This window comes from Silene latifolia, chromosome 11 (assembly GCF_048544455.1).
Source record: "Silene latifolia isolate original U9 population chromosome 11, ASM4854445v1, whole genome shotgun sequence".
Classification (NCBI taxonomy): Eukaryota; Viridiplantae; Streptophyta; class Magnoliopsida; order Caryophyllales; family Caryophyllaceae; genus Silene; species Silene latifolia.
The window spans coordinates 17,172,006-17,244,094 of NC_133536.1; the positions used below are offsets into that span (position 1 = coordinate 17,172,006).

At 40.1% G+C, this 72,089-nt stretch overlaps 4 protein-coding genes and 1 pseudogene across 4 annotated transcripts; all 5 read left to right on the top strand.

The window, feature by feature from the left end:
- The first annotated feature begins 37,767 nt into the window (after nt 1-37,767).
- On the top strand, nt 37,768-39,156 carry LOC141611253 (protein LATERAL BRANCHING OXIDOREDUCTASE 1-like; annotated as a pseudogene).
- Nucleotides 39,157-40,564: 1,408 nt separating this feature from the next.
- LOC141611252 (protein LATERAL BRANCHING OXIDOREDUCTASE 1-like) lies at nt 40,565-42,441 on the top strand. The gene is made up of 2 exons (XM_074429753.1): nt 40,565-41,291; nt 41,637-42,441. Exons 1-2 carry the CDS (start codon nt 40,816-40,818, stop codon nt 42,223-42,225), a joined length of 1,065 nt encoding a protein of 354 aa, XP_074285854.1. The 5' UTR covers nt 40,565-40,815; the 3' UTR covers nt 42,226-42,441.
- A 2,522-nt stretch (nt 42,442-44,963) lies between these two features.
- LOC141611254 (pentatricopeptide repeat-containing protein At2g15820, chloroplastic) lies at nt 44,964-50,136 on the top strand. The gene is made up of 4 exons (XM_074429754.1): nt 44,964-45,548; nt 46,934-48,919; nt 49,466-49,571; nt 49,663-50,136. Exons 1-2 carry the CDS (start codon nt 45,174-45,176, stop codon nt 48,803-48,805), a joined length of 2,247 nt encoding a protein of 748 aa, XP_074285855.1. The 5' UTR covers nt 44,964-45,173; the 3' UTR covers nt 48,806-48,919; nt 49,466-49,571; nt 49,663-50,136.
- A 2,046-nt stretch (nt 50,137-52,182) lies between these two features.
- LOC141613001 (transcription factor HHO3-like) lies at nt 52,183-53,356 on the top strand. Its single transcript, XM_074431744.1, has 4 exons — nt 52,183-52,384; nt 52,503-52,940; nt 53,050-53,126; nt 53,219-53,356. Exons 1-4 carry the CDS (start codon nt 52,183-52,185, stop codon nt 53,354-53,356), a joined length of 855 nt encoding a protein of 284 aa, XP_074287845.1.
- On the top strand, nt 53,357-60,434 carry LOC141613002 (la-related protein 6C). Its single transcript, XM_074431745.1, has 14 exons — nt 53,357-54,916; nt 55,165-55,259; nt 55,348-55,419; nt 55,492-55,571; nt 55,643-55,721; nt 55,802-55,849; nt 55,939-56,007; nt 56,090-56,206; nt 56,298-56,554; nt 58,147-58,205; nt 58,357-58,967; nt 59,815-59,853; nt 59,936-60,052; nt 60,144-60,434. The coding sequence occupies exons 1-14, from the start codon at nt 54,529-54,531 to the stop codon at nt 60,399-60,401; spliced, it is 2,289 nt and encodes a 762-aa protein (XP_074287846.1). The 5' UTR covers nt 53,357-54,528; the 3' UTR covers nt 60,402-60,434.
- The last annotated feature ends 11,655 nt before the right edge of the window (nt 60,435-72,089 follow it).

A 72,089-nucleotide genomic window follows, 5' to 3' on the forward strand; every position in this document is an offset into this window, starting at 1 on the left:
GAGGTGTGGAATGGAATACAAGCACATTCAGCAAATGAATGTCCAACTCAGCTTATGCTACATCAACAATTAACGTTAACACTTGACGGATTAAAGAGTAAAGGTCACGCCAAAAGGTAATTAATAGAGTTTAAGGTTTACAAGCAATAAATTGAAAAACGCAAGGGTACATATTAGAAAAGCCAATAGTTAAGGGGTACCCCATAGAAAAACCCTTTATTATTTAGAGATAATTATCATTAAAGATTGTGATAATATCTTAGGATAATAGAGAATATTTCCGTCTTGCCCTATAAGCTAACTAGAACTATAAATACAGCTGTTGTGTTTTAGGGTTTGGAGAGAGCACATGGAATGGAATAAGTCTCAAACGACCCCGTCTTCCTACTACCAAATTGTAGGTAGATGGAATAAGTCACAAAACGACCCCATCATCTCCCTACGGGATTAAGTCGATAAGACCCCCGTAGTACTATCAAAACCCTAAATCCCTTAGAGATGGAATCAAGAGAGTTACGGAAATTGTAACCCTTAATCTTTCAATAATAAAACTCTTGTTTTATTTTTGTGCCTCTTTATTTATTATTGTCAGTTTCAATTTTTATGGTTTACAAGAAGATAAGGAAATTGTAGGTAGATGGACTCATTATTATGATTTTTTGACCCGAACCATAATAATGAGTCCATTAGTCGGGGTCCCTTGTTGATGCAAGTTCTTTTGCGTTTGATTCAGGCCATACGGGGTAACTTCAATCACTTGCCCTAATGGAGTTGGATTTTCAAAATCATATCCTGATTTCGACATGAGCTTGTAAGCATTTGGATCGAATCTTCCCTTGGTTGACTCTTCAACAGGTGCTTGATCCTCTTTCATTAAACCTTTCGTGAATCCGGGCAACGGTTGTTTACTCGCCACAAGGCAATCTGTTCGTGTAACCGGAACAATGACCCTCTCCTTCAAAGTTTGAAGATTGTCTTCATTGATTGTTCTAGTTGACGTAGATGCCTCTTCTCGCGGTGTATACTCTGCGAAAGGTGCCTCTCCATTTTTACGTTTTGATTTCGGCACGTACTTAAAGATTGGCGTTGCTTTCGGCATGGTTGGAGTAACTTTCTTCGTAGACGAATTCACATTTGTTTGATTGGTCTTTATCAAGACGCTTTCACGATGTTCGACCACCATCAATTCTTTTGCGGCTGAAATTTTGATGTCGTCAACCTTTTTCGGAACTTTGGTCCCTGTTGAAAGGATCGTTGAAGGCAATATCTCGCTTGGCGTCACCTCTTCGTAGAATCGAGCATCAGCAAAATAAGACTCCACCGTTGAAAACGGCTTCACATCACCATTTATCTTCCTTTCGCCATCTCTATAATATTTCAGGCATTGATGTAGAGTGGACGCCACGGCATCGTTTTCGTGAAGCCAAGGTCGACCAAGCAACAACTTATACGACGTTTTGGCGTCGATCACATGAAAAAGCGTGGTGGATGACATGTCTCCCATCGCGAGTTCGACGCGAATCATGCCAATTGCTCTTTGCCCATAAGAGTATAAACTATGTACGGCAAAACAAAATGAATATACGAGATTGCGATATAAAAAAAAAACTCAACTTATTATTATTCATCCTTCAGAAAAAAAAAACGCACACTCTTAAGTGTCAAAAAGAAAATTGTATCTAAAACAAAGACAAAAAAAAAAAGATACAACAAATGACATCATAGAAGCCACTGCAAGTTCTTCAAAGTTTCAGAGGCTTCAGTGAAAGCTTTCTCAGCTTGTTCGATCTTCCCGACTTCTTCTTTTGCAGCCGTCATACGTGCTTCCAAGGAGGACTTATCGTGAGTCAAAGTCATGACAATTGAGGCTCGATCAAGTTTCTTCTTTTTTGCAGCAGCAGTAGACGCAACCGACTGTTGTTTCCTCGCCTGTACTTCCTCCAATTCCTTCTTCAACCGCTCTTCCTTTGACACATCTTCCTCGAAATTCCTTTGAAAAGTCTCGAGTTCTTTTGTTGCTTGATCTTCCAAAGATGCAGCACTCGAAATACGATCGTCGATATCCTTAATCTGTTCCTCAAGCTCCAAAGGATGAGGTTGATTCATCGTGTATTCTCCTCCCACAGTTTGAAGTTGCAAAGTAGCCTTAACATAATTCTCCACATGGGCACGAAGAGTGGAGACATCAACACTCTTTGACCCGAAATACTCAAAGACGGCTTCACAGTCCTTTTCAAGTGCTCGAATCTCGGCAATGGGAGATGGCAACAACTTTGCCCGCAACTTGTTCGCCATAGACAAATACGCCTGTCGCTCAGTTTCAAGGATCATGTTTTCTGCGAAGGAAACTTCTTTGGTTGGACTCATAATGGCATCAAACATCGCTTTCTCTATAGGACTATCGGGATTTAATACAACATGAAGGTCTGAAAAATCATCAACATGAAGGACTTTAAAGACGCTCGCTCGTATGTGGCCTAGATCACGAACAGGGAGAACAAATGCGCAGAGCCAACAAGAAAGGAAGGCTGCAAGATATGTCTGTCGTCTCTCTGCCTCCGGAACACCTAAAATAAGAAAGAAGTCATGAGTGGTCTCATTCCATTGCGAAGGTTCTCCGTATGAAGAAAAATCTTGTCGTAGAATCGGAAAATGTGCCTTCCCCGCGGCATTAGATGAAGGAAAATACTTGGAGGCGCTTTTAAACCAAAAACGACACCAGTTTTCAAATGGTACTTTGCCATTTTTGTTCGCCGAAAGAGAAATCTGGTGGAACGCAGAAAATAAATACTTGCAACTTGGGGGCAAGTACGGTTGATCGTTCTCATCAAAGCCTTGGAGTTCTTCGACTGAGAGCACTACTTCATCATAAAATGAGCCCGTTAGAGGTAGTCCGGTGTTAGAGCGGATATCCCAAAGGCTGATTGAAATTTCTCCCGCCGTTGTCAATAAAGTGTTAGTCTGTGGACACCAAAAATCGCAGAATGACTCCACTAGCTGACTACTCCGGCGGTAGGGGAAAAGTGAGGCGTAAACTGCTTCATAAATGTAGACGGATCTCAAACTGTTGCGGCACTCGCAAAGAATGTCTTCTAACCATTCCCAGTAGCGCGGAATATAAGAAAATTCATATCCAAAGTGAAAACTGCCGTTTCGTTGAACTTCACCTCTGGAGCATCGAGAGTGTAAGAGCTTCGAGAAGGATGGCGTGTCGGCACTTTCTCGATGATGTGATGAAAGGAGCACCAGCAATGGTTTTTCAAGTTTCTGCCACCAGCAATCCAGACTTGATGGATATGTCAACGGCAACCACGACTCAGCAAAGGGACCCGTCATCGAAGGAAAGATGGTGTGTTTAACTCCATTATTTGCTTCGTCATCAGCACCGTCAATCGTCACCAAATACTTCTTGCCAGACGTCTTAGATTCGCTCGTCTTGAAGTGCACCATATCGTCTCCTAAAGCAAAAAGACAAACCAAATTACTACTCATATTTCCTTTTCAAAAAAAAGGGAAAAGAAATATAAAGTGAGGTAATGTAGTGTGGACCACGTCGTCACATGTTACCAACAAGCAAACAACAAAGAAAGAAACCAAACTACCCTCTGTAATCACATTCAAGATTTTCACAAAAAAAAACAGGAAAAAGAAAATCAAGTGTGGTGTAGCGGCTGTAGCCCACATGTTTCCAAAAAGCAGAGAAAGAAAAGTCAAAGAAAAAAAAATCAAGAAGATAATTAAGGACACAAGAAAACAAAAAAATACTTCATAATAATCAAGTACTCCTCCAAACTACGAGTACGGAAAATAAATACCAAAAGCAAAGATTTTCTAATCAATTAATAACTCCTGAATTCCCAAACCAAATTCAGTAGGCTTCAAAAAATCATAATAATGAGTCAAAGAAAAAAAAATCAAGAAGATAAGGACACAAGAAAACAAAAAATACTTCATAATAATCAAGTACTCCTCCAAACTACGAGTACGGAAAATCAATACCAAAAGCAAAGATTTTCTAATCAATTAATAACTCCTGAATTCCCAAACCAAATTCAAAAGAGGGCTTCAAAAAATCATAATAATGAGTCAAAGAAAAAAAAATCAAGAAGATAAGGACACAAGAAAACAAAAAATACTTCATAATAATCAAGTACTCCTCCAAACTACGAGTACGAAAAATCAATACCAAAAGCAAAGATTTTCTTATCAATTAATAACTCTTGAATTCCCAAACAAAATTCAGTAGGCTTCAAAAAAAAAAAAAAAGATTTAAATTTGAGTCCAGTGCAGTTCTTGTGGGTTTTCACGGTGTACGTCGAGCCCGACAATGCACATCAAGTGAAGCTTCTTTTCAGGAGTCGTCGAAGTCGAAGTCGAAGTCGTAGTCGCAGGCCTGGCCACACACCATCGAATTCCGATTGCAAATGAGTCCATTAGTCGGTGGTCACATCACGAGAACGATGAAAATATCACGACTAGGTAGTTCGATACATGTGTAGAGAGGGTTGACATGTGGTGCTGATCTTTTGCCGCACTCGCTACGAAGCCCAGTCTAAGCTGCCGACGTCGATTTCAGTTTCACGTAAGACGAGTTCAGCAGCACGCCTTCTTTATTGACGGTTCAACGAGTCCACGAGGTATGCTCAATGTAAATCTCACCGCCAAGCTCAACGACCGCCTCGATTTCGCAGTTCACACGCCAAAAGAGGGGTGAATTTTGAACTTTGAGAATCGCGGTCCGCATCGAGTTAACGATAAGCACTGAGCACGCGTCGAGGATAAATCAGTTTGAAGACGGATCGCCGGTAAAAAATAGGTATCATCAGTGCTGTTTTGGCGTAGGTCAGTCCGTGTGACAAAGAAAATTGCTCATGATGTCGGAGTGCCATACTGCATAAATGCATAAAAAAAAAATTGGTTAGTAATCACAAAAAATTTCTCACCTATAAATCCAAAAGTCTTGGTTCGGTGCAGTGTGGGAAAGGCTTCTTAGGCGCATCTCGGAATTGAGCAAAGACGTCAACTGAGGAGGGGATTCACGATCAGAGGACTCGGCTTCTCGCTGTCGGCAGTTGAGGCAAACTTGAGCTCTTCCGTTATCAATGGTGTAAAATTATAGAGGCCTTCCCTTCCTTTTATACTCGAGCAACAAAAAGAATTATGGAAACAAGATTTCGCGGAGACGGTAATATGGAAATTCCTTGCGAGACAGGACAAACAATCAATTGATCTCAGCAAGAATACCATATTTTCGACCTTTAGCAAAAGGAAAAGTTTCCAAAAAGAAAAAGAAGCAATGGAAAAAGGGATAATAAGTAAAATAATGGGAATTTTATTACTCCTTTCTTAATTTCCAATTTTTGAGTTGGTACAAGAAGAGCTGGAACCACGTAGTCAAATGGGCAGAGGTTAAAGACAAGCTCCTTAATTTGGCGTAAGACAAACTAACTACGACGTGAAGTATTGATCAATAGAAAAATCAAGAAGCAGACAAGAGCAAGTTCGGACAGAGCTGTAGTAGTGAAATATGATAAGTCGAGACCCGATCATGCTTAAACACTCAAGTCGTGTACATGACCAAGTCTCGAGGGGGCAATTTGTAGGCACGAAAATTTTGTATAAGTGCCACGTTGGAAGTCAAAGGTCAAAATATTGACCCGTCAAAGGAAATACAAAATAATGTAATTAATTTGGACGAAATTTAAATAAAGTAGTCCATTTATAATTATTTTAGACGGGTTCGACTCTCTAAAGTGATAAAATCCGACAAACGGGTCAAACTCACTAAATGGTTCAAATACATTCAAATGGGCCAAAATGACTACCAAGATCATTATAGAAATGCCAAGACTACCAAGTCCACCTAAGGTGTAAACCAAACCCTTTATGTTTTTCTATAAATACAAGCATTAGCTCTCATTTTGAGGCTAATCAGAAAATTACAAAGAAATCACACTACAAACAAAACCTCTCTACAAAAACCTTCTCTACAAAAAATCCTCTTCCAAGAGAAAGCTAGAGAAAAAGAAATCTACTCTTCGATCCGACATCAAGCGTTCACCGCCGTCAACTGAAGAGAAGCAAATCAAATTCATCCAGGGAGAATCAAGTCTTCAAATCAAGGCCCTCCTATTCATCCAAGTGCGGAAATCGAATCAGTAGAACAACTAGCAGATTGTACCCGAAATCTTTAAATTAATAAAATTATTATTTTGTCGTATTCTTTTGTGTTTTCTCTACTTGTTTGCAGATTTACACAAATTTGTTGCTACAAATTTGGCACGCTCGGTGGGACCATTTTCGCTCTTCATCTCCATCTTAAAGGATCAAATTTAGTAAAAGAGATTCGAGACCAAGTTGCAACCGATATCAAAGTCTCTACAACAAGTCTCGAGGGGGCATCTGTAGACACCGAAATTTTATATTTTGGTAGATATTTATTAGATGGTATATTTATTATTTAGAGATAATTATCATTAAAGATTGTGATAATATCTTAGGATAATCTATATATATATATATATATATATATATATATATATATATATATATATAAGAGTTTTTTCGAGCGATTTTAGAGCGTCCACAACTCCACATCATCAAAAATTAATTTAGGAAAGTTTCATAAATAATATTTTCCACATAAAAACTAAAGTGGAGAATCTTTTAATTATTATAATATCTATATTTTCTATTTTATATTCATGAGAAGTTTCTAATTTTTATATAAAAACTTTGACATTTCATTTGGCAAAAAAATGTTGTTATAAAAAATATGAAGATAATATAATTAGATTCGTGGTAAAAAAATGCTTTCATTAGAGTATAGATTTCATATGATTTGCACATACGAGTATTAAAGATGGTGTACTTCTTTTAATATGTTATATGTCCCACATTGAAAAACAATGTTAGTGTGGTGATTATAATACGTAAGGTGAGTGATCCTATGATTATAAATAGGAGTCACCACCAACCAAAAACCTTTTGAGTCTCTTAATTATTGTTTTGGAGAGCTCTTAAGAGTGAATATCATTATCTTCACAGTATGATATATACATATTTTTTCTATATTATGTATTATATTCAAGTGATTTTATAATCTTTATATAAACACTTATACATCTCATTTGCCAAAAAAAGTATTATAAAAAAAACGTACGAATATTAATAAATAGTACTCCTTCCATTCAAGATCAAATACAACATTTTAATTTACACACTTGCCAAGCCACAAATTACAACGTAAATATCTTTAAGTTTACATTATAAAAAAATTTAAAATTTGATATTCTCATTGTACTTTAAAGGTGAATCAAATAAGATCCCACATGACCATGTTTTGTCTTACATATTGCAAGGAATTGTAAAGATTCTATTCGTTCATGAATAGTGTAAAAAAAAGAATGTTGTATTTGGTCTTGAATCGAGAGAGTATAGTATTTGCTCATGGGTTAGATGTCGAATTATGTGCGAAAAAGATGGTGTATTTCTAAGTATGTTGTTTGTCCCACATTGAAAAATATGTTGGTGTGGTGAATATATTACGTATAAATAATAGAATTGTCCCACATCGAAAGTTTAGCATAAGGTGGGTGATCATATGATTATAAATAGAAGGCATCCTTAGAACCTAAATACCAACTCAAAACCTTCTGAGTCTCTCAAGCATTGTTTTGGAGAGCTGTTAAGAGTTTATATCATTATCTCCACGATATGATATATATATTTTTTTATATTATGTCCAAGTTATGTTTATAATTTTTATATAAAAACTTATACATCTCATTTAGCAAAAAAGTAATATAATATTTTTATTTGAAAAATTATATAATTAGATTCGTGGTAAATAAATGCTAGCATTAGAATATAGTATCATATTATTTGCACATATTTTAATTACGATAAGAAGATAAAAAAAATGTACTATAAGAATATTAATAAATAGTATAGTATTTGCTTATTATTATTAAACTGGGTTAGATGTCGAATTAGATACGAAAAAGATGGTGTATTTCTAAGTATATTATTTGTTCCACATTGAAAAATAATGTAGGTGTGGTAAATATACTACATATAAATAGTTGAATTGTCTCACATTGTAAGAGTATCATGAGGTGAGGGAGGTATCACATGATTATAAATATGAGTCATATTTGAAACTTAGGGGTTACAACCCAAAATGTTTTGAATCGCTTAAAAATTATTATAGAGAGTTCTTATAAGAGTTTGTATTAACGACAAACCTTAGTTATAACAATACCATACAAATATTAATCACGTAGATATTTATAAAAGCGATTATATATTACTATATTAGTGATATTATAATGTTTATTTTAAGACAATCAATAGTATAATAACTTTATTTAAGACAAAATCATAATTAAAAAATAAAATGGGTGCTAAATATACATAAATTTGTTTGTGTCATATAATGATAATCTCTATACTAAAATAGAAAATTTATTGTTCCGGGTGTAATTCCAGAGCAGTTACTTGTTACCACCCGTGCTTGTAGAATGACGTCCTTGATTGAATCCTCCTTTCGGTCTCCTGAAACAATGAACAAACCGAGGGCTCGGCTTTGGCCGAGCGTACTCACTCCGACGCTCAAGTCAGTGGACTTAAAGAGATAAGTTGTTGTTACTTGGCGAAGTATATTTTGTAGAGAGATAAGGACGATATTACCAGATGAATAGTGATTCTTAGGTTAAATTGTGGATCCTTTCCTCAATAAGGGTTGAGGAGTATTTATAGACTTTCATCTTTTGTCACGTAGTGGCCAAGTGGCCAAGTGGCTAGCAGGTGGAAAGACTGATCTACCCTCGGCCGAGGGACCCATGGCAGGCCGGCGGGCCCTGTTGACTCCATGCCGAGGGGTCTTGGATATGAGTACGCGGATATGTGCCCCGGCTGGCTAGTTGTCCTAGCCGAGGCACGAGAGACAGCCGACAGTGCGTCTTGTTAGGTTGTCTAAGTCGTTGACTTGCTGTGGATATCTTTGACCTTGCTCAATATGTTGACTTGGTCAGCGGGTGCAGAATATGCCCCATCAATTTGCCCCCAGCGTAGTCTATGCCGTGGTATGGACCTTCGATGAGTGTTGAGCGTATTCTACGCAAGTTGAAATTTTCTGCCCCGGCTTCTTCTACCTCGGCTTGGTTCTGCTTAGGCCGTACCATATCCCCCCTCCACATGGATGTGTAATGGACATCAGATGTGGAAAAGAAAGTGGCGCTGGCCGAGACCGAGGTTGTGAGTGCCGTGTGCTTTTGATTGCCCCCAGCCGGTGCTGCCAAGCTTGGTTGAATCAGCGGGCCGTTTGGCAAGTGGATACCAAGAGGTGTGTTGAATAAGATACGTCGATTGGCATTCTGTCAAGGACCGTGTTGAAGAAGTTTTGTAACTGTTTGTCGATTGACATTTCATGGCTGCATGCTTGACAAGTGTCTCGTTGTTGATTGGCTGATGCTTCATGGGCTTTGCCCTGATTGGTCGGATTGAGTGGGCCTTGCCCTATAAATAAGATGGTTAACCCCTCATTTTGGCTTTCCAATTCCGTTTTCTTCAAAAAAATTTCTCTTGCTTAATTTTCTTCAACTTTCTTCGAAGCAACCTCTCTCTAGTTTCCAAGTTACTCGGCGTAACACTCTTCCCAAGGTAAACAAACCAATTTTCAATCTTTTCTTTGTTAAGTTTTCGTTGTGAATCATGTCTTCTGCTGATGCCGGTCCTAGTAACCGTGCGCCGGGGGGTTCCCCGTCGCGTCTTGATGAGGAGGAGATACTAGACGCCATCCCGATAAGGTCTGGGGCCCTAGGTCTCCTTCTCCCGAAGTTGATCCAAAAGCTTTGGAGGATTGGGAGGATGATGATGATGTTGATGATGACGGTGATGATGTTGGAAGGACTCGTCCTAATGAGGGGAGGCAGTACATCATGGATCACGGCGACGCCTGTAAGGTCTGCCCTGACCGTGCTTGGACCCATAAGTTCGCCAGCTGTTCCGGCGAAACACTTTTCGAGGGCCATTTCTACTTCGGCAGGGGATACAAATTTGTTATCCCTGAGGAGGGTCAGGCCATCTGCTGCCCACCCCCGGGTTGCACCGGCGTATACATCCGACACCTGGAGTACGGGCTCCGGTTTCCGCTGAATGAATACGTTATGGCCATCATTAGAGCCATGAACGTCGCCGTGGCCCAGCTGCACCCGTTGGCTATTAGGACCATAGTCTGCTTTGTCTGGGCTCTGTCTCTTCAAGGGGGGAGGTCCCAACGGTTAATTTATTCCGTCGGCTTCACCACCTTCGGCCGTCGTTTCCTGGTCGCGTCGGATGGTACAACGTGCAAATGGAGCCGGGTTACGTCTCCGTTGATAAGCTTTCCTCCTGCAAGGACTGGAAAGATCGGTGGGTGTACGTTGAGGTGCCGGATGACTATCCGCTGCCCCGGTCCTTCCAAAGACTAAGTTAATTTGCGGTGCGAGAGTAAAGGCGAGCATGACAAATGGGTCACCCGTAGTAAGCTTAAGATGGACGCCAGCAAGGTCCCTCTTAATGCGGATGAGAAGTCAGCGATGAGGCTTTTGAGGCGGAGAAGAATGGGGTGCCGAAGAGATGGATTCCCCGACGCGAGATCATTCTTCAGGATGAGCTGCTCTGCCATGTCGGCCTCATACCGGCCCTAGCACAGGGTGAGTGGGGTCGGTGTGAGGCCTATCTCTGCTCTCAATGTTTGTGCTTTTTGAATTTTGATTTATTTATTTCACTTAACTCTTGCTTCGTTTCCTTTGCAGACCATTTTGGCTCGGATCTGTCTGAAGATATCCTCCGGAGAATAGGGCTTGCCAAGGACAAGACAGTTGTTGATATGCACCCTAAGGCTCAGACCCGTGATCGCAGAACGTCGCCGAATGACCTCATGGATCAGCAGCTGAAGGGCTTGAATGTGGAGGCGGCCCAGGCGAAGGTTGCTGGTAACATGCCGTGCCGAACGCGGGAAACAAAGTCTTCGGCGGCGACGGCGTCGACATCAGTTCCACCTCCCATCCCTTCAGTCCAGATAGAGACGGTGGAGGTCGTTGATATTACCGCCGAGGAGGTGGTCACCTTGGCAGTGGAAACCCCTCTCCTCCGTAAGAGGAAAGAGCCCACCGCTGCCGCTGATGCTTCTGCTTCTACTGCTGCTACTACTTCTACTGCTGCTGGCAAGGAAATGCGTCCTCCGCCCAAGAAGGCCAAGCATGGTACAGATCTATCATGTGGCTCAGACTTAGCCGGTTCATTAGGCGTCCCTGATGACAGGCTCTCTGGTATGTCCATGTATGTTGACACGGATGCTTTGATTGAATTTTTTGTAGATCAACCGCTACCGTCTACCGGACACAATGTTGAGCGGCGTCCTGAGAAGCGGTCTGCGCAGGCAGGGGGTAATAATGACACCGTCGTCACCTCCTTCCCGAAGCCTACCCCCCTTCAGATTAAGTCGGAGGGCCTAAGCTTGGCCAGGTTGCTGTCGAAGTGGGCTGATACGGCCGGTGCTCTTATTGTGGAGCAAGAGAAGGCCATTGCTAAAGCTGCCCCACAGCTCGAGCGGCTCAGGCTTGAACTTGACGCTACGAACAAGGAAGCTGAGAGGGCCAAGGCTGAGGCTGAAGAGGCAGTCCGTGCTGAGAGAAAACTCAGGGAGGACGCTGAAAAGGAAGTCCTCGCTGAGAGAGCCAAGGCCGAGGCTGCGGCGGCTGAGACTGCTAAGCTGCTGGAGGGGCGTGACCACCTTCAGAAAGTCGCCGACTTTCATGCTAAGCAGAGAGACGAATGGAGGGGCATGTTTCAGTCCCAGGGGAAGGTGGTTCGGAATAAGGATGCTATCATCGCCCAAAGGGAGGAGGACATTGAGACGCTCCAAACCGTTATCCTCCCTAACATGTGCGCCCAAAATCGGGACCTGGCCGAAGAAGCTGCCAGGGAAGTGATTGGGGAGCTCTTTCCTCTTGATGGCTCCTTTCCGTGGGACAAATTTGACGAGCTGTTTGATGACAAGCTCGAAGCCAAGGAGAAGGCCGCGGAGGAGAAGGCCAAGGAGGAGGCAAGGGTGAAGAAGGAGGAAGAGGTGGCCGCGGAGAAGGCGGCCCGTGCTGAAATTGCGAAGGCGGCCAAGGAGGAGGCTGAGAGACTGGAGGCAGTTGAGGCTGCTGAGGCTGAAGCTCCCAAGACGGCTTCTGGGTCGCCTACCAAGGATGATGCTGCTAACGTCGCTGATGGCGAGCAACAGCAGCAACAGGCATAGGGAGACGGGCGGTTGTCACCAGGCTCCCCCGGCATCTCGGATAGCTTCAGCTGTTCGGGGGCCAATTATTAAGCCTTTCCTCCCTGCCATCTTTTGGCGCTTAAATGATATGTCTGTAACCTTTTGCTCTTCTTTTCCTTGTTTTTTGTAAAACTTTGGTAGGTTGTGTTTTGGCTTATCCCTATGGGGACGGCCGTCGTATGTATTCTCCTCACTTGTAATCATTTTTAATAAGACTTGTTATCTTTTTGGGCCCTCGGCTTTGGCCGGTGCTTTGATCACAATCCTTCACTTGCCTTCTTGCGTTATTAATTGAGCGCTTTTTCGTTTTTACCTTCGGCCTGGCCGAGGCAGTTAGAATGCGTAACTCAACTGTGTTTAACGTCTTTTTAAACATGTTGGCATGTTGGTCGCTTCCTCTTTCACTCTCGGTCTAGCCGAGGCGTCGGAATTGCGCTTCCCAACCGCCGCTGTGAACATGTTAGTGTATCGACCGTTGTGTCCTCTGCCAGGCCTTCGGTTGGCCGAGGCGGCTAGAGGTTACGGCGCGACAACGTATGTATCTGTAGACATATTGATCGCTTCCTCTGCCAGGCCTTCGGTTGGCCGAGGCGGCTAGATTTGCGTCTCAACTGTACTTATACGTTCCTAAGGCATGTTGGTCGCTTTCGCGAGTATCAATCTATGCGGCTGGTAGTGATCGCCGCGCGTCTACTTCTTGGGGTGACTGCCCGGCTTGGGCCGTGGCGTCCACCTCGATATGACTGCGGAGGGGATAAACACTTTGATGGAAAAATTGGGTGATTCATTAGATATAAACATGCGTTGGGGTGCCAACAATTGTTTTGGACACCTCCACCGCTACACAAAGTATTTCCTGAGATTGTCAGTATTCCAATGGCTCATCAAAGGCACACCCTCCATGTCGGTCAGCCGGTATGTACCCGGCGTCATTTCTTCAACCACTTTGTAGGGACCCTCCCAGTTGGCCGTTAGTTTACCATGAATGTTTCCTTTGTTGGTGGCGGCCGACTTTCTTAGGACTAGATCCCCTACTTTCAAATCCCTCTTGTGGACTCTCCTATTGTAGGCTCTTCTCATTCGCCTTTGGTATACTTTGCCAAGTTGAGGCGTCTTTGTATCTCGGCTTTCTTCGACCAGGTCTATGGAGGTTCTTAAACCTTCCTCATTTTCAACCGGGTTAAAGGTGGTCGTTCAATGCTCGGCACCGTTGCTTCAATTGCGGGGACTCGCTTCGGACCCGTAGACTAAGTGGAATGGATCGTACCCCGTTGCTTCTTTCTCCGTGGTTCGCAGGGGACCACAGGGACGTCGGGTAGTTCATCGGCCCATCTTCCCTTTAGGTCTTCAACTGTCTTCTTCAAACCGTTGAGGATTGTTTTATTGGTCGCCTCCTCGCTTTGTCCGTTGCTTTGTGGGTGGCGGACGGAGGAGTATGCAAATTTGATACCAAGTTCCTCCACCACTCATTATTGTGTCACTCCAAAACTCTCGGCCGTGGTCGAATACCATGACTTGGGGTAACCCAAAACGAGTTATGACATTTTCCCAGTTACCTTTCTTACGGCGCCGTCGTCTTCGTAGGGTACTGCTACGCTTCAACCCATTTAGTGAAGTAGTCAACGGCGACAATCAAGAACTTTCTTTCGCTGGATGCCGTTGGAAATGGCCCTAGTAGATCCATCCCCCACTGTGCAAAAGGAAGGGGACTAAGTACCTACTGCAGTCTCGGGATGGCGCATGTATCACCGAAGCATGCATTTGACAGTTGTTGCACTTTTTGGTTTTGGCTCTTGAATCCGCAAGCATGGTGGGCCAGAAGTAGCCGGCTCGGAGAGCTTTGTGGGCTAGTGTTCTTGCCCCCATGTGATGGCCGCAGATGCCTTCGTGAATTTCTGTCAGTATTAGCTCCGCGTCGGCTGGGCCGACACATTTCAAGAGTGGCCTTGTCACGGACCTCCTGTATAATTCTCCTTCAAACACCGAGTACCTTGCTGCGATCCTCTTTATCTTCTGTGAGAGACTGCGGTCCTCCGGTAATTCATTTGTCAATTTGTATTTCATTATCGGAGTCATCCACGTCGTCTCGGTCTCTGTCTTACCCACCATGCCGACGGCCTCAGTAATGCTCTTGGCATTCCTGATGTCCACCAAAGACAGTTTGGCTGACATTCTTGATGGTTGAACTGGCAAGCTTTGAGAGAGCGTCGGCTCGGTTGTTCTCAGACCTGGGAATGCATTGTATCTGAAAAGATTTCAACTTTGAGGTGTCAGCTTTTACCCTTTCCAGGTATCTTACCATTCCGTCGTCTCGAGTCTCGTACTCTCCCCTGATTTGATTAGCCACTAAAAGTGAATCTGTTTTCAAAATGATGTGTTCTGCACCGGCGGCTCTAGCTAACTCGACTCCAGTTATCACCGCCTCGTACTCGGACTCGTTGTTTGAGGCCGAGAAGGTAAATTTCAACGCATACTCAAACTCGTCCCCGTTTGGGCTGATGATAAGGATGCCGGCTCCCGAGCTGTTCGCCGTGGAGGACCCGTCGGTGTATACTTCCCATACCCCGGGGTGTGATTCTTCTTGGTAAGTGCACTCGGCAAGGAAGTCTGCAAGTGCCTGCCCCTTTATCGAGGGCCTCGGCTTGTATTGAATGCCGAAGCCGGATAGCTCTACTGCCCATTTGATGAGCCTGCCGGATTGCTCAAATTTTTCCAATGCTTTCTCCAATGGTTGGTCGGTTAAGACCGTCACGGGATGTGCGTCGAAGTAGGGTTTCAGTTTCCTTGCGGCGACGACGACAGTAAAGGCTGCTTTTTCAATCAGCGGGTAATTTCTCTCGGCGGACAACAACGTATGGCTGACAAAGTACATTGGGTGTTGCTGTTTGTCTTCTTCCCTGATGATCATGGCACTGACCGTGGCCGAGGTAACTGCTATGTACAGATATAGCGTCTCCCCCAGCATCGGCCTGGACGGGGTTGGGAGAGTCGAAGATGAGCTTTCGATTGCTTGAAAGCCGTGCTCGCTCCTCCCCCCCACCAAAGTCCTTATTCCCCTTCAACACTTTGAAGAATGGGGTGCTCTTGTCGGCTGACCGAGAGATGAAACGGGCTAGAGCCGCCATCCTCCCGGTCAGCATCATAACCTCTTTTCGATTCCTCGGCTCCGGCAGGTCCAGGATTGCTTGGACTTTGTCTGGATTGGCATCAATTCCCCTGGCGCTGACAAGTACGCCGAGGAACTTACCTGCCCGGACACCGAAGTTGTATTTCATTGGGTTGAGCTTCATCTTGTATTTCCTTAGTGAACAAAATGTCTCGTGTAAATCGGCCAAGTGCTCGCTGTCAGACTTGCTTTTTACAATAGCATCGTCGACGTAAGCCTCAATGTTTCGCCCTTTTTTATTTTGGAACACTTTGTCCACTAGTCTTGTGTAAGTTGCGCTGACGTTCTTCAAACCAAACGGCATCATTTTATACATGTACGTGCCGTTAGCAGTGATGAATGCGCATTTAGGCATGTCTTCCTCGGCCATGAATACCTGATGATACCCTGAGAAGGCGTCCAGCAGGCTCAGCATAGTGTAGCCTGCCGTCGCGTCGATTAAACTATCTATTCGAGGCAAGGGATAACAATCTTTGGGGCACGCTTTATTAAGATTGGTAAAATCTACACACATCCTCCACGCCCCCGATGACTTCCTCACCATTATAACATTAGCTAACCACTCAGGATAAGTACAAGGCATGATAAAGCCCGCCGCTAGTAATTTATCTACCTCGGCTTTGATGGCCTCATCCTTCTCGGCTGAGGAGTTCCTCATCCTTTGCTTGACAGGCGGCGGGTGGAGAGCACGTTCAACTTGTGAACAATTACCTCCCGGCTCACGCCTGGCATCTCGGCCGCCGAGTAGGCGAAGACGTCTTTGTTCCTCTTCAAAGGTCTAGGAGAGCGGCCACGAATTTTGACTCCCGGTTGACACCGATAGTTACGGTGCGCCCTGGGTCAATTTCCACCTCTTCAGTCTCGGCTCCCTCGACCATGCCGACAGTTGCATCCATGTGGTCGCCCTCCTGTTGTAAGGATGGGCTCTTTCCCTTCTCGGACTTCTTTGCCACTTTGAGAGATTGCATGTTGCACCCTCTGGCAGATATCTGGACGTTGACCACCTCGTCCTTCTCGTCCTTTGAGACGAGCTTATGCGCTTCCCCCCGGTCCGAGACATACATCAGTGTCAGGGCCCGGATGGACATTACTGCATCGGCCTCGCTCAGAGTAACTCGGCCTATGAGAACATTGTAGGCGGACGAGCCGTCAATGACCACGAACTCAGCTTGGACATTCTTAGCCGCATTCCCCTCGCCGAACATCACCGGCAGCCTGATTGACCCCAGGGGTACCAGGTCGGCCCCGGAAAAACTGTACAACGGACTGGTGCAGGGGCTCAAGTCCTCAACCTTCAAACCGAGGTTGAGAAAGCACTCTCTGAACATGATGTTCGTGTAGGAGCCTGTGTCAATCAGGCACCTCTTGACCAGGTGGTTGGCTATGTCCAAGTGGACTACGAGTGGGTCGCTGTGAGGGGCGATGACTCCCTTGTAGTCCTTCTTCCCAATAGTCATATCGGGGATGTTGGAAGCGGGGATCGCTGTTTTGGGCACAAAGTTGATGGCCTGATACAGCTCGTTCAGGTGCCGTTTGTGCCCATGAGCGGACCCACCGTTCTCGTTGCCCCCGATGACAACATGGATTACTCCTATCCGTTCAAAGACGGATTTCTTATTTGAACCGCCGGCATCCGTCTTTTGGCCTTTGGCAACATATTTGCCAAGGCTCCCCTTCCGGATCAGCTCTTCAATGGCATTATTCAGATGCCGGCAGTTGTCAGTTAGGTGACCGGTGTGGCCGTGGTACTCACAGTACTGGCTCGTGTCACCGTCCCCCCTCGGCCTGGGGGGACTTTCCCACTTCTGACCCTCGTTCTTGCTCAGGGCGAAGACCTCGGCGGCAGATACGACCAAGGGGGTGTGATCATTGTACCGTTTTTGGTAGTACGGTCCCGAACTCCCCCCGGCGTCCGCCGAGTTCTGTTTCCTGGCGGACCTGTCAGACCGTGACCTATTGTTGTCACGGCGTCTTTCATCCGGGTTGTCCTCCCGGCGGCTCTTACTCTCTCGAGTGCCCGCCTCGCTGGGGCCTACCCAGGTTTTGTGGTAATCCTCCACCTTAATGGCTTGGTCGGCCATCTTCCCGGCGGAGTCTAAGTTCAGGCCTCCGCACTTGATGAGCTCGTTTTTAAATCCCCTCTTGGGAGGCCTTTCATCAGTGCGAAGGCCGCCAACTCGCTGTTCAGCTCACGAATCTGCTGAACCTTGGCGTCGAACCTCTTCACATAGCTTCGGAGAGACTCGCCTCCCTCCTGTTTGATAGTCAGGAGATCCGATGTCTCGACGGCCCTCCTCTTATTGCAGGAATACTGGGCCAAAAATATGTCCCTTAGGTCGCCGTAGCAGTATATCGACCCATTGGGCAACCCCTTGTACCAGCTTTGTGCCATCCCATGCAGGGTCGTTGGGAAGACTCGGCACCAAACCTCATCAGGCTGCTCCCATACCGACATGTAAGACTCGAAAGCCTCGGCGTGGTCGGTTGGGTCGCTTTCTCCTTTTTACGATATGGGTTGCAACTTTAGCTTAGTCGGCACCGGGACCTCTAGGACGTAGGGGTTGAGGGGCTGTCTGACCACGTGTCGAATGACACGCGGCGATCGGCTCCTCGCATCCCTAGTCCGGCTCCTCTCCCCGTGGCGGGAAGGGCTTCTTCCCCGACTCTGGTGAGTCGGGCTTCTTCTCCGACTCTGGTGAGTCGGACTCCTTCTTCGACTCTGGTGAGTCGGACTTCTTTCACTCCTCTGGGGCATGCCTCGTCGGTCTTTGCGGCGACGCGTCCTCCCGCGAGTGCGGGAAGGACTCAGTCTACCACTAGCACTCTGGGCTCCCCCGGCGTCTTGACAGGGCCAGCTTCTTCCAGTGCTCCGTTCAAGTCTCTCGGAGTCACATTCTGGGCCCTGGTCTCCTGGACGGGTGCCGCCGCTCTTGTCGGAGTGACAGTGTGAGCCGGCGTGCTACCTATTAGGTCCAGGAGTAGTTTCAGTTTAGCTGCATCAACCACATGTCCCATGATGGTGACTTGGTCGGCGGGCAGCGGCGTGTCTGGTATTATTGGCGTCCCGTACTCCGGTTGAATTACTCGGCCGGTGGAGGGCTGCGCAACCCCAGAATTGTGGACGGTATCATCTTGGCAGAATTCGGTTTCGTCGGTCACGAATACTTCTTGTTGTTTCGACATCTTCTTAGCTTTTTGGGTGGGTTTTTGTTTTGTGTTTTTTTTTGTTTGGGAATGAATGTGACTAGATTCTAGTATCTTTCCCCACAGACGGCGCCAATTGTTCCGGGTGTAATTCCAGAGCAGTTACTTGTTACCACCCGTGCTTGTAGAATGACGTCCTTGATTGAATCCTCCTTTCGGTCTCCTGAAACAATGAACAAACTGAGGGCTCGGCTTTGGCCGAGCGTACTCACTCCGACACTCAAGTTAGTGGACTTAAAGAGATAAGTTGTTGTTACTTGGTGTAGACACCTCGTTTCTGCACCTCACGCAAACCACCCGGTGATGATTGGGCCGCATGTTTGCTACGCGGAACGATTTGTGACAGTTCGTAAGTTTATCGTCAAGTGATTGCTCAAACATTAATGTCGACCTCTTAGTTGTCATCTACGTCCCGATACGGTCGTTTTGGCAGTAATTAGAGTACATTTGGAGTCCGGGTCAAAAACCGTCTTCATTTCCTAAAACCGTCCAAACCCGAGTCAAAGGCAATGTGCTTGTCTACCTAAGGTTAGTATGTCATAAAATGTTGAGATTATATCTCATTTTGAGTCCTATGTCACTTCATTAGGCTAAACTAAAAGTTTACATTACAAAATGTGCATTTCATTTAGCTAAAACGACAACCCGACCTTTAGGCCCATTTTACGAGGTCATAACGACTTTTTTGGGTCGGGCCTATTTGACAGAAAGTTCTAGATCTCTTTCTTAGCTTTCCAACGCCACCAAAATCACCTTAATCCGAGTCTTGTAGAGAAAGTTATGCCTAAAATACAACAGGCTGTCAAACGCGTTTTCTACGCGCAGAGGAACCTACCCGGGAAAGGACGCGAAGCAAGTCTGCGCTCTTCCAAGGGACGCAGCACCTGCTGCGCCTTTTCCCAGGGCTTTCTTTTTGTCCAAGTTTCCGCGTTTAACCTAAGTCGGTTATTTCCGGATCTTTCCTTCCGTATCCTAGTCTTACCATAATTCCTTCGCGTGATTAGTATAAATAGGAGCCTTCGTTCCTCATATTTCTCACGCGAGTGTCCGCCCTTCTCTTCTCCCTTTGCATTCTAGACTTTGTTCTTACTTATTGGCGCCTACGTGCATGAACTTTCGACCACGTAAGCTCGGATCTTTCCGGGTACCAGCCTCTCCGTTGCATGACCGACCAATTTGACCAACTACACTCAATCAACTTAATTAATTAATCGTTTTCCTCTTACGAGGGCACTCTCTTTGCATTCGCGTCGAGCATCACTAATCGATATCTTAGTCCTTCTCATTTCGTCAACATGTAAGTCTGAGGGTGTAAATCTCTCTTTTATTTATTGTATTTTAATTATTGGATCACAATTGTAAGGTTTGCGTCGAAAATACCATTAAAACTGATTTCTAAAACCGTGCTTTAAAACTCTTTTTTTACGGATTTCCAGTAGACAGACGTCGAGAAAAGACGCAGCAACTGCTGCGCCTATTCGAAGGAGCGCAGTTCCTGCTGCGCCTCTTCGTGAGGCTGCCGCAGTTCCTGCTTCTTTTCTTCTTCCTTCGTCCTCTGTAATTCGTGTTTGTTTCTTTTCTTTTGCTTATTTCGTTAATTCTTCATCATGATAGTTTAATAATCATATGTATATAATCCATCATTCATCCACATGTTTAAATCGTCATAAATCCGACTTAAATCCCAAGTAATTCATATTTGCGGGTTTTCGTCATTCAATTCAAACCCGGGTTGTAGAGGTTCGATTCATTCATATTGAATCTCTGGAATTCGTCATTGGTACATTCTAACCCGTTGATTATTCGTCATATATCATCATGTTTAGACTAGTTAATTAATTTCAATAGAGGACTCATTAATATTTTCATCGTTCATTCATGTAAATTAATCCGTTTGCATCCGTCTCATCCATGTTTTACTGTTTTTACGACCCGTTCATATGTTAAATAACCTGTTAATCACTTCTATCCGAGTCAAATAATCTAATCAATCATTAAATTCACCGACGAATACTAACAAATTGCGTTCCGGCTTCACGGCCTGAACTCGCCCTTGAATGACGCAGCGTCTGCGCGCCTCTTCCGAGGGCGCGATCTCTCGCTTTGTTCGGTTGAATTCGTCCCTGAACTCCGTTTCTGCCTTGACCTAGTTTGTTTAGTTTACATATTAATTAACTATTATCCGTAATATCACGCTAATTCCTGTTCGTTTAATTTTATTCTTTTATTCCTTTTTATCGAATTATCCGTTTTAAAGGTATTTTCGACATAAATCGCCTATCCGTTGTAATTATTGTAATTTCCATTATTGCAATTTATAATTATTGTATTTCTTTTATTGTTTGTATGTTTCCACATGTAAATGAGCATTAAATCCAACTTCGACCCAATTGTATGCTAATTACGTGTCAACCGACTTAGTTAATTCTTCACATGCTAGGATTAAAACTTGGATGTTGCATTGCATGCATATAGCCGACGATATATCGAGTATAAATGATATCCCTAATCATTAGTAGAGGCCGCTATCGAGGCGGGCGGGATTAGGTGTTCGATCAAAAGAGCTTCCTAATACGTACCCTCACCCCTTACTCCAGATCTCCGTGAGTACCCGTGTTCATTGGCATCCACGAGAGTCATTCTAGACATAGAATGCTAAGGGTAACGATTACTTAGTGTTCATGTCTCTACTTTGTGTCTTGACATGACACGAGGTATTCGAACGGTTCCAATTTCCCATAAAAATTGGTGGCGACTCCATACAAAATGCAAACGCTTGTTTTCCCTCCTCACCAAGCGCCCCCGTGGGCGGCCCGCTGTCCACAGTTTGGCGACTCCGCTGGGGATAATACACTTACGTGTAGCCAAGGGTGAAACTTGAACAAGGTTAGGGAATAAGTTTGTACAAGACAATTGTCGGTTTTCATAACTCGATCTTCCTAGACCGTTTAATTCGGCCTTCCTAGGCCCAACCCAACCCATTCGACCAATCGTCCCGTCTAAACGGTCCTAATTCTTATTTGGGCCTAAGGATGGATAACAATTGACGTCATCCATACCATGATGCTTACTCTTGTTTGTATCAAGGACTTTCACTACTTGAGGAAATGGACTAGGAATCGGCCTTACTCTTGTTTGGCACGAGCCTCTCCACAGATTTCGGGTTTGATGGTTCGGTATGGCAACCCACCCTTTAAACCAAAACCCTTCTAAATGCACTCAGCATCCCGTTATAATGCTTGTATAAATGTGTAAACCTTACGTGATCACCATTTCTAAACAAAACCATGACGAATTTTCAAAAATTAAAACCTCTTTTAAAATGTAAATTTTTGAAAAGGCAAAACCAGTCAAAACTCTGTCCAAATGTCGAGTCAAACTTCGGGCCTAAAACCCATTTCAAAATTAAATCCAAAACAACAAAAAAAAAAAAAAAAAAAAAAAAAAAAAAACAAAAAAAAAAAAACGTAAAAAAAAAACCAAAAACGTTTTATTCAAAGTATTTTCAAACAATGTAAATGTAAATATGTAAATTCAATTGGGCTAAGTTAGAGTCAAAGTTCAAACGGACTATGTCCTAGTCGGAACTCCGTCGAGTCATGAACCCGTCTTCCTTTACATTTTGGGTCTTTTCAACGTTCAAGTCAAGTCCTAAGGCGTCACGCCGTCATTTTGGACCCCCTACCCCAATTCAGTTAGGATCTAAATACTCGAGTCACAAGTTCCGAGGCTCAACACACGAGTCTCAATGGGCCTCATATTTAAGTCTAAACTACAACAGTCTTCTTAACACCTATACCCGAACCTCGAGTCAAGTCTGTCTTAAACACACAAATTAGAATCAACACGTGTCGCCAATCCTGTCAATAAAGTCAACCACATAAATGTCACTCTGTCAAAAGTCAACACTCGAGTCTAAAGGTCAAAGTCAAGCATCGTGAACTCAAACACGAGAAGTCGCTCACGACATTTCTTGAATTCACAAGTCAAGTCTAGATGTGTCATCTTGTCCCTTCCTTTGTTTGTTGCCTTAGTATGCGTAATCCCATGTCGAATCAAGTCGTAATGCGCATCATTTTCTTCTCGGTAGGAATTCTGCAATTTCCGGTGGAAGTATTCAAGAACGTTTATCTATCGTCGTCGAGGGACTAAGTACTGCAGTTATTAAGCTCCAGGCCACCGTCGAAGACTTGAGCGCTCGTGTCATTAATATGGAAGACAAGATAGGCATGATGAAACCTTTACCATCTTCTCATACCCTAAGACCAGGGCATAGCTTCAACATGATTCACCCATCTAAAAAGGCCAATGAAGACAAGGGAGTTAACCTCTTGCAAACTCCACCCAGAAGGCCGGGACGAGCTTATAGGGAATTCGTTGACCTCGGAACCACATATGAAGTAGCTCTACGAAGACTTGTTTCCCAGGGAAAACTTCATCCAATCGGTCCAACCCCAGACCCTGAAAAGATATTACCTAGATGGAAGGGCGATTCATATTGTCAGTACCATAGAGGTAGGGGACACGATACGGAGGAATGCTTTTGTTTAAAGCATATTATCCAAGACATGATTGAAGAGGGCAAGCTTCATGTGCCACCTTCCGCCAAGAAATCCAAGAAGACCGACCCTCTTGGGTCTAATATCATTAAACATGATGAAGAATCATCTCTAGATTGTTCTCATCTCCTTGATCCTTACGACAACAAAGAAATCAATGTCCTCGAAGGCGAAGATATCCAAAATGGAATGCTCATGCTTTCCATGGCCTTTGACAATAAATTCTCTAAAATAGAGGGAGCTATTGATAGCCTAAACTCTCGACTTTCCAACATAGAAAACCTGCTCGCCGAAACGGGTAAGAAGCTTGATGCCCAACCCCTCAAGATGAAAAATGTCCAGACAAACCTTCAACTTGACAGTCCTAAGGAGAAAGCAACAAGTGGACAATCTATTCTTAGTTCTTCTCATACGGGAATCAAAATCAACAAAGGCAACCTCATGGACCCTTCGTCAAAGAAACCTAACAACTCTCCAAGGTCATTTACAAAGGCTTCCGAAAATAAGGGCACACCTCCTAGGAAATTTACCAACATTGGTATTACATACACCGATGCCCTTCAGAGACTCATGGAGCGACGAATGTTAAAGCCTATAGGACCTACTCCCGAACCCGAAAGGAAGTCCAAGTTCTGGGATGAGAATGCCTACTGCAAATACCATAGAGGCAAAGGGCATGATACAGAGAAATGTTACAAATTAAAACATGTCATTCAGGATATGTTTGAAAGTGGGAGGTTGTCCCTCTCAACCTTTGACCCACAACGTAGCTTAGGCAATCCTCATGGATATACCAAATATCAAGAAACTCTTCTTGACTATTATCCTTCCAATGTTCCCAATGATGAGGATGAGGTGCTCAAATGGGTGAATGCTCAAAGTCAGATGCCGAAGCCAGTTGCTGGAAGAGAAAATGTTCAATCATGGGCCGATGATTACGAGTCTAGATCTAAGATCGAGTCAAAGTCTGGGTCCGAGTCCGAGTCTTAGGCCTTCTATCTCATATTTTGTTCTAGCGCCTTTCTTCATTTCTAGTGACAATCTGGGGGCTGTCCCATGAGTCACGTGTCTTCTCGAGTCTATGTTAAATACATTCATTATTCATTTCAATAAAAGCACGCTATTTCATCCATATACTCTATCCTGTCTCTTATCCTTTACCATTTCCTGTGACAACAAGAATTGATTTGAGACATTTTAAAATGAACAACAACAACAATGCATTCCAAGTCGATGTGAGTACACTTAGATGATGTTCCATTCTAAGTTGTAGAGGACCTGAAACTCCGTGTTCTTTTCTTACCTATTCCATGCCTGGCAATAGAAACCACAATATAACCCTAGTCTAGGACGAGCATATCTCAAGAGATTCTAGGACGAATCCAGACCATCTCCCTTGTTAACGACCCATGACGGAAGGCAAGCCCATTTCCCACAATAAAAAAACCCGTGTTACTAAAAAACCAACCCATTTCACACCAAAGGTGCTAGTCTGACCCAAATCCATGGTAACAAGAAAATCCAAGACAATACGAGCCATGATCAAAGACAAAGGCTCAATCAAGCATGTCCATGTAAATATCCAAAGTCAAAGCTATCTTCAAAAACATGAATCAAGAATCTGAGCAAAAGCCAAGATAAGTTCTAGACCAAGAATCCAAATCTGAATCAAGAACAAGCCTGAAAATAGAATACTGCCTGAAGTCTATATAGAATCAAGACATCAATGAAGATGGTTAGCTAGCATCCTCACTTAGCCTTTCACACATCACACCCTAAGTCCTTCTTGAGACCGTTACCAGGGAGATAGTTAGGAATTTTGAGAATCTTCTCAAGCTCGTCAAGTATACCCATCCTTTAGGGCCAAGACATGGAAACTTGAACCCACGTCATTTTAACCTACCTTTATGTGCTCAGGCTACGTCAAGCCAAGAGACTCCATTTCCAAGCCACATTACAAGCCATAACCCCATCAAGCCTTAACTCCACAAACTCAAGCTCCAGAGGTTTGTTTCATCAAAACCTCTTATTACCGAGCTCCACATTCCAAACATCCAATCCAGTTTCACCTTGACCCATACACGGAGTCTTCAAATACTTTGCTACCCAGAACGGTACATACCCAATACATCCTTAGGGTCCACTAAGTGTGCTCACACGACAAGGAAATTTTTTACAAAATTAATTATACCTCTTTGGTCTATGATCAGAGGGAGTTATCTCAAATCGATTCTTCGAGTCACCAAAGGAATATTACCCTTGTGACCCCTGCACTTTAAGGTCCTAACAACATAGCTTAGGCACACACATGAACTACGAGCATGGTTTGATTTCACCTTTTCAGGTGGATACGTAGGCAGTCCTTTCTTACACAAGAAGGATACAACCACAATACCCAAATAAAATTAACCAAACCTCAGAACTACGATCTGGTTTGATTTCACTTCACGTGAATACGTAGGCAGTCCTCAAGGACACAACCATCCCCACTTCCAACTTTTAACCACCTCAATTAACAACTTTCAATCGCCTCAATTATCAACCATCCCAATTTTCAAACTTCCAACCTCAAATTAACATCCCTTCTACAATCAACACCTCTATACTGGGGGCTCCTTATTATCGCCCAGCCTTTTTTTACCAAATTCCAGAGTCATCTTCTCATCCTGGGGGCTTCTCTTCCAAGATGTCACCCTTCCTTTATTCCTCTAAGTCTAGCTAGTACTCGGTCCGGACCATAACAAAGATCTTAGAACGATTCTCGAAGTTATCACGCCTCAGAGAGGGGTCTCTTTTTACAGCAAACGGTGGTGAAAGAAGTCCTAGTAAACAGATGATCCATGGCTCATGCCTTGCCTTTATATGCCTTCATCATCCTTGCAATTATTCTACCTTTGGAATCAATACGCATGGTCACCCACACTTGGCTAGGGGTTGCGCATACTTAAACAAAGTCTGTCAAAGTCATCCCTGTGTCGCGTCAGTCAAACCTAAGTCTACATTTCGTGTCGTGTCCTAGTAGGTCTGCGTCATGTCAAGTCCTATGTCTAAAGCCCATTGAATATGCGTAACGCATTACAAACGACAAATTTCCTTTACACAAGTTTTAAACAACTTTTATAAAGAAACGCCTTTTGCAAAACCTATGTGTTTCCTCATTTGAGGTCCATGTGATAATTGCTTACGTGCATATGTGTTTATGTTCTATTTGCATATTAGATTGCATTCTTGTGTGGCTAATGTCCATGCAGGTAAATATCAGAAGCAGTGCTCGCTCCGACTAGGGGCTTCACCCAAGTCTTCATTCTCCCCAGCGCAGCAGTATTTTGCAGTATTGCTCACTCAAGATTTCTTCCATGACGATCAAGATGTTCCTAGTCGTCAAAATATTTGTCCCCAGCGCAGCAGTATTTTGCAGTATTGCTCACTCAAGATTTCTTCCATGGCGATCAAGATGTTCCTAATCGTCAATATATTCCCCAACAAGAGTTCGCTTGAGACCGACGCAAGCAGATTCAACCTCAAGTTTTTGCCAGAGTTCGCTTGAGACCGACGCAAGCAGATTCCCCAGCAGTTTCTACCGACGTCCTGCTACCCTCAATATTATTGTTTCCTCATAGAGTTCGACAAAGGTGTCGTTCTCCGGAAGTTCCCAAAACCAGAGCCTCCTTCCTTAAGTTCGTAAACCCAAAGTTAGGATTCTTACCCCTAGATTCTTAGATCCAAAAATGGCTTCTTTAGGTTCATAAACCTTTAAGCCCCCACACCAACGACCTTAGGTTCATAAACCCATAAATCCTTTTGGAGTTATCATACCTCAGAAAGCTTAGACGCACGCGTTTAAAACAAGAATTAGTAACCCAGTAGTTCCTAAACTTAACCTTAGGATCCCATTCCTTTTAGGTTCATAAGCCTTTAAGTTCTCATACCAGCCGTCCTTTTAGGTTCATATACCCAGGTTCACACACCTAGCTTCTTTTAGGTTCCCAAACTCCCTAGAGTTCATACACTTTTCCCCTTAGGATCATATTCCTTTAGGATCACCTTTTCCTTTTAGGATCATATTCCTTTAGGATCACCTTTTAGAGTTCTTACACCCAAACCTTGGTTACCCTTTAAGTTGAACTTATATTTGACCTCCTTCCCGTCGATGCTTTCCTTAGGGCCCCACACCCTAGCACAATCTTTATATATCTTTTAGGTCTTACCCTTAGCTCTTACGCTTAACCTTAGCTCCTATGCACCTCTGGAAGCATCTCGAGAAAGAAGTCTCAGGTATGGTCTCTTCTTATGGCTGGCGAGCTTCCTTACGTAGTCTAATGGACTTTAAACGACCCTCCCCGATAGTCGACAGACTCTAAAATGTTCCCGACGACAGGTCCTTGGTTCACACCTCTTGAGCCGCCTCGCGTCGCCATAGTCGTCAGGTTGTAATCTTCGATTGACCTGATGGCTATACTTTGACTTTCGCCTTGTCCAAGCCTCAGTCAAAGTGGGGGCTCTGTAGACACCTCGTTTCTGCACCTCCCGCAAACCACCCGGTGATGATTGAGCCGCATGTTTGCTACGCGGAACGATTTGTGACAGTTCGTAAGTTTATCGTCAAGTGATTGCTCAAACATTAATGTCGACCTCTTAGTTGTCATCTACGTCCCGATACGGTCGTTTTGGCAGTAATTAGAGTACATTTGGAGTCCGGGTCAAAAACCGTCTTCATTTCCTAAAACCGTCCAAACCCGAGTCAAAGGCAATGTGCTTGTCTACCTAAGGTTAGTATGTCATAAAATGTTGAGATTATATCTCATTTTGAGTCCTATGTCACTTCATTAGGCTAAACTAAAAGTTTACATTACAAAATGTGCATTTCATTTAGCTAAAACGACAACCCGACCTTTAGGCCCATTTTACGAGGTCATAACGACTTTTTTGGGTCGGGCCTATTTGACAGAAAGTTCTATATCTCTTTCTTAGCTTTCCAACGCCACCAAAATCACCTTAATCCGAGTCTTGTAGAGAAAGTTACGCCTAAAATACGACAGGCTGTCAAACGCGTTTTCTACGCGCAGAGGAACCTACCCAGGGAAAGGACGCAGCAAGTGCTGCGCCTCTTCCAAGGGACGCAGCACCTGCTGCGCCTTTTCCCAGGGCTTTCTTTTTGTCCAAGTTTCCGCGTTTAACCTAAGTCGGTTATTTCCGGATCTTTCCTTCCGTATCCTAGTCTTACCATAATTCCTTCGCGTGATTAGTATAAATAGGAGCCTTCGTTCCTCATATTTCTCACGCGAGTGTCCGCCCTTCTCTTCTCCCTTTGCATTCTAGACTTTGTTCTTACTTATTGGCGCCTACGTGCTTGAACTTTCGACCACGTAAGCTCGGATCTTTCCGGTACCAAAGATCTCCGTTGCATGACCGACCAATTTGACCAACTACACTCAATCAACTTAATTAATTAATCGTTTTCCTCTTACGAGGGCACTCTCTTTGCATTCGCGTCGAGCATCACTAATCGATATCTTAGTCCTTCTCGTTTCGTCAACATGTAAGTCTGAGGGTGTAAATCTCTCTTTTATTTATTGTATTTTAATTATTGCATCACAATTGTAAGGTTTGCGTCGAAAATACCATTAAAACTGATTTCTAAAACCGTGCTTTAAAACTCTTTTTTTACGGATTTCCAGTAGACAAACGTCGAGAAAAGACGCAGCAACTGCTGCGCCTATTCGAAGGAGCGCAGTTCCTGCTGCGCCTCTTCGTGAGGCTGCCGCAGTTCCTGCTTCTTTTCTTCTTCCCCCGTCCTCTGTAATTCGTGTTTGTTTCTTTTCTTTTGCTTATTTCGTTAATTCTTCATCATGATAGTTTAATAATCATATGTATATAATCCATCATTCATCCACATGTTTAAATCGTCATAAATCCGACTTAAATCCCAAGTAATTCATATTTACGGGTTTTCGTCATTCAATTCAAACCCGGGTTGTAGAGGTTCGATTCATTCATATTGAATCTCTGGAATTCGTCATTGGTACATTCTAACCCGTTGATTATTCGTCATATATCATCATGTTTAGACTAGTTAATTAATTTCAATAGAGGACTCATTAATATTTTCATCGTTCATTCATGTAAATTAATCCGTTTGCATCCGTCTCATCCATGTTTTACTGTTTTTACGACCCGTTCATATGTTAAATAACCTGTTAATCACTTCTATCCGAGTCAAATAATCTAATCAATCATTAAATTCACCGACGAATACTAACAAATTGCAGTTCCGGCTTCACAGCCAGAACTCGCCCTTGGAACAGACGCAGCGTCTGCTGCGCCTCTTCCAGAGGGCGCAGTCCTGCTGCACCTGTTCCGGGTTGAATTCTGTCCCTGAACTCCGTTTCTGCCTTGACCTAGTTTGTTTAGTTTACATATTAATTAACTATTATCCGTAATATCACGCTAATTCATGTTCGTTTAATTTTATTCTTTTATTCCTTTTTATCGAATTATCCGTTTTAAAGGTATTTTCGACATAAATCGCCTATCCGTTGTAATTATTGTAATTTCCATTATTGCAATTTATAATTATTGTATTTCTTTTATTGTTTGTATGTTTCCACATGTAAATGAGCATTAAATCCAACTTCGACCCAATTGTATGCTAATTACGTGTCAACCGACTTAGTTAATTCTTCACATGCTAGGATTAAAACTTGGATGTTGCATTGCATGCATATAGCCGACGATATATCGAGTATAAATGATATCCCTAATCATTAGTAGAGGCCGCTATCGAGGCGGGCGGGATTAGGTGTTCGATCAAAAGAGCTTCCTAATACGTACCCTCACCCCTTACTCCAGATCTCCGTGAGCACCCGTGTTCATTGGCATCCACGAGAGTCATTCTAGACATAGAATGCTAAGGGTAACGATTACTTAGTGTTCATGTCTCTACTTTGTGTCTTGACATGACACGAGGTATTCGAACGGTTCCAATTTCCCATAAAAATTGGTGGCGACTCCATACAAAATGCAAACGCTTGTTTTCGCTCCTCACCAAGCGCCCCCGTGGGCGGCCCGCTGTCCATACTTGGCGAAGTATATTTTGTAGAGAGATAAGGAAGATATTAACAGATGAATAGTGATTCTTAGGTTAAATTGTGGATCCTTTCCTCAATAAGGGTTGAGGAGTATTTATAGACTTTCACCTTTTGTCACGTAGTGGCCAAGTGGCCAAGTGGCTAGCAGGTGGAAAGACTGATCTACCCTCGGCCGAGGGACCCATGGCAGGCCGGCGGGCCCTGTTGACTCCATGCCGAGGGGTCTTGGATATGAGTACGCGGATATGTGCCCCGGCTGGCTAGTTGTCCTAGCCGAGGCACGAGAGACAGCCGACAGTGCGTCGTTAGGGTCAAATTCATCTAAGTCGTTGACTTGCTGTGGATATCTTTGACCTTGCTCAATATGTTGACTTGGTCAGCGGGTGCAGAATATGCCCCATCATTTATGAATTATAATACAATCAAGTGTTGCATAAAAAGATCTTAGCTTGAATCCATAAACAAATCAATAATATGAACTTTTTTACTTTGATAAATAGTAGAATTAAATCTTTTTAACTTTCAAATATAGGTAATTATTATGCCTCGATCATTACATTTGAGTAACTAAAATACATCATAATTTTTAACCATTAATCAAAATCGCACCAGAAAAACGAAATAAAACATTTGTTTATACATTTTATTGCTCCCTCAATTATATCTTAAAAGTCGTGTTAGGAAAAAAAAATGTAATTTAAATCATATCATTTGTATTTAGTTATGACAAAAAATGGAAAAAAAAACGTACGAATATAAATAGATAGTATAATATTTTCTCATTATTAAATCGGTTGGATATCGAAATAGGTGCAAAAAAGATGGTGTACTTTTTCGTGTGTTATTTGTCCCACATTGAAAAATAATGTAGGTGTGGTAAATATACTACATATAAATGATATAATTAGTTGAATTGTCCCACATCATAAAATTATCATAAGGGTGGGTCATCTTAAAAATTAATTTAAGAAAGTATCATAAATAATATTTTTTGATGTAAAAAATAAAGTGGAGAATCTTTTAATTATTATAATATTTATTTCCTATATTATATTCAAATGCTTTTTCTAATTTTTATATAAAAAAATTTACATTTCATTTGGCAAAACAATATCATTAAGAAAATTATGAAAATAACATAATTTGATTCGTGGTAAAAATGATATTATTAGCGTATAGATTTCATATTATTTGTACATATATAAAATTGTGTACTTCTTAGTATGTTATATGTTCAACGTTGAAAAATAATGTAGGATTATATAAAAATAATAGAATTGTCCACATCGAAAGATTTACATAAGATGCAGTGGTCTTAGATTATGGCCCTGTTTGGTAAACAACGGATTAATATTAGCAGAAGCAGATTTAGAAAGCAGATTTGACTAGCATAACGATTAGCGGGTTTGACTAGCAGATTTATTTAGCAGAATTGGTTTAGAGGTGTTTGGTAATTGACAGTTTTAGATTAACAGATTGTTTAGATTCTTTGTAAAATAACAAATAAGGATATGAATAAATTCTTTATTTAATATATAAAAGGAAGGTTAGTATTTTTTAAGGGGGTAAATAAGACAATATTTTTTCTTTCTAATCCGCTAACCTAATATGCTAGTAGGAGCAGCATATTGCAAAATAGCATATTGGACCCCAATATGCTATTTCCATATGTCATTAACCAAACGCTCTAAATAGCATATTCGTAAGTCAAACATGCTAAACCCCTCCAATATGCTGAAATTTGGCCAATATGCCATTTACCAAACAAAGCCTATAAATATGAGGCATCCTTGGAACTTAGGTATCAACCTAACATCTTTTGCGTCTCTTAAATAAGATGTTTTGACTTTTGATCATATATAAATAACTGATTAGACATAAGATGTAAATATTAAGACCTTATAACCAATTTTTTTTTTTACTAAGTTAATTACCCCGTTGCAACGCACGGGCATCCAAACTAGTAGAGAATATTTCCGTCTTGCCCTATAAGCTAACTAGAACTATAAATACAGCTGTTGTGTTTTAGGGTTTGGAGAGAGCACATGTAATAAGTCTCAAACGACCCCGTCTTCCTACTACCAAATTGTAGGTAGATGGAATAAAGCCCTGTTCTTTTGGACTGAATCCGTCTCAATCGAATCGAATCGAATCGAATCAACTTAATGGACTGAATCAATCAATCGAATCGAATCGAACTTAATGGACTGAATCAATCGAATCAATCGAATCGAATGGACTGAATCGAATCAATTGAATTTTTATAATAATAATAATAAACCCTACCATGAACCCTACGACTGACTATTTTTGACAATAAAAACGTTATGTTCCTCAACCCTTCGCCATAGAACTTGTTCATCAAAGAAACTCCTACCTCGACGCAACACGCCCGATCGCTCCAAGGTACTCACCTGTTTCTAATTTTGCTGACATGATTCTATCATATTCATTATATTGTTAAATTTATCTTTTTAAGTTTGAATGTTGATATTTCACAAATCTTGGCTTTGTATCATTTGATTTATCTTTTTTATAATAATAATAATAATAATAAACCCTACCATGAACCCTACGACTGAGCTGGTTTGTGGAGCTCAGATTTAGAGATGTTGCTGTGCGATGTTAACACGAGTGCCAAGCTTAAATTTTGATTCTTTATGATGTTTAGAAATGGATAAGAGTTGTTTTGCAGTGTTTGGGAGATTTGTCGATGTTTAGAACCTCGGATAGTAGCATTACTCTTTGTTTTTAGCGTGAGGCTAGGATCTGGTTGTTCTTGTTGCAAGTTGATTGATGTTATTGGATATTTACTAGTATCGGTTTGTAAGGAGCTCAAATTGCTGTAAAAATTGATGGTAAGTGCTATTCCATCAATTATTAGTTAGGGATTGTTTTAGCATAGTGTGGAAAGAAAGGAGCTAGAAACTTCGTGCTTTCTTGTTTACATTTGGGCGATATATGTGCCGTTCGTATACTCTGTATCATTATTGAGTTCTTTGTAAATGCTCAAATAATCTGGCTATAAAGCAAGCTCAATTTCTCTGATTCTCTCTGCAAAGTTGTGAGATCAATTGACAGAGTGTTTAGTATGTCGCATCGGTATTCATGATAATATTAAGTCGGTGCCAACATGATGTGTACAGATATCATAAGAATGTTGCTTTAATGTAAAAATCCTGATTCCTAACTAATGTTGAGCTTGCAGTTTTGACTTTTTTTTGGGAAACTTATGTAGTGTTGATATCTATGTTACGGTCATCCTTAAAAGTAGATTGCTGAATATGTTTGTCTTTCTTTGATTTTTCTTTTTGATTTTTGATTTTTCTTTTGGATAGTAGCATTACTGCTGTTTTTAGCGTGAGGCTAGGATCTGGTTGTTCTTGTTGCAAGTTGATTGATGTTATTGGATATTTACTAGTATCAGTTTGTAAGGAGCTCAAATTGCTGTAAAAATTGATGGTAAGTGATATTCCATCAATTATTAGTTAGGGATTGTTTTAGCATAGTGTGGAAAGAGAGGAGCTAGAAACTTCGAATAATTCTGAATTCTGTGATTCTAAGTGAGCCTCAATGATACAAAGCCAACTATTCAAATAATCAATTACCTGTCAACATAATGATCAATTGAAATTCACAATCACTTCCGGCCTTAATTAATAATCAACCACGGCAACGGCACTGAAGGCAGCTCAATCACCGGCCTACAATATGCAAATAAATTCAACATAATGATCAATTGAATTTCACGCTAACTCCGCAATTGCCAAAGTGTGTTGTGTTGTTTTTTTTTTTTTTTTTTTATCTTAAACATGTTTGTCATATGTGTTTTACCAAAGTAGTTGTTACTTTTGATCATTCTTAACCATGCCTTTTATATATAATCTTCGTATCGATAATATTTTAATGAATTTGTGTCGATTTATTTGAAAGTAACGCGATGGGAAGAACTTCTTGGCCCGATGAAAATTCAAGAATTTTGCTCAACATTCTAAATGAGGAGAAAAACAGAGGAGTTAGCAAATTTAATTGGGGAAACATTGCCAAGAAATTTAATGCACAAAAAGAATGTAATGTTACTGGAAAACAAGTGCAAAATCATTATTCAGATTTGAAAGAAAGATACAAGGGTTGGGAGGAATTGCAAGGTTTATCTGGCATATCATTCAATCCTATTACTAAAAAAGTTGTTGTAGATGAGAAGTCTTTGGAGAGATATAACGCATTCATAGAGGTAAAATTATTATTAACTCATCTTAAAATTACCTCCAATTTGCTATATTATTAGTTAAATCTAAATTTAAGTTATAATTTGTTTTATACAGCGGAATGCAAAGTATGGGCTAAAAATAATCAGAGGAGAATTGGCTAACATTGATGAAATGAGCAAACTATTTGATGGAAAATTTGCGCATGGGGTGGGTGGTTGTTTTTCTCCCAAATGGCAAAAGGGCCATCTTACTTGAGTAGGCAAATTGAGGATCTTACTAATGATGAAACATCTCAAAACAATGAAGTTTCAGGTGATGATGAATTTAAAGAAACCATGTTTGATGATGAGCATAAAGCTCCACCAACTTTAGTTGACCAAAAAGTTTTTGTGGGAACCTCACGTAAACGAAAGGTTGAAGAACCCATTAGTCCAGAAGAACGTAAGAGAAAGGAAACTAGTTTTGATAGAGTTATCGCACTATTGTCCGGAACTGGTGTTGGTTCTTCAAGTAAGCAGCCTTCTACAGCTGAGATGGTTAGTGATGAATTGACTAGAATGAAAGTTGCAGAAGAATCGGGTGACACGTACTTTGTCTCCGCTGTCAGATATTTAAGTGATGAAACACGTGCCAAGATATTCCTATCCCTTAAAAATGATAATCAAAAGTGGATCTATCTAAGAGTGATGGACGTAGATCCCTTGTTCACTCGCCTTTACTAGTTTGTTTTAGAAGCACTTTGTAGTTTCAAGTTTGTGTGTTTGAACCTTTCATTTTCAGGTGTTTGAACTTTTCATTTTCATATGTTTGAACTTTGTGGTTAAGATATTTGAACTTTAATATCAAAATAATTGAACTTGATATAATTGTGTTTTAATTGTTCTAGTGTAGAATGGATAATGTTAGACGTGCATCTATAATTATTGCATTAGAAGAATTGCGAAGATCACTTGTACCAAGTGATGCTAGTATACAACGAACATCATCAAGTAGGCGGCCTAGAAGAGAAAGAGGGGAAAGTGGAGCTGAATACATTCACAAGTTGTTGAATGAAAACGCTACATCATGTTTTGAACAACTACGACTTGATAGGGTAATGTTTCTACAACTTGTAGATTTGATGATTGAAAGGAATTTGTTAGTTGATGGTAAGTATATAAAAGTGGACGAACAAATAGGAATTTGTTTATACATATTGGCCAAAGGCTCTTCCTATCGTGATGTTACTGATAGATTCAAGCATTCCATATCTACAATATGTGTGTATTTTAAAAAAGTGTTGGATGCCTTGGTTATATTGTCACATGATATCATTAGACCACACCGCGATCTACTTGAGGTGCCTCCGGAGGTAGAAAATAACTCACTTTATTGGCCTTATTTCAAGGTAATATTGTAACTCGTGCATTTAGCTATTTTTTATATTTTTTTACTACCTTATGTCTTTGAGTTTTAACATCTCTATTACTACTATTATTTAGGATGCTATTGGTGCCATAGATGGAACACATATAGAAGCAGTTATTAGTGATCGTACTGGTACACCATTTCGAAATCGCAATGGTCGTAAAACCTGGAATGTGTTGAGTTGTTGTTCATTTGATAGGATTTTTACATTTATCAACGTGGGTTGGGAAGGGAGTGCCCATGATCTTACAGTATGGCGAGATTCTCTAACTGCCTCAAAATATGTTTTTCCTCATCCACCTGAAGGTAAGTATTAACTAATTTTCTTTATTTGTTTATAGCTCATTATTTTGCGATTTTCACGCAATTTTTATTTTACTTTGTAGGTAAGTACTATTTGGTGGACTCCGGATATCTTAATACTATTGGATATCTGTCTCCTATTTGCGATCCCAACGTCGGATCCCATTTGCTTTAATTTAAGCACGGACCACCTATAGGAATGTTAGAACATTTCAATTACCGACATTCTTCATTAAGAATGAAAGTTGAATGTGCGTTTGGTCAATTGAAGAAAAGGTGGAAGGTGCTGAAAACAATGCCCCAGATGTTACCAAAGTATCAGATGTCAATTATCGTTTCATGTTTCACACTTCATAATTTCATACGAATGCATAAGCTTGGTATCCCAATTGTACAACATGATGCAGTTATTGGGAGAACAGATACAAATTTGGATGATAAAGATCGAATGAGCCTTATGTCTAAAGTGAGAATGGATATAGCTAAAGCTATTTGGAAAGATAACAATCCCGAAGAGCATGAAGATGGAGTGTCGCAAAATGACAACGAAGAAGAACATATGGAAGTAGATGATCCGAATAACTAAATTTTGTAATTTGCATTGAATCTAAACATTTTTCACAATTGCAAGCATTTGATGTATTGACATTAATAATTTTTATTTTTATTTTATCATGATTCCTATTTATGAACTAAAAATATCGTTATTACACACTGCTGTCTATTTATTCAAAAGAACCAGACGACGGCGATGATAATAATAATAATAATAATAATAATAATAATAATAATAACAACAACAACAACAATAATAATAATAATAACGATAGTAATAATAATTACAATACTAATAATAATTACAATAATATAGTTGAACTGAATCAATCAATCAATCAATCAATCAATCAATCAATCAATCAATCAATCAATCAATCAATCAATCAACTAAATCAATCGAATAATCAATCAAATGAATCGAATCAACTAAATCAAATTAAGTCCAAAAAGAATGCAGGCCTAAGTCACAAAACGACCCCATCATCTCCCTACGGGATTAAGTCGATAAGACCCCCGTAGTACTATCAAAACCCTAAATACCTTAGATATGGAATCAAGAGAGTTACGGAAATTGTAACCCTTAATCTTTCAATAATAAAACTCTTGTTTTCCGTATTATTTTTGTGCCTCTTTATTTATTATTGCAGGTTTCAATTTTTATGGTTTACCATGCTTCAGTATGAATTTTGAAGGAAATGTTCATACAATATATTGCAGAACCCTGGGCTATATTGTAGCTATGCTTTTTTGAGAATGTATCTCTTACGTCTCGGTAGTCGGGACTCTCGAGTCTCGACCCTGAGCTTAAGATAATGGTAACTAATTTTTTTACTCCCTCTGTCTCCGTCATTTGTTTACTTTTTTTTTTTCATACAGTAATGAATGACTGGGAGTTTGAGACGTAGTAAGTCGTTCGGTAGTCATTTGAACGGATGCTGTAACTTTAGTGGTCTATTTGCACTGTACTTCAGATACGTAATCACTGATCTCAGTTCTCAAACTATTGTCCATGTTCAATGAATCTGCAATACTAACTTTGCATTTCTTACCAACATAAATAAAGCATTCCCTTGTCAGTCACCTATACAGTTGATCTTTGTTTCGGAACAACAATGGGAGAAGTTGATGCTGCCTTCATTCAGGCCATTGAGCACAGGCCTAAACCGATCATAACCGAAGCCGACTCTATCCCAACCATTGATCTTTCTAGTGTTAGCTCCCTTGATCACATATCTGACGTCCCTGCGCTTGGGGACGTAGCTAGTCTCATAGCCGAGATAGGCGACGCCTGTCAGAAATGGGGATTCTTCCAAGTGGTACATCACGGTGTTCCTTTGGACAAACTGGAGAAACTCGAGCTAGCTGCTCGTGAATTCTTTGGTTTGTCCATAGAAGAGAAGAGAAAGGTGAGTCGAGATGAAGTTAGTCCAATGGGTTATTATGATACTGAGCATACTAAGAATGTTAGAGACTGGAAAGAAGTTTTCGACTTTACAGTTAGAGATCCTACTGTCTTTTCTGTTTCACCTGATGAATCTGAACCAAAGGAAGTCGTAAGTCGTTGGCCGGAACATCCCTCTGAATTAAGGTATAGCTCTTATGGCCTAAACAGTTTAGATGTTTAAGATATTGGAGCTGATAGCACTGAGCTTAGGACTCGCTGGAGATAGCTTGGACGAATATTTCAAGGACCATACAAACTTTATCCGGTTGAACCACTACCCACCGTGTCCAAGCCCTCATCTGGCTCTGGGTGTTGGACGACACAAGGACGCAGGAGCCTTGACCATCCTTCACCAAGATGCTGTCGGGGGCCTTCAAGTCAGGCGGAAGTCAGATGATGAATGGGTCAGTGTCAAGCCCACTCCAGGCGCCTACATTATCAATGTCGGTGACATTATTCAGGTTTGGAGCAATGATAAGTACGAGAGTGTAGAGCACCGAGTCATGGTTAATTCCAACAAGGATAGATTATCTATCCCGTATTTTTTAAATCCTGCACACTATGTCACGGTGAAGCCATTGCAAGGCCTGATCAGCGACCTTAGTCCCGCTAAATACAAAGAATACAACTGGGGGGAGTTTTTCGCTACCAGGAAGAAAAGCAATTTCAAGAAGCTTCATGTTGAAAACATTCAGATTTCTCACTTCAAGATTACTGATTAATGCTGGGCACTAGTACTGTCTCTGTATGCTTGTGGTTGAATGCAACAACCAACCATCCCCGCGCCTGTAAATAGTTCTTGTTTTATATCACCAGTGTAGTAATCTAAGTACTATTAGTCTCTATGAGAATGAGATAGTCAAATAATTAAATGGTCAAACTGTTCCGTTACATAGTTGCTTACATCTTCATACAGATTTGCAATTGCATTAGGCTCAGCCGAAAACAACTGCAGAAGTCACAACCAGGAGATTATAGACGAGTAGGCATATTAATATACCAACAAAAAAGATCAGTAAGGCGTAGGCGTGTTGGAAACCGAAGAATCAACATTGTGAAGCTCATGAACTGTACAGAGTAAATTGAACATTACCTTTATCTGTTTAGGCTTGGTTTACCTGCACTTTCTGAAACCTTTGAAACTAGTTTTTTTGTAGGCAGGGTAGTATTTAGCAAGTATTCCCCCATCACGATCATTTGTTTACCAAATGCGAGTTTAGCCCTGCAACTAAGCCTGGCCGCCATAGAGAAAAGCGCCTGAGTAACAACCGTGTTTGCTTTCCCTAGAAAAACACGAGGGGCAAGCCAAAGAGCCAAAAAACCAGCATGCTCTATCTGATCACCACATCCTACACTAAAATGGTCTTGCCACCTTGAATGAGACAAATTATGGTCAGTTTTTATTAATTCCCTATATGTTTCAACCAGCTTGTTCTCGACAAATTCGACATTTTCCCCAAGAGAAGACTTACACAAAACGGAAACACCCAAAACAAAAAACATCCTCTAAAGTAACAGTAGCTTCACCCCACGGAAAAACAAAAGTGTTAAAGTCTCCGGACACCATCTTTCAACCAAGCTAAAAATAAGATTACTAACTTTGTCAATTTGGTATGTAGAACCCTTGATAGCCTGAATGAAGGCAGCATCCACTTTAAATCTCCTCATATTTAAATTGAGACATTCAAAAGGAAGACCACAAATGCGAACCCATACCTCAGCATATGGGAAACGAACCGTCCTTGGTACTGTGTCAGGATACCAGCGTGCCAATACCATCAGAGCGCCATCAATGGTCACTGTGCTTCTAGTCAGCAGGCCCTCCAAATCATCAACATCTTCACAATGCAGGACATAGATTTCACCCATTCTAAATACTGTAATGATTCCATTCGTATCCCATTTACGCCTAATCACATCATTTATTAAATCATCCTCAAATAGCCGGTAGTCCACCAAGAAACCCAGATAGCAATTACCCCAGAACTCCCTAGACCTCCCCAGTTCTGCCGGATCCACATTAATTACCCCACCTGACCTTGGAACTTCTTCAGAACATAAATCAATATTTTTAGTCAATATACGCTTCAGTATGAATTTTGAAGGAAATGTTCATACAAGATATTGCAGAACCCTGGGCTATATTGTAGCTATGCTTTTTTGAGAATGTATCTCTTACGTCTCGGTAGTCGGGACTCTCGAGTCTCGACCCTGAGCTTAAGATAATGGTAACTAATTTTCCTTTTCATTCTTATTTGATATAATGAATTACTCCCTCTGTCTCAGTCATTTGTTTACTTTTTTTTTTTTTTTTTTTTCATACGGTAAATGAATGACTGGGAGTTTGAGACGTAGTAAGTCGTTCGGTAGTCATTTGAACGGATGTTGTAACTTGAGTGGTCTATTTGCACTGTACTTCAGTTACGTAATCACTGATCTCAGTTCTCAAACTATTGTCCATGTTCAATGAATCTGCAATACTAACTTTGCATTTCTTACCAACATAAATAAAGCATTCCCTTGTCAGTCACCTATACAGTTGATCTTTGTTTCGGAACAACAATGGGAGAAGTGGATGTTGCCTTCATTCAGGCTATTGAGCACAGGCCTAAACCGACTATAACCGAAGCCGACTCTATCCCAACCATTGATCTGTCTACTGTTAGCTCCCTTGATCACATATCTGACGTCCCTGCGCTTGGGGACGTAGCTAGTCTTATAGCCGAGATAGGCGATGCCTGTCAGAAATGGGGATTCTTCCAAGTGGTACATCACGGTGTCCCTTTGGACAAACTAGAGAAACTCGAGCTAGCTGCTCGTGAATTCTTCGGTTTGTCCATAGAAGAGAAGAGAAAGGTGAGTCGAGACGAAGTTAGTCCAATGGGTTATTATGATACTGAGCATACTAAGAATGTTAGAGACTGGAAAGAAGTTTTCGACTTTACAGTAAGAGATCCTACTGTCTTTTCTGTTTCGCCTGATGAACCTGAACCAAAGCAAGTCGTAAGTCGTTGGCCAGAACACCCTTCTGAATTAAGGTATAGCTCTTATGGCCTAAACAGTTTAGATGTTTATGCCGATTCATTGCCAGGAAGATAAATTTTAAGGGATATTCTCTCGTGTACCCCTGAACTTTTTCGTTTTCTAAGGTGTGTCCCTCGTTTTTCACCAAAAACTTTGACCGACAATAATTCTTTGTTACAAGTTCAGAAAACGATAATTTTTTTTTTCAAACCAATTATCTCGGCAAGGCCTTGAATTTGAAAAAAAAAATTCACCGCCTTCTACAAGAAAAGAGGGGTACATCTTAGAAAACGAAAAAGTTTAAGGGCACACGAGAGCCCTAAATTTAAAGAATTTAACGGAAACATTGAAATAAGCAGGGAGGTAGCACAGGATTACGCAAGAGCAGTGGAGAAACTCGGGTTTAAGATACTGGAGCTGATAGCACTGAGCTTAGGACTCGCAGCAGATAGCTTGGACGAATATTTCAAGGATCATGGAAGCTTTATCCGGCTGAACCACTACCCACCGTGTCCTAGTCCTCATCTGGCTCTGGGTGTTGGACGACACAAGGACGCAGGAGCATTGACCATCCTTCACCAAGATGCTGTCGGAGGGCTTCAAGTCAGGCGAAAGTCGGATGACGAATGGGTCAGTGTCAAGCCCACTCCAGGCGCCTATATTATTAATGTCGGTGACATTATTCAGGTCTGGAGCAATGATAAGTATGAGAGTGTAGAGCACCGGGTCATGGTTAATTCCAACAAGGATAGATTATCTATCCCTTACTTTTTCAACCCTGCACACTATGTCACGGTGAAGCCTCTGCAAGGCCTGATCAGCGACCTTAGTCCCGCTAAATACAAAGAATATAACTGGGGGGAGTTTTTCGCTACCAGGAAGAAAAGCAACTTCAAGAAGCTTCATGTTGAAAACATTCAGATTTCTCACTTCAAGATTACAGACTGATCAATCACATTACACCTTCTCCATATTGTCCAAATACGCTCAATATGATCGGTTTCCTAGTGAAACATAATGTAGGATAGCTCTTGCTGGGCACTAGTATTGTCTCTGCGCCTGTAAATAGTTCTTGTTATACATCACCAGTGTAGTAATCTAAGAACTATTCTTCTCTATGAGAATGAGATAATCAAATAATTAAACAGTCAAACTGTTCCGTTACATAGTTGCTTACATCTTCATACAGCTAGAGCGTACTGCAGATTTGAAATTGCATTAGGCTCAGCCGAAAACAACTACAGAAGTCACAACCAGGAGAGTATAGATTATAGACGAGTAGGCATATACCAACAAAAAAGATCAGTAAGGCGTAGGCGTGTCAGAAACCCAAGAATCAACATTGTGAAGCTCATGAACTGTACACAGTAAATTGAACATTACCTTTAGGCTTTATCTGTTTAGGCTTGGTTTACCTGCACTTTCTGAAACCTTTGAAACTAGTTTTTTTGTTGGCAGGTTAGTATTTAGCAAGTATCCCCCCATCACGATCATTTGTTTACTAAATGCGAGTTTAGCCCCGCAACTAAGCCTGGCCGCCATAGATAAAACCGCCTGAGTAACAACCGTGTTTGCTTTGCCTGGAAAAACATGACGGGCAAGCCAAAGAGCCAAAAAACCAGCATGCTCTATCTGATCACCACATCCCACATGAAAATGGTCTTGCCACCTTAAATGCTCTATGTTTCAACTAGCTTGTTATCGACAAATTCGACATTTTCCCCAAGAGGACTTACACAAAACCGAAACACCCAAAGGAGAACAACCACCCGACATTTTCCCCAAGAGGACTTACACAAAACCGAAACACCCAAAGGAGAACAACCACCCAAAACAAAAACATCCTCTAAAGTAACAGTAGCTTCACCCCACGAAAAAACAAAAGTGTTAGTCTCCAGACACCATCTTTCAACCAAGCTAAAAATAAGATTACTAACTTTGTCAATTTGGTATGTAGAACCCTTGATAGCATCAAAGGTACCGGCTTTTCGCCAAACTGGTTCATGAATTACCCTCAATTTCTCCACCCATGTTTCCCATCCTTTAAGAGGAATTGAACTAGAAATAAAGAGAACATTGGGTCTCCACGACGATGAAAAAGATTGAATCTTTGGAAGCGGGGTAGTAATGCATTGAGATTTAATTATTTAAAGACGGTTTAAGAAAACGGGCAGTTCTTTTAGTTGGATTTTGGATAACATTAGAGCTAGTTTATGATAAACCAAGAACTCTACTCTTTCCTGTATAATTATAGCTTCAGATGATTCTTCTTTTGCCATTTTTTTGATCAAATAAAATTGGGGTTTAAACAAAGCTACACAACAATGTTTAGAACTCGACTACAAATCGACATCAATGTTCATCAAACTCAAATGCAACACAACAAACATGACCCAAATCAATAAATCACATACAAAATACACATCAGTTAGTCTTGCTGAAGACGGGTCGGAGCATTGGAGCAAGTGACGGGTAATGCCACTCACAAAACGGATAGGGGGACAAGGTGGGGCACCCCCATGTGCTTCCCTCTCTCCTCTATTTGGGTCATTTGTGACGGATACGTGTCGTCTTCAATGAGATTTTGTGAATACATATAAACTACAAAGTATCAAAATTCTGTATTACCTTACTTGAGTAAGAGATTAATCTTCCTGAATTATGCAGAAATTACCAACGATATGTTGATCAGTTGAGCTTGATAAATGTAGTTGAGGAAATGGGGAACCTATAAAATAAGCAACTAACCTTAAAAAGATGGGTTATTTCATAACAATAATCCATCTTATTGGTGGTCTGCAATAATCACTCCATCCCATCAATAATCCCAATTAAATCCAACATAAGCACCATACCTTCTAATAACGAACCAGCTGATATTTTTTTAAGTTTATGTTTGAATATTTGATAGTTTTTTGACAACCTAGCTGGTATATGTGATGTTTATGTGTAATATTTTCAAGTAATGAATCATGTACTTAGTTTATTTGATACACATAAACATAAAAAAATATCAGCTGGTTCGTTATTAAAAGGTATGATGCTTATGTTGGATTTAATTGAGATTATTGATAGGATGGAGTGATTATTGCAGACCATCAATAGGACGGATTATTGTTATGAAATAACCCTAAAAAGATTGATTATTACTTCTAGGAAGCTAAGAATTGAGCACATTCACATTTCTCAGGGGTGGGTTCGGTTTAAAGTACATTTGACAAAGCTAGCCCGTCTCGAATTAACCCGATTCATACTCGACATGCACCCAAGCGGAGGTTTCGAATTTGACCCGGCCAAATGTTTTATGTATTGCATAGTCACCGGTTTCCCCAAATAACTAGTAACAACCCACCTGATCATAAGCGGAACCTAAAATGAATCAACCTGACCTGAATTCCTGCAAACCGAAATGACTCAAAGACGGGCAGTCCCGGTTGACCCGATGACGACCCTTAACCTGACACGGTCCGATGATCAGTGATCCGAACCCGATCCGATATTGACCCGATTAAATTGATTACCCGACAGTTATTAAGCTTAATATTGGTCGAAATGAAAGCGATTTATTGTTTAGTTTGATTACTTTGATATGTTTGACTTAATAATAAAGTAACTAAACCAAATAAGAGTTGAAAACTAATTTTAACGATCGAAATTTAAAGTAATGCGATAAAATTAGTAGACCTAATAATGGCCTAATCCAAACTTGATCCGATAACGACTCGACTAAAAAAGTATGCTAACCCGATATAACCTGGTCCGACCCCACCCAAACCCGACCCGATTGTCCCCTCTTGTGAAGATAGAGAAAGTGAGAAACCCCCTTTAAATCCTTAATCATCCACCCCTCAACGGCAATACCCACCCCTCCAAACAGTGAAACAGTATCAGTAAAAATGCAGGCACTAACCCAACTTTCACCATTCCTCTCTCTTCTCAGCTTCACTCCTTCAAAACCCAATTCCTCAACATCCCTGCGTTGCACAGGTGACAACACAGTCGGATACAGGAATGAACTGCAAGAATCTTTCGAAATGCGAAAGCTGCAATTCAAAACACCTGATTTAGAGATGAATGTTAAGGAACTTGAAGAATTGCCTGAGAATTGGAGACGTTCTAAACTTGCTTGGCTTTGTAAAGAATTACCGTCTCATAAATCGCCAACCATTTTTCGACTTCTTACTGCTCATAAGAAGTGGATGCGTCAAGTTGATGCTACTTATATTGCTGTTCATTGTTTGCGTATTCGTCATAATGAAGCTGCTTTTTCGGTATTGCTTCTGAATTATACCCGGTGTATCATGTTATCGTTTTTGTTTTATGTTTTACTTCTCTGTCCCGGTTATTTGTCGTCCTTTTGGGTGTCTCAATGAGTTATTGACGGGGATGGAGGGAGTATTATTCTCGTTGGTTGGGTGTAGAATGGCGTGGTACACAACTGTATTATTGCCCCTTATCCTTAATTCTGACTTGTTTGATTATTCCCTCCGTCCCAGTCATTTGTTGTCCTATTCCATTTTGGACGTCTCAAATCTTAATCGATTGTTGTCCTTTCTATTTTAGGAATGTCCGGGACATAGGGAGTATTTTTTAGGGGTAGCATGTAATCGTACCCATTATCCAATGAAAATGGGATGCTTCTGTTTATTATTCTCGTTGTTTGGGTGTACAATGACGTGGTACTGTCATAAGAGTACCTCCAGTGTTATTGCTGCTCATCCTTAATTACTGACTTATTTGATTTGATTGTTATGACATGGGGTTGAGTATTATTTTTTGAGCCGGTGTATAATGTTATCGTACACCCTATCCTATGAGAATGGAATGCTTCCGTTTTGTTTCTAATTAGATTCTGGTTTATTGTTCTAGTTGGTTGGGTTTTACAATGACATGGTACTGTACATGAGAATTTCTCCAATATTATTGCTCCTAATCTTTAATTACTGATTTATTTGATTGTTGTGACATGGGGTTGGGGAAAGATGCTTCCTTTCTCGGTATTGTTTCTTAAGCCGGTGTATCATGTCATCGTACATCATATCCAATGAGAATGGAATGCTTCCGTTTTATTTATACTTTTAGATTAGATTCTGATTTGTTAATGCTCCTAAACCTTAATTTCTGGTGTATTTGAAAATTGTGTGGGGTTGGAGAAAGATGCTCCCTTTATTATTATTTGTAATTGTAATGGGAAAGATTGGTAAATTTCAATTTTCTCGTTGGTTAGGTGTACAATGACGTGGTAATGCACATAAAAATTTCTCGAGTATTATTGCTGCTCATCCTTAATTCAGATTTCAGACTTATTTGATTATTGTGATGGGGGGTTGGAGAAAGATGCTTCCTTTAGCACTTTCTTTGAGTGCCCATTTGACTAAAACTGGACAGCAATGGTTCTTCGTACTTTGGCTACTAAACTGAATGCACGATTGCACGAAGTCTTAGATACTAAGCCATTGATTGAGCCTCACGATAATGTCTGGATGAGATGATTTTTTACATGGTTTTGGTATGTTTAGTCTTTGTATAATTTAGCTTTCAAATCCAAAAGACTTTTACGCGAAGAGATGTATTAGTATATTGAATGGTCCTCAACATTTCTTCTTTATTTGCTAGAATTCTGCAATGATAGCAATTCTTCTGATTTACTGTGCAGGTTTACAAGTGGATGACCCAACGACCCTGGTTTCGATTTGATTTTGCTCTAGCTACTAAGCTTGCTGATTACATTGGTAGGGAGAGAAAGGTTGCTAAATGCCGAGAGATTTTTGATGACATTATCAATCAGGGACGAGTGCCAAGTGAATCTACTTTCCACATTTTAATTGTTGCTTATCTAAGTGTCCCAGACGGCGACTACCTTCAGCAAGCATGTGAAATTTACAGCCAAATGATTCATTTAGGAGCTTACCGGCCTCGGCTTAGCCTGCAGAATAGTCTATTCAGGGCTATTATTGACAAACCTGCTAACTCTGCTAAGCAGTATCTTAAACAGGCCGAGTTTATTTTCCATAATGTAGTTACATGTGGATTAGAGGTACACAAGGATATTTATGGTGGTCTCCTTTGGCTTCATAGTTATCAGGACTCCATTGACAAAGAGCGAATGTTATATCTCCGAAAAGAGATGCATCAACAGGGTTTTAAGGAGAGTGCAGACATTCTATTATCCATTTTGAGGGCTTGCTCTAAGGAAGGTGATTTGGTCGAAGCAGAGATGACTTGGGGCAAGCTTCTCAAGTGTGACGGTGACTTACCCTATCAAGCATATGTATACAAAATGCAAGTCCATGCTAAGGTTGGGGATTTTGAAAGGTCGTTGAACATTTTTAGAGAAATGCAGAAGAAATTGGAACAGGTCAATGTCGTGGCATACCATACGATCATCGAGATTATGTGCAGTGCTCAAGAGGTGGAGCTTGCAGAAGCACTTATGGAAGAGCTCATTAAGAGTGGTCTGCAGCCTCTTATCTCAAGTTTTTTGGATTTGTTAAATATGTACTTCAAATTAAGGTTACACGATAAAGTGGAGTCGACCTTCTTTGAGTGCCGTCAGAGATGCCGCCCCAATCGAACTGTGTATAGTATCTACCTGGAATCATTAGTACAAACTGGCAATATTGTAAAGGCGGAAAGCATATTCAGCCAGATGGTCGAGAACGAAGAAGCTATTGGTGTGAGCGCCAGGTCTTGTAATGTCCTTTTGGACGGATACCTATTCTGTGGAGATCATGAGAAGGCTAAAAAATTATATGGCTTCATGCGCGAGAATAACTATGAGGCAGAGCCATTTTTGTTGGAGAAGCTGGAGTCAGTTCCTACGTATAACAAAAAGGTTGTTCAGAAATCTGTAATCTTGAAACTTACACCAGCACAAAGAGAGATTTTAGTGGGTTTGCTGCTCGGTGGCTTGCAAATTGAGTATGCGGAGGACAAAAAGAAACCTTTTCTACGTTTTGAGTTCAAAGACAATAGTGCTATGCATTCTGTCCTGAAAAGACATATCTATAACAAGTACCACGAGTGGTTGCAACCTTCAGATTCTTCAAGAGATGATGGTGAGAATATTCCTTCAAAGTTTTTGACAGTCCCACATGCGTTTTTCAGTTTCTATGCTGATCAGTTTTGGTCAAATGGTAGACGAAGCATTCCAACTTTGATTCATCGATGGTTGACACCTCGTGTTCTTGCTTACTGGTTCATGTATAATGGTTACAGAACAGCTACTGGAGATATCTTGTTGAAATTACAGGGTAATAAAGATGACGTTGAGAGAGTCTTGAAAGCATTGAAATCAAAGTCATTGGAATTCAGGGTAAAGCAGAAGGGGAAGGTATTTTGGGTGGGGTTTCTAGAAAGCAATTCAATTTCCTTCTGGAGACTGATTGAGCCATATATCTTAGATGACTTACGAGATATCCTTGATGCTGATAATCAGCGTTTGGATATCCAGCTTAGTAGTGAATCGTATTCTGATTATGGTGAGGAACCAGATTCTTCCGGCATTTACAGCAATGATGGTTTGTAATTGCTTGAATTGGATCTTAATATCAAACTATGTACGGTTGTTACACATTTACACAAATAATGGACTTCGTCATTGCTAATGCTACTTCCAAGCGTTCAACACTGCTAATGCAAGGTACTTCCTGACTTGCTGTTATCAGTGTAGGATAGTTTAGGGATCGTTTAACACCTGTATGAAAAATATAGAAACTATACGTAATTGATTGTCAGGAGTTCCAAGATGTAGTCTTTTTAACCATGTATAGGGATGAACAATCAGCATAACTTCACTATGTACTGTATTATGATTTTTGAGTATTATTTTTCCATCTGTGTCTTGGACTTGTGGAAGGAAATACAAAAAAGGGCTTTTGAACCAGTATCAAACTGAGTATGTAGGGTTAGCGATAAGAAATATGGCCAGCTTTATATGGTGGATTTCATAGACCTAGCTTGCATGCTGGAATCCGGATATCATTAGGCTTTTTATGTTCACTTTAGTTGCTACTCAGACAGTGAGAATAAGGTGGTGTTCTGACTCTGTTAGTTGATACAAAGTACTAATATCCTCGGTGCTTGTACTGTTTTCTATGCTCATTTCATAAATCATGCTCTTAAACTCGGCTTATAGTTTTAACCTGAACCGCGGATGACTGACAGTGCTGTTGTGTTTGTATTCAAGGTTCATTCCGTTAAAAGGATAAAGTTGCATACAACACAGATTCCTCATTTCCGTCTTGGGGCACATAGGACGCCTTTGATGCAGCTCACCAGCAACTGTAACATAGGTGACTTATTCTTTTCAGACCTACTAGCTGTTCTTGTTTCTTTTCTTCTTTGTTTTGACTCAAAAACACCCATCTTTGTCCTTTTGTTCAGTTTTGAACTTTCTGGTGGTCGGAACTCGGAACCAAACTTGGGCTACTGTCCGAACCCAAACACAAAGCTTCCGATGGGTAGGCCAAAGTATCCACGGTTCCACGGTTTAGTCCCGCCAGACAAAGCAGCGGCGAAATTAAACAACAGACACACCTTCACATTATTGCATTACCCCCTTTGATTAGATTCCCAGATTCTGCTACGTCATTAGAGGAGAGCAAATAATTCTCCTATACTAAATTGATACGGTACTAAACTTAGAGAGCACGTGCAAGATGCTGTGCCAAAATGTCAAGGGCATCTATTTGGGTATATGCAACTCTATTTTATTTTTTTCTATTTGCAACCCCTTTGGAAAGTTCTTAGAAACACCCGTTGTACCATGTCATTATACACCCTAACCAATGTCAGACATTTATTTGGGTAAAATCCCTTTTAGTATGATGATGCGGTACACCAGATAATTCTCGAGAATTTCTCACATATCCCTTTTAGTACTTGTATTAACTTGCCATGGTTTCTAGGAAGGATTAAGGATAGCAGCTAGTCTCCCTTAAGACTGAGATATCCGTTTTATAACTAAAATAGATCAAGGACTACACTATTTAGATAGATGGGGATAAACTTTTGTTATTCGCTCGATATTTACTCTCTTGTCTCATCTATGCAAGTGGTACTAATATTTGACCCGTTTTAACTATAAAACTGTGCCCGTCTTAAATCAAAATTTGTGTCAAGGAAATAGAATTAGTAGGGTGATGTAAAGTCTATACCCTAAACTCTGAAGTGGGCAGTGAAGAAAAGGATGGTGGCCTAAAAATGGTAGTGTAATTAGGACATCCAATTAAGAAACAGTCAATTCTACATGTATGCACTTCCCATGCTTACTCAAAACACTATAAAATGTGCAACAAGTTTTTGAAAAATAACAACAGAGATTCTGTTTACTACAGTGAATGAGTGGAGGAAGCATGCTCAGTATATTCCCTCACTTATTCTAATGATTCCATTTTACGATTTTTCTATAAAAACTATGTAATGAAAGATTCAAAAACATATACTATCATTTTTTTTGGTATAAACCATCCGGTTTAGTTCGGATTCGAGTCGGATAGGACCACTGGGGCGGTAAAGCTCTCCTTCATGAGTTTGCCGCGTTTCCAGGGCTCGAACACGCAATATCTGGTTAAGCTAGAACAACCCCTTACCAGTTGATGTAAATGCTCATTTTATTAATAAATACTTTATATTATTAACGTGCATCATGAGAGCATTGTGCTTATGAAAAAGAGATTCTTTAGCTTGTCTTTGAATGATTGGTTACTTTTTACCAAATTTAGCTTCAAAGGGAGGCATCTAATATTCAAATATAGTACACCTAATAATCTCCAAATGTATCTTTACATTCCTCTTCTACACGTTCATTGCTTCCCTTGCAATACTTCCTAGCCTTTTTTGTTTAGATCTATCAATTCACTCTTGATGTACAAAAAAAAAAAATTATTACTCAACTTGCAAACATGAAAGTTCATGCCTATAATGCCATGATTCGAACACGTAACTGTCGTTTATAGTATTTTCGTCTTAATTACTAGACTATGACCTCTTCAGTAACATGTACTATTGGTTTTGATTCATTGAATGTGGACTACGGCGTAAGTAACTATTATATCAATAATCGAAATTGGAAAAAAAAACATGCATTGGATGTACTAATTTAGACTTTATTTGTTTTTGAGAATATATATATTTTTTTCTGAGCTTATTACCTCAATCTTTATTTGTTTTTAAGTATATGTGTATTTCTATGAGCTTGTTAAAGTTTATAAGTTAGATTTTAATATTTTTCCGTCAAAACTTAAATTTAAGTAAGCTTATATGTAATGTTTTTTGAGTTTTATTGTAATTTTTTGAGGTTAATGTTTAAGTGAATGAAAACAGAAACTTTATAGTAAGACTCATGATTTTCAAAACATGACTCAAAAACTTTATTATAATGCTAAGAAACTATACAATTTGTGGTAGTACATCGGATATATAATCTACCTACTGGTCGAAATTACAGTCCTTATTAGTTACTCCAAATTTTACAAATAAATAGAACAATTTATAGATCTAAAAAAACTGATTTATCACAATTTTAACGCTTCTGTTAGGTGAACTATAATATTTAAACACGACAACAAAATCTATAATCTATAATCTGCTTATACGTCTGCTTCTACTAAAAATAATCGCCTAAATGACAAAAGTATAAGAAATGGAGGTCCATGTTTTCAAGAAAATGAAGAGAATCCGGACCGCCTTACATGACGTTGTTGAGATGTTTGGAATACGAAAAAAAAAAAAACACGAAACAGTAAATAGTGTGAAAAATGGAGAATGTTGAACAAAACAGAATCTTGACTAATGCATACTCTTCACTTTCCCTTATTTCTCTCTCTTTTTCTCCCTTTCACATGATTTTCTGAGTAATTTCTTCTTAAAACACAAGATATCATCATCAACAACAACAACAACATGGGTTTGATATGTCCTGAGTTTAGTTTCGACATGAAACCCGAAACCATTCATGGCTTTCTTAAACATGTTTCTTTGATCAATGATGTTTCCCTTAGACATGACAAGGTCAAGGAGTTTATCACCCGGTTAGAAACCGAGTTGTCGTATATTCAAGTCTTTGGTAGCCAATTCCCGCTTTCCATTCTTCTCTTGAATGATGGTTTGTCTCCTTTCTTCCTTTCGTTTTTCTTATCTGGGTGTCTCAGTCATTTTTTTACGTTTCTGTGTTTTTGGTGCTTTTTGTCAAAAGTAAGCGTAAATAAATGATTTTGGTGCAGCAATCAAAACACTAAAGAAAGAAGCATTGCGGTATACAGGAAGAGATGATTGTCATTGTCAACCAGTAGTGTTGGAAGAGTTTATTCCCTTGAAGAAAGATTCAAGTGTCGAAAACACGGAAATCATACAAAAGGTAGATGATGGGAAGGACAAGAAGACTTGGATGAGCTCAGTTCAGCTGTGGAATGCTGATGATTTGCCTTCGACTTCCACACCCTCCCGAATCCCACCCAAAAAACGCGACACGCTTTCTTTGGGTAGATATAAGGCAGGATCGGATAAGGGTGTGGGTGGGCTTTCTTTAGTGGCCCCGAAAATGATCAAGCATTCAAAGGATGAACAAAGCGAGGCTAAAGGTCGCAAGCAGAGGAGGTGTTGGTCTGGTGAATTGCACCGCAGATTTGTTGATGCCTTGACGCATCTTGGTGGAGCCCAAGGTAGTTAATCAAACTTCTGTCTTTGCATTATTCATGCTGGTATAACAGTAGGAGCAATGAAAGGCGCTTTGCTTATGTTACGGGAATTCTGATGTCTATATTGTTGCAGTGGCCACACCTAAACAAATACGGGAGCTGATGCGAGTAGACGGTCTTACTAATGATGAAGTGAAGAGTCATTTGCAAGTGGGTTTGTTTCCGAAGTCAGATTATGTTTGAAATTGGCTTATATATATAACAAGAAACATAAGTCTAAAATCCTGCATTTTTTCACACAGAAATACAGGCTTCATACTCGTCGAATACCCACCAAGTCAGCTGCAATGTCGCCTGAGGGTCCACTTCAGTTGACTGTCTCCACAACAGCTGGTGATAGCATGGAGGACGAAGATGACGGGAAATCTGAAAACTATTAGACAGACGGTTACATAAAAGATGCAATGCGGTCCAATCACCCTGCAATTTTGCCGCAGTAGTAGTGTTCTCTATCTTCCGAGTCTTTTGTTTCTCGTTTTTCTTTCAATTAGTAACGGCATAATCCCAGATCCAGCCGGGAACCAGAGGTAGTAGGCGAATTAATCATATGTCGGTACCAGGAATCTAATTGTCTGGTTGTTGCTACACTCGCTAGTCTATTACTGTCTGTGTATATGTGTATCACCTCAAATTGATAACCTGATCCCTCTCTGGTCCTCATTCCTGAGTCATGCTCGATATTGTATCCCGACTGACGCTCCTTTTACTCCATTCACATCCTCGATATTCCACCTCATACAACTGTCATAGTGTCATGTCGGAACTTGTTCAATCATTACAGTAACATAAATTCTTGTCATCATCTATCTAAATGGGATACAATTTGACCCGTTTTAAGCTTAACACAGATATACCCGTCTGAAGAGAGACCAACTAAATGACAAACAAATCGCTCTCAGGAATATTAATAATTGAGGACATTGAAAGAGAAAGGCCCATGTAATACTACAATACCTGTTATGATGAGAAACATGTGAGTGAATATGATGGATGTATAAGTTTTGAATACATGTTCAAGTTACTTTAACCATTATTTCCGTGATACGGATCAAATGAATACATGTTCAAGTTAGGGTCATAATACGAGACAAATTAAAATTTGCCTATACATTCTCAAACTTGATATTAGCCCTATATGTAGGCCTGATATATACGAGTTAAGATCATTTCGTATTAAAGTTGAACTTGACCTTGATGTGTCGACGACACAAAACTTCCTAGTGATAGTCTTGTATACGAGATAATTTAATTTTTATTGTAATAAAAATCGATTCTTTTGAAGAATAACAAATTAGGGAATTTTAAAAAAAATTGGGAAAATGATTAGGAAAATTTGGAAGTTAGAAAAAAAGGGAGGAAAAAGGGAAATGAGAGGTAAGGAGAAGAAAAAGGAGGGAAAGTTGGAAAAACAGTTAAGAAAATGTTAATGACACAGAAAAAGTTTAAGGAATTGCTTAAGATGCAACTAATTAGATGATTAGATGATGATGCATTTTACAAAACTCATAAATTAATTCAAAAAAAAATATTAAAAAAATTTAGGAAATAAGAAATGGGTGACAAAAATGGTGGAGAAGAAATAAGGAGAAGTAAATCAGGGGGATTACAGTTGAATGCAGATGCCCCGGAATTCATACCGACGTCTCACCGTCTTCTTTCTCAGAATTCTATGTATTTTTATTATGATGGGGTGTCTACTAATCCTCCTGATTGGTTTTATGGGACTGATCAATATCCTCATCACCTTTCTCCCCCTTCGTCGCCTTCCCCTTCCTCCCCGTCCTCCTCGTCTCCCTTGTTGTCGGCTCATTCCTTTCCTCCGAATTTCCATATTGTCCAACTTAAGATTGTTAAACAGGTTGAGTACTTGTTTAGTGACTTGAGCTTGTTGGCTAATGATACTATGGCTAAACATGTTAGTAAAGATCCTCAGGGTTATGGTATGATCCCTTTTCTCGGTATCACACTCTCACATGTACAATGTACGCCCTGTACAATGAAGACGGATTTGTACAGGGCGTACATTGTCTTTCACGTGTACAATGTACGTCCTGTACAATGAAGACGGATTTGTACAGGGCGTACATTGTCCATGTGAAAGACTGTCTGGTGGCGCTGTTTCATTTTTTTTTTAATGCGTGAATGCTAAGTTATGTTTTTTTTTTTTTCGGGTGATTTTTTCTGATAGTTCCTATTTCGGTCATTGCATCAATGAAGAAAATTAAGGTCATGGTGACTGATCACTCTTTGCTTGTTCAAGCTCTACGTTCGTCTACCAAACTAGTGAGTATGGTGGCGCTATTTCATTTTGACTTTGGCTTTCGATGTTCTTAGTTTGTTTTATTCTGACTTGTGAGGTTCGACTTCCAAGGTGGTGAGTAAGGATAACAAGAAAGTGAAAAGAAGAAGGCCATTTACTGAAATTTACAAAGAAGAATTACAGGTACAAGTCGTTTATTAATCTCGTCTGCTGTATCAAACGGACTGACTGACCAGTGACTTAATTGCATTACAGGGTCGTACTGTAATAGTCGAGAATCTGCCTGAGGATCACTCGTACCAGAATCTCCAGAAAATATTTAGTGTTGTTGGCAGGTAATACTCTGTGCCAGTCCCGTTTCTCTTATTTCCATTCGATGTTTTCACAGTTGAACGTTATTGGACAGTGTCAAGGCTATCAGACTATGTCATCCACCAGAACAAAGTCCTTGTCGTTCCAAAACTGAAGTCATCATTAGTAACAAGGTAGACAAGTATTAACTCAACGACACTGTATTTTAAACACCGATCACAAGATAATATAATTCGTGTAAGAAATGTGACAGGTTCATGCGCTGGTTGAGTATGAGAATCCAGACATTGCAGAAAGAGCGGTATACATCTTAAAACCGACTTCTGTTTTCATTCATTGGATACGGTGTATTGTATACTGAATTGACAGATGTATACGGTATACCATCAGGCTGAAGCATTGAATGACCAAAGGGACTGGAGAAAAGGGATGCGAGTAAGGGTGTTGCTGAGACGCACGGTAATTAAATTTGATCATAATATCATTTTTACCCTTACTGTTCAACTGTAATTGTTATTTACTCGTAATCTCGACATTTCAGCCAAAGTCCGTCTTGAAAGGTAGAAAATCAGACTTCGACATTCTAACTGATGAAGAAGAAGAATGTCCAGAAGAAGCTTCACAGCCAAATGTTGCAGAATTTTTCAGTGATAAGACTGTAAGTAGGAGTATTAATTGAATTAGCCGCGTGTATTGACAGCTAACTGAACTGTTTAATCTGTGATGCCATTTTGAAATACTTTTGACAGGGAGACGAGGATAGTGGTGGATCGAGAAAGATGTCAATACGCGTAGGGGAGAAACTAAAAAAAAGCCATAGTGGTCGCGGCATACTGGTATCACCAACAACTACAAAGATGCCTGGAAGCCCTTTTCATTTGCAGTGTAATGTATCCCCCAAACTGATAAACAAGGCACCGAGAATGCCTGATGGTTCGAAAGGCTTCACCATGGGACGCGGAAAGCCTCTCACCACCTCGCCTATTTCCTCGCACGCCACTCACTAGCCATTCTTCCTTACTTTGGCGCGCCTTTTTTTTTTTTTTTTTTCATTTTTTTTCTATACTTCGGAGACAGTTCAAATTCGGTTCTATGGTTTCGAGAAAATATTCATCTATTTGTTTTAAGTTATATCCTTAACCTCAAAACAAAGTTCCCATATATATGGTAGTAAACTACTGCGTCCGTCCAAATGAATAATTATCTATGTTTGAATTCTCCCTCACATAAGAGAACAATAGATAACTATATTGAATAAGACGGAGGGAGTAGTATGATACTCCATATATTTTAGTTATATACAAAAAGTTTAAAGGTTGGGACTATAGAAATAATAGAACTAAATATATTTGATAACGGATAATTTTAGTCCTTGTTTATGTTCACTTCAATTTTGTGCTCATAATCTTTTAAGTAGGGGTGAGCAAAATCGGATATCCGATACGGTTTTGGGTTTTTTAAATCTTCTTTTTTAGTATCCTTATACGATAATGTTTTTCCGTATATACGGAAACCGTATATCCAGTATCCGTTTTTCAACCTCACTTATGTAATTTAATATTTCTTTTTTCTTTCCTATGTGCGATTGTTGGTTTAATTAGTAATTTAAAAGTATTTTAAAAAGTTATAAGAGTAAATAACTTATAAAGTTTAATACTAATAAGGTTTAATCATCAACATATTTGATATTTTGTGATTTATGTATATATTTTAATATTTTATTCTAGAAAAAAGGCAACCGTATCGGATACCGTATATCCGGTTTCATATTTTGCCGATCCTTATCCGATACGGTTTTTAAAGAACCATATCGGATATCCGAAAATTCGTATCGGATATCCGGAATCCGTATAATTAAATTCGCATAGCGTATCGGATACATATAACAAAACCATATCGTATAATTTTGCCCATCCCTACTTTTAAGGCCATACTTTCTAATTTGAATATCACAAATTGCTGTATAAGGGGGTCTCTTACCATGAGACCAACCCAATAATTAACAGCCCACTATACAAGAAATATATATTTTTTTTTGAAAAATATATAATATAAGAAATATATTACTTATACATGAATGAATATCAAAGAAACCGACACCATTCCCACGTCTATACTTTGCTCTTCAGTCTTCACCTCTGGCAAGCTCTCGTGTGTCTGCCTTCCGATTACGCCATCCCCGATCTCAATGTACGGCCTCAGACATACCTTTTTCGCGTAACACCTTCACACAAATATTCATCTTAGAGCCATGAGTTTCTTATTTCAATGACTTGGTTTTTTAACTAAAATTAGTAGTTGTTATTAGATAATAAAAATAAAGCCATATTCTAAAGTTGCTGTTATTAGAATCGAGATAACAACTCACTTCTCTTTATAATTGTACTCCATAGCTTTTAAGCTAAAAAATAAGGAGATCTAAAATTAAAAATTTTAGATGGTCTTATAAGCAGTTAATTATGTAGTAGAGACTAGAGATGAAAAAGTACATAATTTTCTCAACACAAAATTCAAAGTTGTTTGACTAGAGATGAAAAAGCACTTTGTTATTGCACATAGAAATGGTGAGTTTAAATAGGAGGATTGGTTACTTTTTAGTTCCTTCTTACCAACGGAAGGAACCCATTTGATTAAAGTTCAATTTCTTAAGGAGAGGGGTAACGACTTTTTTAAGCAAAATATGTTTGACTCTGCTGGCGGCTGCTATGAAATGGCATGTCGACTTTTATGCTTGGTTCTGGAATCGATGGAGGACTATGACGTTGAATCTGTATTACGATTAACAGTTACTTTAAATCCAAATTCTAGCGGCTTGCGCTAATAAGCTCCATGAGTATGAGGCGGCTATAAACTTCTGCTCCTTGGTTTTGTCGTCTTTTCCAAAAAATGCTAAAGCTCTATTTCGTAGAGCTATAGCTTGTATGAAGACTAATATGCTCCTGGAAGCGCAAACTGATCTAGAAACTGCTTCAATGCTTGAACCTAAGAATAAAGATATCCTTAGAGAACTAAATGTTGTCAAGAATGTACGGGCTATTAATCATAACAGTAAAAGAAGTTTTGACGAGCAGTTGCTATGTGAGGTGGCTAGGGAAAGTAAAAGACCTATCCCTGATGTTGATAATATTGGGGACACTTCGGTTAACGATAAGGATGGGTCTTCTTGTGGCTCGTGCGTTACTCCATTTTCTGACTCCATTGTCAAGGATATTTGCAATTTTGAAAATGTCCTTCCTGTAAATTTAGAAGAAAATGCTTCTCCAAACATGGAGTTGGAACACAATCACAATGACGCTAAAATGGATGAAAATGAGCATATCCCTAACAACTTGGTTCTTGAGTTCTCAAGAAAGAATGGAGGAAATTCGCGACTAAGAATCTCCGAACAAGCTTATCAAAAAATCCTTCAAGGTAGTACGGTGAGCTATTACCATAAAAGAGATATGTCAATTATGTCAATTTGGATCCTTAACATTGAGGTTATCAAGGAGGGAGGAAAAATAAGAGACCATGATAAGATAAAGAAGAGGAGGAGACGTTCAAAAAAGCGGAAATTTAAGACGAAGGTGGTGAATGAAGACAGGTCTTCTCCTTTAGGCGGTATCAATGAAAGTCATGGCATTTTTTTCCAGGGAGTCCTCTTTAGGTGGCGTAAGCTCGAGGTCGTCCTCAGTTTGTGACAACTTATCTTCAGCTACCAACAACTCTAATTGCTCTCAAGGATTCAAATGAATATGAGTTGTTTCTTTTTTCAGGTCGTCCTCAGTTTGTGACAACTTATCTTTTGTTGGTAAAGTTTCACGTGCCTCGACTACACGTAGACTTAGCAGGTACCCCTCAAATCGGCAAGTGAATGAGAAAAGGAGAATTAATAACTCCAAGAAAAAGCATAGCCATGCATGGGAACGAATCTCCGAGACACAATGTATCTACTTCCTGCGTAAGTAGGTCTTTCTCCCGTAAATTTCTACGTCCTCGTGGCGTAAGTGTGTCTTGTTGCAGGTACTCCCCTAAAGCTCAATTGACAAAGAAGAGAAAAGAAGTTTTCGCTCAATTGCCAAGCTCAGATCGTCCCCTAAAGAAGTCTTTTCTTTTTACTAACCACATCCTTAGTTTAATTTCCTTTACAGATAATGTAAGAATAAAGACCGATTCGGCGAATCAGATAGGCACTGTGTAAAGAATCTTTCTATATCGTTGCCAAAAAAAAAAAAAAAATTAGAAGTTGTCAATATAAAAATATAAATATTCAATTAAAACAATTAGAGAAAAGGGATGCGAGTAAGGGTGATGCTCAGACGCACGGTAATTAAATTTGATCATCTTATCATTTTTACCCTTACTGTTAAACTGTAATTGTTATTTACTCTTAATCTCGACATTTCAGCCAAAGTCCGTCTTGAAAGGTAGAAAATCAGACTTCGATATTCTCACTGATGAAGAAGAAGAATGTCCAGAAGAAGCTTCACAGCCAAATGTTGCAGAATTTTTCAGTGACAAGACTGTAAGTAGGAGTATTAATTGAATTAGCCGCGTGTATTCACAGCTAACTGAACTGTTTAATCTGTGATGCCATTTTGAAATACTTTTGACAGGGAGACGAGGATAGTGGTGGCTCGAGAAAGATGTCAATACGCGTAGGGGAGAAACTAAAAAAAAGCCATAGTGGTCGCGGCATACTGGTATCACCAACAGCTACAAAGATGCCAGGAAGCCCTTTTCATTTGCAGTGTAATGTATCCCCCAAACTGATAAACAAGGCACCGAGAATGCCTGATGGTTCGAAAGGTTTCACCATGGGACGCGGAAAGCCTCTCACCACCTCGCCTATTTCCTCGCACGCCACTCACTAGCCATTCTTCCTTACTTTGGCCCGCCTTTTTTTTTTTTTTTTTTTCATTTTTTTCTATGCTTCGGAGACGGTTCAAATTCGGTTCTATGGTTTCGAGAAAATATTCATCTATTTGTTTGAAGTTATATCCTTCGGATAGTGATAGGGCGCCACCGGGTGACGCCCAAATTGGGTGCCACCCTCTCACAAGCATTCTTTATTGAAGGGGCCCGCACTCACCTCATGTGAGAGGGTGGCGCCCAAATTTGGTGTCACCCGGTGACGCCCTTTCATTTTCCATATCCTTAACCTCAAAACAAAGTTCCCATATATATGGTAGTACACTACTGTGTCCGTCCAAATGAATAATTATCTATGTTTGAATTCTCCCTCACATAAAAGAACAATAGATAACTATATTGAATAAGACGGGGGAGTAGTATGATACTCCATATATTTTAGTTATATACAAAAAGTTTAAAGGTTGCGAGTATAGAAATACTAGAACTAAATATATTTGATAATGAATAATTGTTTTTTTTTTTTTTTTTTTTGACAACAAGCGATGAATATCTTACATTATTTCAAATGTTGCAATGTAAGCTATTCGACTAGGTAGCACCAAAAACAAGATCACCAAATCTAGTGCTACCAAGCCAATCCTAAGGATAACATAAACATAAATAACGATAACAACAGCTAGAAGAGCATGAAGGGTATAATGATGATTGCAAGCGAAAGAGCCACGGGCCATTGAACGAGCTTCAAACACACGGAAGACCTCCAAATACCGCCGATACATACGAGCCGCAGAGCGACAAAAGCAAGGTGTACTTACGTTCTTGCGAAAAGATCATAGAAAGACAATGTGGTAAGCAAGACGACGAAGTCCGCCACCGATGGAGATAAAACTACTACACCTTAGAGATTGAACCCTTTGATCGTAGGACCAACAGACCAAGAAATACGACATGCATTGCCTAATTCGACCACGAACCCAAGGGGACAGGACACCAATGCTCAAATTCGGGTGCGAAGAAACCATAACCCTATTAGGGAAGAGAGCCATGACACTACGAGCCACTCCAAAGATTAAGGGACAGGACACATAACCCACATGATTTTATTATTATAAACAAAAGCATATAAAAAAACAACAGCATGAGAAAAGAGACAAAAACCACTGAAGCCAACCAATCCAACGCCTCGGCCAACTCACCTTAGTCCAACCCGAGCTCATCTCAAAACGACTCCAACGCCATCACTGACCCGCACCAGTCAAGACCACGGCGACATCATCACAACACCCAGGGCAGACAAAATGCAACCCGCCAACACCAAAGAAACACAAACACCAAACGATGACCAGAGAACCCCAGACAAAAGCACCAAAAAGGCTTACATGCAACCCCATCAACCCCTCAAAGAAACCAAGATCTAAACCACGCAAAAGGAATCAAAGACACTATAACGAGACCTGTTTCACCAAATGACACCTCCCAGGACCACCGTTAAACAACCAACCAGACCCAAAAAAAAAAAAAAAACAGACGGACATAAAAAGGAGAATGAAAAGGGACCGAAAGGTGGGGGAAATGGGGGGATCACAAAAACAGACCCAAAACACACCCTTTACGAGCAACATAGAGGCAACAGATGAGCTATAAAAACTCATCGACCAACACAGAAGAGCAGAAAAAGACAACCAGCCCAGGGGTGGGGGGAGTGGGGGGGATCACCCCTGGGGTGGAACCGACAGTGACGGTGACAGGACAAGGTGACGCAAGGGCAGAGACGACAGTGAACTAAGACCCAACCCGAAGGGGAAGACTCAACCCAAAGACCGAAAAGAAAAAAATCAAAAAACCAAGGGAAACCACCTTACCGGTGGCGGGGGGAAACCCTAGGGGCCGGGGAACACACCCCGAAGCCGCATTCAAGCCCGAAGAAAGCAAGGAAAAGGAGATCGTTGGGGAACAGACGGAACACCGATCAACCACCATAGACAACACTCTCACACACCCAAGAACACCTCGGGAACAAGAAAAAACCCAATGATTAGTCGAGGTAACAGACAGACGCAAGCGCGGGATCAGCGAAAGAATGACGAAAGACGATGAGATGAGCGATCGCCGGAGATGGGCCAAAGGAAGACCCCATCTCCGGCGAAAGGGTGACAGCAGGTGGGAGGCAAGAGTGTGGATGGAGGCGGCGGCGGCTCAAAGTAAATTAGGTTTTTGTTTTTGGGGGATTTTTGAGAGAGAAATGGGAGACTTGTTTTTAGAAAGAATATAGGAGTAGTCTGAGGTACATGATAATGAATAATTTTAGTCCTTGTTTATGTTCACTTCAAGTTTGGGCTCATAATCTTTTAAGTAAGGGTGAGCAAAACCGGATATCCGATACGGTTTTGGGAACCGTATCGGATATCCGGTTTTCTAAATCTCTTTTTTTAGTATTCTTATCCGATTTTTTTTTCCTTATATACGGAAACCGTATATCCGGTATCCGGTTTTCACCTTATTTATGTAATTTAATATTTCTTTTTTCTTTCCTATGTGTGATTGTTGGTTTATTTAGTAATTTAAAAGTGTTTTAAAAAGTTATAAGAGTAAATAACTTATAAAGTTTAATAGTAATAAGGTTTAATCAACATATTTGATATTTTGTGATTTATGTATATATTTTAATATTTTATTCTAGAAAAAAGGCAGCCGTATCGGATACCGTATATCCGGTTTCATATTTTGCCGATCCTTATCCGATACGGTTCGGTTTTTAAAGAACCGTATCGGATATCCGAAAATCCGTATAATTAAATTCGCATAGCGTATCGGATACGCATAATAAAATCATATCGTATAATTTTGCTCATCCCTACTTTTAAGGCCATACTTTCTAATTTTAATATAGTACTTCATAATGCCATTAATAAATTAAAAAATTAATGAAAAAACACCTTAAATACGTAGTTTTTTTCTAGAAAATAAGTATTTATAATTCGGGTTTATCGGTTCAGTTCTTATCGGTTCGGATACATTCATATTCAGTTATTATTCGAATATTATTGAATTCGGTTCAATATTTGTTTTGTTTCGATTGAGTAAAGTTTCGGGTACTATTCATGTTACTAATATCGGGTGTTCGATCGATTATAAACTCAGATGTTTTCGATCGGTTTTTCGGATTCAGGTTATAAACTCAGATGTTTTCGACTGGCAAGCGGGGTCGGAGCTGGTGATTTATTAACAGGTTTTATTACAAAAATTTTAAAAACAATGAATTAAGTAGAAAAATGTTAATAATGGTGAGTGTTTAGTAATATGAATTAAGAGGTTTAATTAATTCCTTAACATGTTTTATTACAATTAAAATTTCAATTTTAATTATAAATTATAAAATTTATTAACATGTTTTATTACAAAAATTTCAATTAAAATGTCAATATTAATTATAAATTATGAAATTTGATGTAAATTTGTAAGGGTTATATAAATTCTGGAAGACAATATATTTAATATACAAAATTAATTTAAGAATAATGATAATATCCTTTCATATTATAGATATAAGTGAATTAAATTAATTTATAGATAAATGATTTAAATTAATGTCATGTAATAATAAATTGATAATTTATGTCACATTAATTCACCATGTCAGATTAAAAATATGCAACATCACATTTAAATATGCCACGTCACATTAAATTTTAATCTAGGTGGTTTTTTGGATCCTACGTGACTTTGTCTAGGTGGCGTTTATTTGTCATTTTAGGGTAACCTTTTAATTATATTTTATAGATTTGTGTAACTTTGGCCTAAATCTAGTTTAATTTATCATCGCTTTATTTATTTACTTTTATGATTAACCAGTCGGAACAACTTTCATGACGAGTGAGAGTGACTTATATCTACGAATAATTTTAACAATCGTTTATTTGGGAGAATAGTATAAAGTAGGGAGGTACATATATACATTAGCGTAAGGGTTATCGGTGGCCTGCTTATACGTATTCATTACATGATAAATTATAGGGTTATTTAATGAGAATGCTTCAAACTATAGGGGTGCTTCTTAAAATACTCCAGACTTTATTTTAACTACCAATATACCCAACTTTCACATCTATTCTCTTTTACTAAAAGAGTTGGAAGGGCTACCGGCTATACCACTAAACCAGTTTCTTTCTATTTTATCCATTCTCTTTCTTCACCTACTTTAATTACTTTATGAAAACACCATTAATGAATTTTTTTCTCCAAAACACACAAACATTTTTGTCAACAATTGGGTAAAAAATTGTCACAATTGATGATTCAATCATTAAAGAGATATACGGTAATTCTCAGCAATTTCTTAAGTCAGATCATAAGACCTACCAATTTAACTTTGAGAATAAAAAATTTCAATCCTTTCTTTGACCTATTTAACACCATTAATCTTTTTTTTTTTCAGAACACACAAACCTCACTAGTCTCCTCCAATTCATCCCCTTTACCATCTCCATTCACATGACCATCATCTACCTCAACCTCCTTCCGCTCCTCATCATCAACTACCTCCATGTTCATCCCCAATTTCAAATCATCATCCCTAAAATTTACGGTTTCATACCAGGAAGCAGGAGCATCTAAATTAACATTACCAGGCAGGAGCATCAATTTCATGAGTCTGCCACAGATCTCCATACATATCATACGATTTCTATTTCTATTTCGGAGTTAGTTTGGGTTCTGAAATCTGGGTGTTTTGTGTGGTTTCATAGGTTATTGGGTCTGAATTTGAGGTGGTTGTGTTGCTTTATATTTGATGAGTGTGAAGGAGTGAGGTTTTTAAGGAAGGTGGAATTTGGAAGTGCAACACTCACGTCAAGCAGTCGAAGTCGCCGTTGCATCCGCTGCGCACCATTATTAAACAAAGCTTAGAGCACATTTATCAACACCAACCCGGCACCATCTTCAACAATAAAACACCTTTCACACCTTAAACCGCCTTGCTCTTTGAACCTTGAACCTTAAATTGTCTTGAACCGCCATTTCAATTTCAATTTTTGAAACCCTAGATCCGGATTAAAATTTGGGGGTAAAATCTAATCTGATAAAATAACACTAAAATTTCTAGAATGGTCGAAACCATAGATCCCCATTTCAATTTGGGTTTGTACTGTCAGATATTCAATTAGGTTAAGTAGTATTTTGTTTGTGTGTTTTTTTTTATTGATTTTTTTGGTAATTTTAAATGGATTTTTCTGAGTTTTCCATATTTTTTAGGATAGGGAAGGTGATGAGGATCATGAGAAAGGTGGGCTAATAAAGAGACAATTCTATTAAAAATGGAGGGGTGTAATAGTTTGTTATATTGGCAGTTAAATTATAGTATGGAGTAATTTGAAAAGCACCTCAATAGTTTGTAGTATTCTCATTAAATAACCTTAAATAACCTGAATCACCCGATTACCAACCACCATGCGGAATACTGGTTAACAATTTGAAGAGAGAAAAGACGTTAAGGAAATTGACAAGGAAAAAATAGATGATGGATCTACTGATGTCGGAGTTGAGTACGGGGAAATCATCGGATGTGGAAAGCATCTGAGATGATTCAAGAGGTTGAAAGGTTGAAGATGAAGATGCATACTCAAATCCACGTATTAGATGCTGCCGCTGCAGAATACAAACCCGTTGTTTGGCAAAATGCCCCAAATGTCTATACGGTTAAGGAAAAAGTCCACCCAGCAGCAGGGTATTACCTCGATGAAACCACCCATCCACCTGACGGAGGCGGTGAATATGGCTCCACATATCGTGTAAGCCGTTCCAAACCGCATTACGAGCCAATGGCTGCGGCTGCGGATTGATTTAACGTTGATTGGAGATTGCTCCCTGTACGTCCTAGGGCTATTATTGTTGTAGCTCAGCCCCACAACTCCCTATCCCATAATTTGTTTTTTTTTGAAGTAATTAAAGTGGGTTTCTTTACTCTTTAATCTTTAATCTGGGTTTTGATATGTGTTTGTTTATGCGATTCTTTAATCTGTGTTTGATTCTATGGGTTTTATTTGATTCTTTAATTTCTTTGTGGTTTTGATTATGTGGATTTTTCGGATTCAGTTTTATTTTTCCAGTCTACTCATTTTTTCTTCAGATCATCGTCTGACAGGACAAAAAAAAAACCCTAAAAATTCAAAAGAAAAACGCTAAGATCATCATAGGACACTACGACGCTGCAAGACAACGACGTTACATAGATTTTTGCCGAAGTATTGATGATTAGTTAGACATAAGTGTGCGGATTTTGGTTAACGACTTGAACATATCGAGAGAAGGCCTTAAGGAAATTAACAAAGAAAAAATGGAATATTGATAAACTAGAGTCGGATTTGTGACTGGCAAGCTTGGCCGGAGCTGGTGATTGTGAGACCTCGTGCAAAAAAAAAATTATTTGGGTCATTAATAATTAATAAGAAAAAAATAAGAAAATAGAAAATCACAACAAAAAAAACCTTATAATAACAAAAATCGTGGCAAAATATTACTAAACTGTAGTAAATTTGAATGTATTGTGCCAATATACTTAGCATAAAAATAATGTTTGATCTTACAATTTTGCTTGTTAAAATTCTAGTTAAAAAATACTTTCATAATTTTATTGTCGTATGATTCGATTTTATTGCTTGTAATAATAAAGATTGATTTTTTTTCTCTTACTATAACTGGTGGTGGCAATTGGTTTAGTCGAGTCGGGTTTGAGTCCGGTTAAATCGGGTCGGCTCATATCGGGTTCGAGTTAGATCAGGTCAGCCTACACTTTCGGGTCAAACCGGGTTTGGGTCAGGTCGTTACCGGGTTGGGTCATTTGCTGCAATATTCTAGGTTTTGGTGATCATCCTAGGTCACGGGTTTTGTAATTGCTTCCGCTACAATGAAAGTTCGAGTAATTTTCGTATCACGTTAGTGTCTACCTTGTTTTTTTTAAGGTAATCTCAAAGAGAGATTACATTATATTAATACTATCGCCTGAAACCAAATGTTCAATACAAGATGTGATTGACGAACTCGAAAACCTACACGATGAACCAATAGTACACATGTGTGCAAGCTCATGCGCTATTCGATTTACCTTCCTACTAACATGAGAACAAGAGACCGAAGTAAGATTGCTATAACTCGCACGGATATCGTCAACAATCAAATGGAAGTCGCTTCTCTCCGTTTTCAAGCCTTGAAGAGTTTTGATTAGCTCATTGCAATCACTCTCAACCATCACCTCCAATTGTCCTCGCCTAATCGACTCTTGGATGCCTAGCAATGCCGCTTCTGTTTTCGCCATTCGTGGTGTCATAATTCCTCTCCTCCTCTCTACCATTCCCCACAACACCTTCCCCTCCCGGCTACGACAAATCACCCCAAGTCCTATACCTTGTCCCTCCTTAACCCCGACATCTATACTAACAACCATACTCCCATTTTGTTGACTCCGTATTCGTGGAACTTCACCATTGCCTTCCTCTCCCCTGTTTTGAACACCTCCCTCCCTCTCTCCCCTGCCCTCTCCCGCCACCTCATCCTCTGCTCTCATCTCTCTCAAAAATCCGACATCAGTAGATCCATCTTCCATTCTGGTAGATCCAATGTATTGAAGGTGTTGATGTTTGTTGTGAGAGGGTGGTGAAGCGAGTCGGGTATCTTCCCGTTATCTACCGTTATCTTCCCATACTCTCCTCGCCCAATCACAACTGAAAACTGCATGGGTATTGCATTATTCATCCGCACAAAAATTACGAGTCGGGCTATCACAACAATGACGGGCATAAAGGACTTTTGGCACAGGCAAAATATCTGCGCAAAGCCTCTCTGTGAAGTGAGCTAACTTGGGGGGAACATTGAGTCTCCAAATCAGCTTCCATGACTTTTTGCATTTCTTCCTCGCCTCCATTGCTGCCAGGAACAGCATGATTACGTCGCCCTAGCCAATAAAAACCGGACTTCACTCTATAACAGCCATCCTTAGTCGGCCACCAAAACAGCTCATGTCAGACTATACGCCAACTTAACGGAAGCTGCAACACCGACTCTACATTACCCTCCGTATGTTTGGTTCCTAGTTTCGCCTTTGTCAAAGATGTATTGGATATTTGAATGAAACAAAGATCCCTTCAATATTTCCTTGATTACCAACGGTAATCCGATTGAATTAGATACTAATATGGATCTACGGTTTTATAACAACAAAGACCAACAACCACACACAATTATATTACAAATATGAAACTTTAACAAAACCGAGTATCTATTGTTAAAACAGATTTTGACTTTGTAATTGAGAACACATTAAAACCTGCATAGCACCATTGATTTAAGCACTAACATGTCAGACTATTATCTATATTTCCGGAACCCAGGCCTTAATCACTTGATCACAACCAAGTTTTCCAAGACCCCAGTGAGGACCATACGAATTCTGGTAGATCCAATATATTGAAGATGGATCTACTGATGTCGGAGTTGACAAGGAAAAAATGGAAGATGGATCTACTGATGTCGGAGTTGAGTACGGGGAAATCACCGGATGTGGAAAGCGTATATCGTCTCGAAGCTGATGTGAAGTTTATGGAGATCAGGTTGACTAAGAATCTGAGGTGATTCAAGAGGTTGGAAGGTTGAAGATGAAGATGCATACTCAAATCCACGTATTAGATGCTGCCGCTGCAGAATACAAACCCATTGTTTGGCAAAATGCCCCAAATGTCTATACAGTTAAGGAAAAAGTCCACCCAGCAGCAGGGTATTACCTCGATGAAACCACCCATCCACCTGACGGAGGCGGTGAATATGGCTCCACATATCGTGTAAGCCGTTCCAAACCGCATTACGAGCCAATGGCTGCGGCTGCGGATTGATTTAACGTTGATTGGAGATTGCTCTATCTACGTCCTAGGGCTATTATTGCTGTAGCTCAGCCCCTCAACTCCCTATCCCATAATTTGTTTTTTTTGAAGTAATTAAAGTGGGTTTCTTTACTCTTTAATTTGGGTTTTGATATGTGTTTGTTTATGCGATTCTTTAATCTGTGTTTGATTCTATGGGTTTTATTTGATTCTTTAATTTCTTTGTGGTTTTAATTATGTGGATTTTTCGGATTCGGTTTTATTTTGCCAGTCTACTCATTTTTTTTCCAGATCATCGTCTGGCAGGACAAAAAAAAAACCCTAAAAATTCAAAAGAAAAACGCTAAGATCATCATAGGACATTACGAAGCTGCAAGACAACGACGTTACATAGATTTTTGTCGAAGTATTGATGATTAGTTAGATATAAGTGTGCGGATTTTGGTTAACGACTTGAACAGATCAAGAGAAGGCCTTAAGGAAATTAACAAAGAAAAATGGAATATTGATAAACTAGAGTCGGATTTGTGACTGGCAAGCTTGGCCAGAGCTGGTGATTGTGAGACCTCGTGCAAAAAAAAAATTATTTGGGTCATTAATAATTAATAAGAAACAAATAAGAAAATAGAAAATCACAACAAAAAAAACCTTATAATAATAAAAATCGTAGCAAAATATTACTAAACTGTAGTAAATTTGAATGTATTGTGCCAATATGCTTAGCATAAAAATAATGTTTGATCTTACAATTTTGCTTGTTAAAATTTTAGTTAAAAAATACTTCCATAATTTTATTGTCTTATGATTCGATTTTATTGCTTGTAATAATAAAGATTGATTTTTTTTTTCTCTTACTATAACTGGTGGTGGCAATTGGTTTAGTCGAGTCGGGTTTGAGTCCGGTTAAATCGGGTCGGCTCATATCGGGTTCGAGTTAGATCAGGTCAGCCTACACTTTCGGGTCAAACCGGGTTAAGGTCAGGTCGTTACCGGGTTGGGTCATTTGCTGCAATATTCTAGGTTTTGGTGATCATCCTAGGTCACGGATTTTGTAATTGCTTCCGCTACAATGAAAGTTTGAGTAATTTTCGTATCACGTTAGTGTCTACCTTGTTTTTTTTAAGGTAATCTCAAAGAGAGATTACATTATATTAATACTGTAACACCCCCATATTCAGAGGAGCCTTAACTAGGCCTTCCTTAGCATATAAGGGCGTTACCATCTCGGTTGCCCGAGGATAGTAATAATCAAATGTCGATAAAAGAACTATTATGTTATATTACAAGCGATTTAAACCAACAAACGTTATGAAAGATACAACTCAAAGACTACTCGCTATGACTATCGTATCTCGTGAAGACTCATCCCTGCCCGGACTCCAGCTATCAACAACATCAACACCTGCTAAGACCGACTGCTCACCATAAGGGATCACGACAGACACATAACAAACAAACAACCACACAAGGTTAGTACTAAGATAAGATACGTCAACAGCAACTACAATTATCAACACAATACAATGCTATAATTCCCAAACACAATCACGATAACCCACCACTGGACCAGCCCTGCCAGTGGGGGACCGCAGCCGTTCCCACCTAAGCCCCGCTCATCATATAGAGCGATAACCCTGTCCATTAATGTGCACACCCCCTTCCGTGGCGGGTTCCACGAAGGGCGAAACTAGAGCGTGAAGCCACTCCTGCAAGTGACCCCACTCAGCCGAGAACGCATCTCGAGAACCAGAGACCACAACCACAATCACAACCACAACCACAACCGTCACAATACAATTACGATACTAAGCAATCACAATACAATCACAACGACCGACACACTAGACCATCTACAGAAACTGAGTAGGCGAACCTACCTTTAAGCAACCGCAACCAATCCACGTTGACATACAACATATCCAGCAATCAAGCAAAGCCTATAACCACAATACAAATATCTATTACTATCAAGCAAACCCTAACTGTAAAGAACAAGGACACGGGTGATGATTATGACATACCTATAGGGAGAAACTCAGCAAAAGACCGCTACCCGACTTAAGTGACGCTCTCCTAAGGCACAAGGATCTTCAAGAAGGCTTCCATGGAGGTTTTGAGGTGAAGGGAAGGGAAAGAGGCGACTGAAAGATAGGAGGAAAGTGGCGGAAGTGATTTGCGGATTTAACAAAACGCGATATAAAACCCTCGCTGAAAACTCGATACTCGATCGAGTACCCAACATACTCGATCGAGTGCCCCCCTACTCGATCGAGTAACCTAGCTACTCGATCGAGTAGCCTCTACTCTATCGAGTACCACTCTTAACACGAAATCCAAGATGGTTTTGGCACTCACTTCTAAGACTATTCCCGCTCCCAAGGTCAGTCAACGCTGGTCAAAAGGTCTCTAAAAGGGCGGGTATTACAGTCTCCCCCCCTTAAAAGAACTTCGTCCCCGAAGTTCAACTCACCTATCCCCCACACAAGATACGGAAACAACACGACCTCACCAAACTTCCAACTCAAACCATTACTCCCTGGAAATACCATCCCCCATGTCATCATCATCACCGTATAACGCTCTATTCATACATATATATATATATATCGACTCTTGCAACTATCATACAAACATTATCATCATCGACTGTCACTCTATATGTATGCATCAACTCTTACAAACTATTATATATCAAGCATCGACCTCGCAATACGAACCAACACAAACGACCATCACTCATCGTATGATAACAACTATGAACCCGAAACGTATCTCATATCAGCCTCATACCGCACAACTAACACCACTGTGTTACTCACT

What these genes read in the sequence shown, in the direction of transcription:
- LOC141611252 (XM_074429753.1), top strand. Translation starts at nt 40,816, where the DNA reads ATGGGAGAAGTGGATGTTGCCTTCATTCAGGCTATTGAGCACAGGCCT. An exon ending in GAACACCCTTCTGAATTAAG is followed by an intron (nt 41,292 to 41,636) that starts GTATAGCTCTTA and finishes TGAAATAAGCAG; the next exon opens with GGAGGTAGCACAGGATTACG.
- LOC141611254 (XM_074429754.1), top strand. Translation starts at nt 45,174, where the DNA reads ATGCAGGCACTAACCCAACTTTCACCATTCCTCTCTCTTCTCAGCTTC. An exon ending in ATAATGAAGCTGCTTTTTCG is followed by an intron (nt 45,549 to 46,933) that starts GTATTGCTTCTG and finishes TTTACTGTGCAG; the next exon opens with GTTTACAAGTGGATGACCCA.
- LOC141613001 (XM_074431744.1), top strand. Translation starts at nt 52,183, where the DNA reads ATGGGTTTGATATGTCCTGAGTTTAGTTTCGACATGAAACCCGAAACC. An exon ending in CATTCTTCTCTTGAATGATG is followed by an intron (nt 52,385 to 52,502) that starts GTTTGTCTCCTT and finishes ATTTTGGTGCAG; the next exon opens with CAATCAAAACACTAAAGAAA. An exon ending in GCATCTTGGTGGAGCCCAAG is followed by an intron (nt 52,941 to 53,049) that starts GTAGTTAATCAA and finishes ATATTGTTGCAG; the next exon opens with TGGCCACACCTAAACAAATA.
- LOC141613002 (XM_074431745.1), top strand. Translation starts at nt 54,529, where the DNA reads ATGGGTGACAAAAATGGTGGAGAAGAAATAAGGAGAAGTAAATCAGGG. An exon ending in TAAAGATCCTCAGGGTTATG is followed by an intron (nt 54,917 to 55,164) that starts GTATGATCCCTT and finishes TTTTTCTGATAG; the next exon opens with TTCCTATTTCGGTCATTGCA. An exon ending in AAATCCTTCAAGGTAGTACG is followed by an intron (nt 58,968 to 59,814) that starts GTGAGCTATTAC and finishes TAAAACAATTAG; the next exon opens with AGAAAAGGGATGCGAGTAAG.